Source organism: Caretta caretta, chromosome 24 (assembly GCF_965140235.1).
Source record: "Caretta caretta isolate rCarCar2 chromosome 24, rCarCar1.hap1, whole genome shotgun sequence".
In the NCBI taxonomy this organism is placed as follows: Eukaryota; Metazoa; Chordata; order Testudines; family Cheloniidae; genus Caretta; species Caretta caretta.
The window spans coordinates 13706092-13777912 of record NC_134229.1 but is presented as its reverse complement, the minus strand read 5'-3'; the positions used below and the strand labels follow the sequence as shown (position 1 = coordinate 13777912).

General features: G+C 52.2%; 1 pseudogene; it reads right to left on the bottom strand.

Moving 5' to 3' along the window:
- Positions 1–32480: 32480 nt before the first annotated feature.
- Positions 32481–68206, bottom strand: LOC125625890 (IgGFc-binding protein-like; annotated as a pseudogene).
- Positions 68207–71821: the final 3615 nt, after the last annotated feature.

Genomic DNA, 71821 nt, shown 5'->3' with positions numbered 1-71821 from the left:
TCAATGCAGCTGGGTGGAAAATGGGGAGAGCGTGAAGATTCTGCAGGGAAAATTTCAAGGTTTTGGCAAAAAAAAATCAAAATCTGAAACATTCTGCCCCCAAATCGAAATATTTCCTTTCTGAAATGCCACTGCAGTGCCTCAGGGGAGTTGTAGGTTGGGTTCCTCGGTAGTCTGGGCCTTCAGGTCAGACTACATCTCCCATGATGCATCACGGGCTCTCCTTTTGGTGAAGAAAGGTCGTGCATCATGGCAGCACATGGGCACAGGGCATCGTGGGAGATGGAGGCCAGTTGGGGGGCTCAGCACATAAAGGAAAATGGCAACCCAAACTACAACTCCCATGAAGCAGGATGCTGGCATTTCAGAAGCAAAATATTTCACTTTTTTAGACAAAATATTTCAGTTTGAGGCAAAAACCTATTGAGCGGGTTGAAAACTCAGTTTGCTGCAAAACAAAAAATACAATTTTTTGTGGCCGGCACTTTTGCAGAAAATGTCATTCAATAAACCAATCAATTTTCCATCAAAAAATAGTTTTGCCAGGTAATTTGTGATCAGCCCTAAGGGTCAGCCACCGTCACCCCTTTGTTCGGGTATTCATGTGTCATCATTGGGAGCATTGTGATCATCTAGTTCACACTGTCAGAGATTTCAAAGCCAGAAAGGACTGTTGTGGTCATCTAGGCTGACCTCCTGTACAACACAGCCCAGAGAACTGCCCTGTAAGTTTTCCCCACAAGCCTCTTCCAACTGCCAACCCCTTATTCAAAGTTAGAGATTTTCACACCCCTCTTACATTTACTATAAGAATCAAAAATGTATAATTGACTTGGCATCATGTTTTGAAGAACTGACAGAGAACACCTGACCTTGGAAGTTAACGGCGTGCAGAAAGGAGATGAGCGAGTTTTTCTTTGCTTTAGATTTTAATAACATTCTCAATGTTTTTTTCAAGTTTGTGTTTGATCATTGTCCTCCTGGGATGTTGTGAAGTTTCATTGTGGTGCTTGTTGTTGCTGATTTGCACAAGGCAGGATTTACTCAAAAATGGGGTGGGGGGAGAAGAAAAACAAAATATTCCACTGAAAATTTTGAAAAGTCTAAGTTCAGCCAGTGTTAATAATCTAAAGGCATAAAAATGCTTTTGAGGATCATTTTTCCAATTTTATTTTTTGTAACCAGCTAAAACGATATCAGCATTCAGCCCACAGCCTTCAAACGTAGTTTGTTTTTATAAGCCTTGAGCATTTCAGTGCTTAGTGCGTGATGCCCATGCAGTGATTCTGCACAGCTGTTAAACATGCCCCACTCCAGTGGTGGCTGCATTCAGTGCTGGGTGGGTGATCTCCGTGCAGCAGTTCTGCACTGCAGTTAAACATGCCCCACCACAGAGGCAGCTGCATTCCACTGCTGGAAGGCATACTGGGGCTTTGCAGGATGATCTCTCTCTGCTGCTGTCACCCGTCCCTTGCCCATTGCTCGCAGGTGAATGGCGTGGTCATCAACCTGCCATACAGCACCGATGACGGCAAAATCTCTATGTACCGGAGAGGGCAGGATGCAGCAATCCAGACCGACTTCCATCTCACCATCACCTTCGACTGGCAGAGCCGGGTCACCCTCACCACCCCAAGCACCTACGCTGGCGCCCTGTGCGGTCTATGTGGGAACTTCAATGGCGACAAGGGAGACGAGCTGATTATGAGAGATGGCAGAGTGGCCCCGAATGTAACGACCTTCGGGCAGAGCTGGCGGGTGGCGGAGACGCCAGGCTGCGCCGAACCTGAGAAGCAGGAGTGCTCCAACCTAGCAGCCGTCAATAGACACCAACGGAAAATCCGGGGGGAATGTGGGATGATCCTAGCAACGGCTGGGCCCTTCCGAGAGTGCCATCGCAAAGTCCCCCCTGAGGGCTACTTCCAAGATTGTATCTATGACTATTGCTTCTTTAGGGGGCAGCAGGCTGTCGTGTGCCAGAGCCTCACCAGCTACGCTGCAGCCTGCCAGAGTGCTGGGGTGACTATAGAGCCATGGCGATCCAACAGCTTCTGTGGTAACTTGCTCTCTTCTTCTGGGAGAACACTAATTCAGGGTGAAGAGAAAACTTGTCATCAAAGATCCTTAAAGTGGCCTCTGGGTGGGATATAGTGGGTAAGAGCTAGGGGGGGTGGGGTGCTGGGAGTCAGGACTCCTGGGTTCTATCCCTGGTTGAGTGGGGTCTAGTGGGTTACAGCAGGGGAAACTAGGGGATTCCCGGGTTCTAGCCCCAGCACTGCAAGAAGACTCCAGTGGTTAGAGAAGAGGGGCTGAGAATCAGCACTCCTGGGTCCTATCACCAACTCTGGCAGGGGAGTGGTCTCAAAGAATCGTAGGACTAAAAGGGACCTTGAGTGGTCATCTAGTCCAGTCCCCTGCACTCATGGTATTATCTAGACCACTGGTGAGCAACCTGCAGCTGGGAACGGTGAACCGCGGCCCCTCGGGGCTGCGGACAGCCGTGCCTGTGGACTGTCAATGTAAACAAATTGTCTCGCGGCCTGCCAGCGGATTACCCTGAGGGCTACGTGCGGCCCAAGGACCACAGGTTGCCCACCACTGATCAAGACCATCTCTGACAGGTATTTATATAACCTGCTCTTATACATCTCCAACAATGGAGATTCCACAACCTCCCTAGGTAGTTTATTCTAGTGTTTAACTTCCCTGACAGGAAGTTTTTCCTAATATCCAACCTAAACCATCCTCGCTGCAATTTAAGCCCATTGCTTCTTGTCCTATCCTCAGAGCTTAAGGAGAACAATTTTTCTCCTTCCTCCTTGTAACAACATTTTATGTACTTGAAACCTGTTATCCTGTCCCCCTCAGTCTTCTCTTCTCCAGACTAAACAAACCCAATTTTTCAATCTTCCCTCAGAGATCACATTTTCTAGATCTTTAATCATGTTTGTTGTTCTTCTTTGGACTTTCTCCAATTTGTCCATGTCTTTCCAGAACTGGACACAATACTCCATCTGAGGCCTAATCAGTGTGGAGTAGAGTGGAAGAATTACTTCTCATGTCTTGCGTACAACACTCCTGCTAATACATCCCAGAATTATGTTTGCTTTTTTTGCAACAGTGTTACACTGTTGACTCATATTTAGCTTGTCATCCACTATGACCCCAGATCCCTTTCTACAGTACTCCTTCCTAGGCAGTCATTTCCCATTTTGTATACGTGCAACGGATTGTTCCTTCCCAAATAGAGTACTTTGCATTTTTCCTAATTGAATTTTAACCTATTTATTTCAGACCATTTCTCCAGTTTGTCCAGATCATTTTGAATTTTAATCCTATCCTCCAAAACACTTGCAACCCGTCCCAGCTTGGTATCATCTGCAAACTTTATACATGTACATGCCATTGTCTAAATCACTGTTCAGTTATTGAACAGAACTGGACTCAGAAGTGATCCCTTCAGGATCCCACTCATTGTGCCCTTCCAGCTTGACAGTGAACCACTGATAACTACTCTCTGGGAGCGGTTTTCCAACCAGTTTTGCACCCACCTTATAGTAGCTCCATCTAGGTTGTTTTGCCGTAGTTTGTCTATGAGAAGGTCATGCAAGACAAAAAAAGCTTTTACTAAAGTCAACACATCTACCACTTCCCCCATCCACAAGGCTGCCAACTCTCTTGAACTGTTTTTTCCCTTAGACTTGCTTCCCATAGGATCTTACCGACCAACTGCCTGAGTTTGCTAAAGTCTGACTTCTTGAAATCCATTTTCTTATTGTGCACTTTTCCCTCTGTGACAGGGTTGGGCCAGATGGCTATAGGAGAGTAATAGAAGGCAGATATATTAGCCCCAGGCTAAGTAGGTCCCTTTTCCCTGAGAAAGGTAACAGGGAAGGTTCCAGAACAATCAGGAATCTTCTGGAGACAATTAAGACAGGCTGATTAGAACACCTGCAGCCAATCAAGAAGCTGCTAGAATCAATTAAGACCGGCTAATCAGGGCACCTGGGTTTTAAAAAGGAGCTCACTTCAGTTTGTGGTGTGTGTGTGAGGAGCTGGGAGCAAGAGGCACTAGGAGCTGAGAGTGAGAACGCAGACTGTTGGAGGACTGAGGTGTACAAGCATTATCAGACACGAGGAGGAAGGTCCTGTGGTGAGGATAAAGAAGGTGTTGGGAGGAGGCCATGGGGAAGTAGCCCAGGGAGTTGTAGCTGTCACACAGCTGTTCCAGGCGGCACTCTAGACAGCTGCATTCCACAGGGCCCTGGGCTGGAACCCAGAGTAGAGGGCGGGCCCGGGTTCCCCCCAGATCCTCCCAACTCCTGGTCAGACACAGGAGGAGTCGACCTGGACTGTGAATTCAGAAAACCAGCCAAGCTGAGGGCTGCCATGAAGCTCCAAGGCGAGCAAATCTGCTAATAAGCGCAAGACCCACCAAGGTAGAGCAGGAACTTTGTCACACCTCCTACCAATCCTTAGAATCATGAATGTTACCACTTCATGATCATTTTCACCTAAGCTGCCTTCCACTTTCAAATTCTCAACCAGGTTGTCCCTATTTATCAAAATCAAATTTAGAACAGCCTCTTCCCTAGTAGCTTTCTCTACCTTCTGAATAAAAAATGGTCTCCAAGACATCCCAAGAGCTTGTTGGCTAATCTGTGCCCTGCTGTGTTATTTTCCCAACAGATGGTTGAGTAGCTGATGTCCCCTATCACCACCAAGGCCTGTGCGTTGGATAATTTTGTTAGTTGTTTAAAACCAGCCTCATCCACCTCTTCTTCCTGGTTAGGTGGTCTGTAGTAGACCCCTACCATGACATCACCCTTGATTTTTATGGAGTCTAATGGTACAAGCAGGGCAGATTGCATAGGAATCAAGACATTTGGGTTCCCACAGAAAGTTTCAATTTTAACAAAATGTCATTTTCCAGCAGAAAAACATTCTGGTGGAAAATTCTTGACCACCTCCAGCTTTGTCTTCCTTCATCTTCATGTTGATGATTTCATCATTCTTCTTCTAGGTGTTTGAATTTTGCAATTCCCTTCTTTTCTTCTCCTTTCTCCTTATTAGATTGTCCTTCTTTAATGTCTCTGATGGGTATATCCTCTTTGTCTTACTCTATCCCTTCATCACTTGGCTTCATGCAGATCGTTTATCCGTGAGGGACTGCTTGGGCCATGGAGCCTGATCTTCCACTGAAGGGTTTGATCCTTGTATTTTACCATGCAGAAAATATTAATTTCAGAAAATGATCAATTTTGGAAGCAAACAAATTAATATGATAAAAAAAATCATCAGAAATTTTTTTTAAAAAATGGATGGAACCAAAATGCTTTAAATTCACATGAAATTGCTTGGGGGGGATTTTTCTTTCTGACAAGCTCAGTGATTTCACAAGCTTTTTCTCACCCTCATTTGCACATTCTCTCTCATCATCTCCTGCAGACGCCACCTGTCCCAGTAACTCCCACTACGAGCTCTGTGGGAGCGGCTGCCCTGCCACCTGCCACGGGCTCTCGGCGCCGGACGGCTGCGATGCCCCCTGTGCCGAAGGGTGTTTCTGCAACGCCGGGTTCCTCCTGAGCGGAGACCGGTGCGTCCCCGTCGCGCAGTGCGGCTGTGTGCACCAGGGCAGGTACTACAGGAAGGGAGAGGTGTTCTACGCCAGCGCCTCCTGCCAGGAACGGTGCCGGTGCCAAGACAACGGGGTCATCGAGTGCCAGGAGGCCTCCTGCGGAGCCAGTGAGGAGTGCAGGGTGGAGAGCGGAGTCCTGGGCTGCTATCCTGCAGGCAGATGCACCGTGGCAGGTGATTCCCACTACCTGACCTTTGATGGATGGGCTTTCGACCTACATGGCAATTGCACCTACACCTTAGCCAGAGTCTGCAGTAGCGATGCCGGGCTGGTGAACTTCTCCGTGGTAGTGGAGAAGGAGAGTGCTGCTGGTGGCCGCATGGCTCGGATGAGGACTGTGGTGGTCTCCGTTCATGGTTACACCATCACCATGGAGAGAGGGAAGAAGTGGAAGGTCGTGGTAAGTTTACATTTCAGATTAATCTCACCAGCATCGGAGGTCTACTCCATGACTCACCCAACGTCCTCCAGTGAAATAAAGTTTATTCAGTTCAGAAAGTTGAGAACAAATGAAAGGGTATAATGAGAGAGGTCAACTCCGGTGACCTCATCTGCAGCTACTCAAAGCCTCAGCAGGGAGGGAAGTGTTTGTAAGGCCATGTCTACACTTGCAAGCTTACAGTGGCACAGCTGTACCATGTAGCCATGTTATGCCAATGGGAGAAAGCTTTCCCATCGCCATAATAAACGCAGCTCAATGAGTGGCAGTAGCCATGTTGGCGGGAAGGTGGGAGACAGTCTCCCACCGACATAGCTCTATGCACACAAGTGTTTATGCCAGCAAAACTTGTCTCTCAAGGAGGTGTTTTTTTTTCACATCTCTGAGCAACAAAAATTTTGTGAACAGAACTGCTAGTGTAGACAGGGCCTAATTCCAGCCCAGATTCTACTCAAACCTGTACAAGTGTAAATCTATTGACCTTAGTGCAAATCCACAATGACTCTATTGACATCAGTGTATAGCGGGAGTTACTCCATCGATGCCGGTGTATATCCCGAGTTACTCCACTGACACTGATGAATAGCTGGCGTTACTCCACTGTCGCGAGTGTAAATCCAGAATAACTCCATTGATGCCAGTGTAGATCTGGAGATATTCTGACATCACTGTACATCCAGAATAATTTCACAGAGGTCAGTAGCTATCCACAATAACTCCACTGACACTTGTGTGACTCAGCTGACTCTAGTGTAGTTCTGACAATATTTGTAACCTTGTGCGTGTGTGTGGCGACAGGACACAGTTGCTGAGTTCCCACCAGTGACGGGTAAATTTTAAATTCATTGGAACAGGTGGGCGGTGAGCTCTACAATCTGCCGCTGGCTACGGATGAGGGGAAGCTTCTGATCAATCAGGAGGGAAACAATATCATTGTCCAATCAGCCTCTGGCCTGCAAGTCCTTTACGATGCTGCCTCCTACCTCCTAGTGTCCATCCCCAGCACCTACAAGGGACACGTGTGCGGCTTGTGCGGCAACTTTAATGGAGACAAGAACGACGACTTCCTGCTGCCCGGTGGGAAGAGCGCCCAGAACGCGGATGAGTTTGGGGGCTCCTGGAAGGTGCCCGTTGATGGTGCCACGTGCGCCAATGGTTGCAATGACAGATGCCCCATCTGTAATGCAACCCAGACGGCGCCGTACCAGACTGAGAGGTCTTGTGGTCTGATCAGAGCCGCCTTGGGTCCCTTCAGAGACTGTCACTCACTGGTCAGCCCTTCCGAGTACTTCAACCATTGTCTCTATGACATGTGTGCCACCAATGGGACAGGCAAGACCCTCTGCCAGAGCCTGCAGGGCTACACAGCCGCGTGCCAGGCAGCTGGGGCCAAGATCAGAGCTTGGAGAACGTCCTCCTTCTGCCGTGAGTTTATAGAGCAACCTACAGCCCTGGGCTGCCTTTCCCATTGATGCCACTGATTTTGCCTTGTTGTGTGTCTCTTAATGCATGTGCAAACTGCATGTCAGTCCAGGGAGTGGGGGGGAGGATGCCAGCTGGGCCAGACTGAACTGTGGAGAAAAGGGAAAGGACTCTGTCCTCAGTCGTCACCACATTTCAGGTCTGGGGCCTTCCGCACAGTGAGCTACCACTTGAGCTAATTCGGAGATTCATGTATGCTGAGACCAGGAGGGACCATTAGATCCTCTAGTCTGCCCTGTCAATCACAAGACCTTAAATTGCACCCAGTAATGCCTGTATGGAGGCCAATAACTTGTGTTGGCCTCAACATGTTGGCATCCAGTCTTGATCCACCACTTCCCTTGGGAGTTTGTTCCAGTGTTTAATCTCCACTGTTAAAAAATTTGTGCCTTATTTCTGACTAGAATTTGTCTGGCTTTCGCTTCCAGCCGTTGGTTTGTGACCTGCCTTTTCCCACTAGATTAAAGAGGCCTTTAGTACCCATTATTTTCTCCTCCTGAAGATATTTACACACTGTAATCAGGTCACCATTTGATGAGCTGAACAGACTGAGCTCCTTAAGTCTCTTATGGTCCGGCATTTTTTCCAGCCATCAAATCATTTTTGTGGCTCTTTTCTGCACCTGCTGCAATTTTGCAACATCCTTTTTAAAATGTGGGCACCAGAGCTGGATGCAGTGTTCCAGTATCAGTCTCACCAATGCCTTCTACAGAAGTAAAATTCCCTTCTTGTGCCTAATTGCTACTCTCCATTTATACATCCGAGGGATACATTAGGCCTCTTTGCCACAGCATTACTCTGGAAGTTTGCATCCATTTGCTCATCCAGATCCTTTTCAGAGTCACTGCTGTTCAGGATACAGTCCTCCATTCTGTAGGTGTGGCCTGCATTGTTTGGTCCTACATTTATAACCTTGCAAGAATAAGTATTTCTTAATGGAAAACTGGCATCAATAGTAGGCTGTTATCCTCTAGAGGCAGACAGAGTGCACACACTTAACCAAGGTGTTTATAGGAGAAGTCAGTGGAGAGGAACATGGTAACTATCTGTGGCAGGGTTTGTGTTTCATGGCTCTCTGCATTTCATTTTTTTCACAATTTAGCTCTCACCTGCCCAGCTAACAGTCACTATGAACTCTGCACCCGCTCCTGCGATTTCACCTGCGCCGGCCTGTCCAATTCACCCCAGTGCACGGAGAGATGCTTTGAAGGCTGCCAGTGTGACAACAGGCTGCTGTTTGATGGGGAGGGTTGTGTGTTTCCGGGTGGCTGTGGCTGCTTCAGATACGGGAGATACATCAAGGTAGGCGACTGGTAACTAAAGCTGAGCAAATAACTGACAAAATAATTTGTGGGGGGGAATTGTTTCAGGTCAAATGGAAAGCTTTTTTGTTTTCTCATGCCAAAACGAAAAACTTGAGAAAAAAATTATTTTGAGTGGGACAAAAAGTTTCATTTCCTTTTAGGGTGTTTTTATCTTTTAAAAAATAAATTTCTACATGAAATGGTGTTTCAAAACAAAAGGTCAAAATGTTTCATTTTGAAAAGCTTTAAATTAGACATTTAGACATTTTTTTTCTTTTTTGCCCAGAACTCTGTCAAATTCGCCCTAAATTTTCCAAAAGTTTCAGGGGACCCAAAGCTGCATTTCTGGCAAATAAATTATTCATTCAAAAAAAATTCACCAAGCTCCGCTGGTTACATTGAGGCCTGTGTCTAGTTAAGATTCATCCTGGCTGCCAGAATCCTGGCATCCAGGTTGTTAGAGCAGTTGAGCTAAAATAAAATCCTGTCAGGCCCTAAAGAACCTTTTTTGACCTACCTTTGGAGCTGAACATCAGCTACTACACACAGTCCAGCCTCTCAGAGCCCAGTTCTTCCTGAGCTAGTGTAAATCAACATGTTCGGTCAAAGAATAATGTCTTTAGTAACTAGCCATTTGCAGAAGTGTAGTGGATCACACAAGGGTGGGAGGACTGGGAATCAGCATTCCAAGATTCTAGTCACCCTTCTGGGAGGGGACTGGGCTCTAGCGCAAATCAGAAGTAGCTCAAGTGATGTCAATTGATACTGGTGGTGGGAATGACAGTTACATTTACAGCATTGAAAGAGTCGAGTGGAGACAGTTAACCCATGTTTCTGACCAAGGACTAATGCTTCACATTTGACTCTTACTCTCTTCCCCAGTCAATGGAGACTGTGATTTCTGCCAACTGCACTGAGAATTGCACCTGCTACCTTAGGAGCAACCTTGTGTGTCAGAAAGTCGCCTGTGAGCCCAGACAGACCTGCATGCTCAAGAACGGCACGCACAGCTGCACAAAGGATAGAGAATAGTGAGGGCCATGGCACCCAACAATGGAGGAGTTAGAATGTATATGATTTATAGCTAGCATTGCAGTTGCTTTGTTTTAACGTGTTCTGTGGTGCTATCCATTACATGGGTGCATGTGCATTGTGCTTCTGAATTATTGTTTTTTATATTATTGGCCAGCCACAAGATGGCACCATTACAATAGTTTTGCCAGTTCTGTTAACTGAATGTATAGGAGATCTTGAAGAATGCTGTGTGGTAGTTGTGGTGTATTTCTTTCTGTCCTCAGTAAAGTGGGTTCTTTCTGCTGCAGTGCCTCTGATGGACTATAATTTCTAGGGGAACAGCGGCTGCCCACATCTTATACCTGCAAAAGTTAACAAGATCACCCCATGATGCCCAAACCTTGCACTTTGTTTCACTCTGTGAAATCTTGCACTATACAAACCTGGACTTCATAAAAGCTAGTGCATTGCAACCTGGACCTTCTCAAAGACATTTCTTTCCCAAACTTTCAGCACATAAATTGTAAGCTTTTGTGGGGGAAGATTACATATCTTTCACTTCTCTGTGAAGTGACATGCAGACCTGTAGCACTGTAGAAACCATAGGTGCCGACTCTGAGGGTGCTCCAGGGCTAGAGCACCCACAGAGAAAAATTAGCGGGCGCTCAGCAGAGCCCCCCAGCACCTCTCCCCCACCAGCAGCCCTGCTGATCACTCTTCCCCCTCCCGCCCAGTGCCTCCCACCCACCACGAACAGCTGTTTTGCAGTGTGCAGGTCAGCTCTGGGAGGGAGAGGGAGGAGCGGGGATGGGGCACACTTGGAGGAGGGGGCTGAAAGAGGTGGGATGGGGGCGGAGCAGGGGTGGGAAGAGGCAGGGTGGGGGCTTGTCCGAAGGGGTGGAATGGGGGCAGGGCCTGGGATGGAGGGGGGGGCATTGAGCACCCCCTGGGTAGAGGGGAAGTTGGCACCTATGGTAGAAACAATCAGTAATAATAAATGCCACTCTACCCTCTCCATTTTGTCCATTCTCCCTGGAACAAAATCAGAAGCAGGTACTCAATCCAGTAAAAACAGATGGTGCAGAAAAAAGCCACATTAAAGGCCTGGAGAAAATGCTTTACCCTGGGAGATTTAGGGAATTCAATCTGCTTAGCTAACCAACTAGAAGATCAAGAGGTGACTTGATTACAATGAGAAAATCTCAGCTACTAGAGGGCTCTTTAAACCAATGGAGAAAGACAGAGCAAGAACCAACAGCTAGAAGCTGAAGTCAGACAAATTGCAATTAGAAATTAGGCACAAATGTTTCCCGGTGAGGATGATTAATCACTGGAACAAACTCGTAAAAGAAGTGGTGGATTCTTCATTTCTCGAAGCCTTCAGATTAAGAATGGGTGCCATTCTGGATGGTAGACTTTGGTCAAACACAAGTTATGGGGCTCAGTGCAAGAGTAAATTCAGATTCATGCCCCTGCTTCTCCTGCCTTCCTGGGTGACACCAATATCCTAACTCCTGTGTTTACAAACAGAACCCCTGTTAATCCACTAGGGTTAGCTCTGACCTGACCCGCAGCCTAGTGCCTGGGACAGACACCTTCTAGGGCTTGTAGCTGTTTTTACTATACAAAGTGATTTGGTTGCTCATTCTGCTGATCCTGAAGGAGGCAGTTTGGCCCAGCCACTGGCTTTAATGAGACTTGTGATTCTCTTTGGATCCAAGATGCCCTATGGTGGCAGACATTAACACCTTTTGTATGCAGTGTTGTTGTAGCCCCCTTGGTCTCAGGATATTATAGAGACAAAATGGGTGAGGACCAACTTCTGTTGGTGAGAGAGACAAGCTTTTTTTTTTCATAGTTTCATAGATATTTAGGTCAGAAGGGACCATTATGATCATCTAGTCCGACCTCCTGCACAACGCAGGCCACGGAGTCTCACTCACCCACTCCTGAGAAAAACCTCTCACCTATGTCTGAGCTATTGAAGTCCTTAAATTGTGGTTTAAAGACTTCAAGGAGCAGCGAATCCTCCAGCAAGTGACCCGTGCCCCATGCTACAGAGGAAGGCGAAAAATCCCCAGGGTCTCTTCCAATCTGCTCTGGAGGAAAATTCCTTCCCGACCTCAAATATGGCGATCAGCTAAACCCTGACCATATGGGCAAGATTCACCAGCCAGATACTATAGAAAATTCTTTCCCGGGTAACTCAGATCCCACCTCATCTAATATCCCATCACAGGCCATTAGGCCTATTTACCATGAATATTTAAAGATCAATTAATTACCAAAACCATGTTATCCCATCATACCATCTCCTCCATAAACTTATCGAGTTTAATCTTAAAGCCAGATAGATCTTTTGCCCCCACTGCTTCCCTTGGAAGGCTATTCCAAAACTTCACTCCTCTGATGGTTAGAAACTTTCGTCTAATTTCAAGTCTAAACTTCCTGGTGGCCAGTTTATATCCATTTGTTCTTGTGTCCACTTTTGATCTTACACAGCCCCCTTCTTCATTTCCCAGCCCTGAAGAAGAGCTCAGTATAAGCAGTGCTTAATTTGTGTCAGGGCTTGGCAGTTCAGAGCCCCAACACCTCCAGGCTTGGCAGTTCAGACCCCCGGGACCTCCAGGCTTGGCAGTTCATAGCCGCAGGACCTCTGGGCTTGGCAGTTCAGACCCCCAGGACCTCCAGGCTTGGCAGTTCAGACCCCCGGGACCTCCAGGCTTGGCAGTTCATAGCCGCAGGACCTCTGGGCTTGGCAGTTCAGACCCCCAGGACCTCCAGGCTTGGCAGTTCATAGCCCCAGGACCTCTGGGCTTGGCAGTTCAGAGCCCCGGGACCTCTGGGCTTGGCAGTTCAGAGCCCCGGGACCTCTGGGCTTGCCACATCAGTTATAAAAGTACAAAAATTGCTTGAGCCGCAGCACCTAACTGCTTGAGCCCTGGCACCTCTTTCATTACAAATTAAACACTGGGTATAAGATCAAAAGCTCATCTCGCTCACCAACAGAAGTTGGTCCAATAAAAAATATTACCTCACGCACCTTGTCTCGCTAATGAGCACCTTTCGGCATAACATGAGTATAGCTTGTTATTGGTCAATGTCAGTAAACATCGATTTCCCCTATGCACACAGTGCAACAAAAATTTCCGTCGATAATAACTGAAATGTACAGCTAGGCAAAGTAATAAAAATGCTGCCCTTCTGATCCTTTGATTTAAGGGTGTTTACTTTGTATATTTGGACATGTGATATTGCCAAGTTGCATTTTGTAGGTTATCAAGTTTAACTTTTTGAATCTCAGGATCTGCTGTAATTAAATAATTATAGCCTGCCATCTACCCCCATTGTTACAAATATACCCCCTAATTTCCCACAACTGTGAAAATTTAAAACAATAAAAACTGGGAAAAAATGCTTAAAACCTCTAAATTTGCATAACTGAAAATTTAAAACAATAAAAATAAAGTGCTTAAAACTGCTAATTTTGCACAACTGTGAAAATAAAACCGATAAAATGTTTCTAAATAAAAGATTTAACTGCATAATTTTGCACAACTGTGAACATTTAACTAGATTAAAACTGAAAAAATGCTTTAAAATAAACACTAATAGCCATCAAAATTATATTTTAAAATATCAAATTCTGCCCAGCCTAAGTATATTGTTTACAGTGTTGTAGCCGTGTTACTCTGAGGATATGAGAGAAACAAAGCCAGGGAGGTGATACCTTTTATCGGACCAACTTCCGCTGGTGGAAGGGATGAGCCTTCGAGCGCCACAGAAGAAGAGCTCAAAAGTGTGTACCTTTCACCAACCAAAGTTGGTCCAATAAAAGCCATCACCTCCCCCACTTTGTCACTCTCAAGCCTAAGTACAGACAGTCCTGGAAACCCCTGGGAACAAAGTTATAACTAACTCCACAGCAATTACAAAACATACCTTCCTATAGGATTTCCAGGGTGTGCTCTATGCCCCAGCCACTCATCAGTGGCCTGGTTGTGACACCTTTACTGGGCCGGGCCCCAAAGACCCATATGATTTCACAGGGACAGGCCCATGGTATCCATGACTCCAAACTAAAGAACATAAGAACGGCCATACTGGGTCAGACCAAAGGACCATCTAGTCCAGTATCCTGTCTGCCGACAGTGGCCAATGCCAGGGCCCCAGAAGGAATTAACAGAACAGGGAATCATCAAGTGATCCAGGCTCTGTCGCCCATTCCCAGCTTCTGACAAACATGAATTTATCTGTTTCTTTTTTGAACCCTGTTATAGTCTCGGCCTTCACAACATCTTCTGGCAAAGAGTTCCACAGGTTGACTCTGTGTCGTGTGAAGAAATACTTCCTTTTGTTTGTTTTAAACCCGCTGCCTATTAATTTCATTTGGTGACCCCTGGTTCTTGTGTTATGAGAAGAACTAAATAACACTTCCTTATTTACCTTCTCCACACCAGTCAGGATTTTATAGACCTCGATCATATCCCCCCTGAGTCGTCTCTTTTCCAAGCTGAAAAGTCCCAGTTTTATTAATCTCTCCTCATACGGAAGCCGTTCCATAACACTAATAATTTTTGCTGCCCTTTTCTGAACCTTTTCCAATTCCAATATCTCTTTTTTGAGATGGGGCGATCAGAACTGCATGCAGCATTCAAGATGTGGGCATACCATGGACCTATAAATAGGCAGTATGATATTTTCTGTCTTATTATCTATCCCTTTCTTAACAATTCCCACCATTCTGTTCGCTTTTTTGACTGTGTGTGCACATTGAGCAGATGTTTGCAGAGAAAACAATGACTCCAAGAGCTCTCTCTTGAGTGGTAACAGCTAATTTAGACCCCATCATTTTATATGTATAGTTGGGATTATGTTTTCCAATGTGCATTGCTTTGCCTTTATCAACATTGAATTTCATCTACCATTTTCTTGCCTAGTCACCCAGTTTTGTGAGATTCCTTTGTAACTCTTCGCAGTCTGCTTTGGACTTAACTCTCTTGAGTAGGTTTGTATCATCTACAAATTTTGCCACCTCACTGTTTACCACTTTTTCCAGATCATTTATCAATATGTTGAATAGTTTTGGTCACAGTACAGACTCCTGGGGGATACCACTGTTTGCCTTTCTATATTCTGAAAACTGACCATTTATTCCTACCCTTTGTTTCCTATATTTTAACCAGTTACCAATGCATGAGAAAACCTTCCCTTTTGTCCCATGACAGTTTCCTTTGCATAAGAGCCTTTGGTGAGGGACTTTGTCAAAGGCTTTCTGAAAATCTAAGTACACTATATCCACTGGATCCCCTTGGTCCACATGCTTGTAGACCCCCTCAAAGAATTCTAATAGATTGGTGAGGCATGATTTCCCTTTACAAAAACCATGTTGATGCTTCCCCAATAAATTATGTTCATCTATGTGTCCGACAATTCTGTTCTTAACTATAGTTTCAACCAGATTGCCTGGTACTGAATTCAAGCTTACTGGCCTGTAATTGCCGGGATCACCTCTGGAGCCCTTTTTAAAAATTGACGTCACGTTAGCTATCCTCCAGTCATTTGGTACAGAAGCTGATTTAAATGATTGTAAAAGATTGCAGACTCCAGTCAGTAGTTCTGAAATTTCATATTTGAGTTCCTTCAGAACTCTTGGGTGAATACCATCTGGTCCTGGTGACTTATTACCATTTAGTTTATCAATTTGTTCCAAAACCTCCCCTAATGACATCTCAATCTGGGACAGTTCCTCAGATTTGTCACCTAAAAAGAATGCCTTAGGTTTGGGAATCTCCCTCACATTCTCAGCCATGAAGACCAATGCAAAGAATTAATTTAGTTTCTCCGGTATAGCCTTATCATCCTTGAGTGCTCCTTTAGCATCTCGATCGTCCAGTGGCCCCACTGGTTGTTTAGCAGGCTTCCTGCTTCTGATGTACTTAAATGAATTTTTGCTGTTACTTTTTGAGTCTTTGGCTAGCTGTTCTTCAAAATCTTTTTTGAACTTCCTAATTATATTTTTACACTTCATTTGCCAGAGTTTATGCTCCTTTCTATTTTCCTCACTAGGATTTAACTTCCACATTTTAAAGGATACCTTTTTGCCTCTCACTGCTTCTTTTACTTTGTTGTTTAGCCACGGTGGCTATTTCTCTTACTATGTTTTTTAATTTGGGGTATACATTTAAGTCAAGCATCTGTTATGGTGTCTTTAACAAGTTTCCATGCAGCTTGCAGGGATTTCACTTTTGGTGCTCTACCTTTTAATTTCTGTTTAACTAACATCCTCATTTTGTGTAGGTCCCCTTTCTGAAATTAAATGCTAGAGTATAGGGCCATTATATGTTACCATGTTGGGCTTTAGGCACCAGCGATCCCTGTCTCCCTCTGCACCCCAACTCCCTGCAACCAGCCCACCCTGACTCCTGCAGGAGGCACGATCAGGACATCTTTATCTCTGTGGTCTTGTCTATACTAGGTAGCTTAGACCGACATACCACGGTGTCTACACTGCACTGTGTCGATGGGAGATGCCCTCCCACCGACTTCCCTTACTCTTCTCAGGAAGGTGGAGTACTGGAGTTGGCGGGAGAGTGCTCTGCCATCGACTTAGCGGGACTTTACCAGACTGGATAAATTGACATTGCTGCCTTGATCACAGCGATGCCGGTCTACCGGTACGTGTAGCCATGGCCGGAGTGCTTGTGGCCAGGCTGCCTTTTCCAAACAAGGCAGCAATGAGCTCGTCCCCGATGGGCAGAAGCTAAGCATCCTTCGGCTAGCACAGAGGAGAGAAGGTTAGGGCGTGGTTCCTGCTGGCCAGCACCGGAGCGGGAAGGCGTCCTTCAAACCATGCTGCTGAACCAAGCTGGCTTTGCCTCTGGCTCCATGGGGAGCTCTGTCCCCAGCATGTCCCCGCCATGTCTGCACCTGACCCCCCACTTGGTTCCCAGCTGCAGTCTTTTCTTCTCTGTCCCCCTGCACAGAGGTGAGGGAAATCTCTTCTGCGTGACCTGCTGGCCGTGAGGGGTGTGCATTGCAAATCGCGGCCTGTGGGACCTGGGCTTGTGGACTCGATGTTTCCAACCCCACTCTTGAGCTGCACCCACACTGCAAAATGACAAGCCTTGGATGGGGTTGCCAGCTTTCTAATTGCACCAAACCAAACACCCTAGCCCTGCACCTTCCCTGAGGCCCCACCCCGCTCACTACATTCTGCCTCCTTCGGTAGCTCGCTCTCCCCCACCCACACTCACTTTCACTGGGCTGGGGCAGAGAGTTGGGGTGCAAGGGGTGAGGGCTCCAGCTGGGGGTGCGGGCTCTGGGATGGGGCCAGGGATGAGAGGTTTGGGGCTGCAGGAGGTGGCTGCAGGCTTGGGAGGTGGGGATGAGGGATTCAGAATGTGAGAGGGGGCTGCGGGTTGAGGCGGGGGTTGGGGTGTAGAAGGGGGTACGGACTCTGGGCTGGGGGTGCGGGCTCTGGGGTGGGGCCAGGGATGAGAGGTTTGGGGCTGCAGGAGGTGGCTGCAGGCTTGGGAGGTGGGGATGAGGGATTCAGAATGTGAGAGGGGGCTGCGGGTTGAGGTGGGGGTTGGGGTGTGGAAGGGGGTACGGACTCTGGGCTGGGGGTGCGGGCTCTGGGGTGAGGATGGGGATGTTTTGGTGTTCAGGAGGGGGCTATAGGTTTGGGGGGGCTCAGGACTGGTGCACGGTGTTGGGGCACAGGGTTGGGGCGCAGGCTTACATCGGACGGTTCCCGGTCAGCGGTGCAGCGGGGCTAAGGCAGGCTCCCTGCCTGTCCTGGAACCAGGCTGCACCCTGGAAGTGGCCAGAAAGTCCATCTCCTAGGAGGGGGTGGGGATGGGGCAGGAGGCTCCACGCGCTGCTCTCGCCTGCAGGCACCACCACCCCCAGCTCCCATTTGCTGTGGTTCCCGGCCAATGGGAGTGTGGAGCCGGTGCTCAGGGCAGGGGCAGCGAGCAGAGCCTCCTGGCCCCCCAGCCCAGCCTTAGCCCCACTTCACCACTAACTGGACTTTTAATGGCCCGGTCGGCAGTGCTGACTGGTGCTGGCAGGGTCCCTTTTTCACCAGGCGTTCCGGTCGCAAACCAGACACCTGGCAACCCTACCCTTGGAGGGGACTCAGGCTGTGACCCACCCTCAACAGGGTCCTAGGACCTGGGGCCTGAGCACTTGTTGACCCGAGTCAGAATGATTTGTGTGTGGATGGAAAGTGGAGGCTTGGGCTCAAACCTGAGTCACAGCCCGTGCTCAGTAGGCAGTGTGGACATACCTTAGGTGTTAACATCCTGGCCACTGGGATTTCCATTGTGCCTTCTAGATTCGCCATTCATATGTGCGGAGTCCCGCCAGTGTGGTTAAGCCATCGGTTTCCAAGGCAGATTGCCCACGGGCCATCCTGGCAGCCCAGATTCCTTTTGACACAAGGGCGTTTGTTTTGCGTTATTGCTGATTTTTCCCCTGGGTTTTAACAAATCCATTGTTTGGGTTTGGTTGATTTCCATCCAAATTTTGGAAGTTCCAGAACTCCCTGGTCCCAGCTTCCCATGGCAGGAGAGACAGTCTCTCCTTGGGGAGCAGGGAGCTGGGTCCAGACTCTGGAGGATTCCCCCTCAGACAGATGCTGCAAAGCGGCATAGATGAGTGTGCAAAGGAGAGGAATTGCCCGTGGGTGGCTGCTTGTGGGACGGGGCACAAGATGGGCAGGGAGCAGGGTCCTGGCAGCTGAGAGCGGGCCCACAGTGAGCGGGATATTTCCTCAGCTGGAGGCATCAAGGCCATCTTCCTTGATGATAGTGACCACTGCCCCTCACCCCCCCCCTCCACGAGCACGGGCTACCTACAGCCCTTTATTTTCATTTTTTTTTACCAATTTTCACCCTTTTTAAAAGAATTGTAATAAACAAAGATAAATTCCTGGGAAATATTAAACAAACTAAAAACCTAAAATGCAAGGTCTGACTGATACACTCAGTGCATAGCAGCATGTGGCCCACAGGGAAACTGAGGGGACTCATAAAAAAATATTGTTCAAATTCCCACCCAAACATATAATTGACTTTTCATGAATAACCCGACTCTCCCGCTGCCAGACTGAAGTGATTAAATATAGGTAAGCACCCTCTCCCCCAGAAGAAATGGACAGCAGATGCCACAGACAGGGGGCAAAATTAGAGTGGGTTCAGGGCAGGGTGACAAGTCGGACTTAGAGAAGGAGGCCGGGTGTCATTGCAGACAGCTCAGTGGAGACCTCTGCTCAGTGCACAGCTGGGGTCATAAAAGCTAATACGTCGATAAAGACAAGTGCAAAGTCTGACACTTAGGAAGTAAAAATCAAATGCATGACTACAAAATGGGGAATAACTGGCTAGGGGGTCATACCGTTGAACAGGATCTGGGGGTGACAGTGGATCGCACATTGAATATAAGTCAACAATATGATGCAGCTGCGAAAAAGGCTAATTCCTTTCTAGAGTGTAATAACAGGCGTATCTTATGTAAAACACGGGCGGTCATTGTCCCGCTCTGCTCGGCCTGGTGAGGCCTGTTGGAGTATTGCTTCCAGCTCTGGGCGTTGTCAGTTGGTGGGCATGTGTGCTCTCTCCGCATGCTGTGCCAGCCCTACACTGATAGCCGGCCCTGACAGTACTACGCAGAAAGCCCACAGGTGCGGCTCACTGGCAAAGGCGCTGGCCAGGTTTATTGGCCTCAGGACACAGTCCTAGCTTCCCGGATCAGTGTCCACAGCTACACTAACACATGAGTGCCCAGTGGCAAGGAACGGCTCAGTCAGCAGCGGGAGTCTCTGTGGCTCCCTTGGCCAGACCAAGGGGAAAGGGGAGGTACCCTGACACTTATAGACTGAGAAAAAACAACGTATGTACCACCTCGCGTGTTCCATGACAGCGGCTTGTTACCGCCCCTGGTACCTTGCTCCAGGTATCTTGGGAAACACATCCCTGCCCAACACTTCAGTCCAACCCTCCTATCTCATGCTAAGTCAGGATGTCCCAGGCTAATCGTGTGGCATGTGTTCACACACATACCCAGTATCTGCTGCTTCTCAGGAGGGCCTGTGTGCCAGCCACACTCATAGTCCCTTTGCCAAGGCATGTACCGCATCGAGAATCTGTAAATATCTGCTTGAATCCATGGCCTGACTTTGGCTCACAGCCTCTGGTTCAGGCCTCAGGTCTTGCCCCAGGCCCCAGGCCCTGCCCAGGGCCCATGCTCCAGGCTTGCTCTCTCTACTACACTGGGCACTGCACTGTAGGAAAGATTTGGACAAACTGGAGCGAGTCCAGAGGAGAGTGACAGAGATGCTCAGAGATTTAGAAAACCTGTCCTCTGAGGCAAGGGTGAGAACACTAGCGAGAGCAGTCGTTTTCAACCTGTGGTCCATGGACACCTGGCAGACTGCAGACTATGTCTAAGATTTCCAAAGGGGTCTGGACCTCCATTTGAAATATTTTAGGGGGTCCACAAATAGAAGAAGGTTGAAAACCACTGATCTAGAGAAAAGAAGACAGAGAGGGGACTTGGTAACTGTCTTCAAATAAGTTACAGGCTGTTATAAAGAAAAGTTGATAGCTGCTTTCAACTACCTGAAAGGGGGTTCCAAAGAGGATGGAGCTAGACTATTCTTAGTGGTAGCAGATGACAGAACAAGGAGTAATGGTCTCAAGTTCCAGTGGGGGAGGTTTAGGTTGGATATTAGGAAAAACTTTTTCACTAGGAGGGTGGTGAAACACTGGAATGCGTTACCTAGGGAGGTGGTGGAATCTCCTTCCTTAGAAGTTTTTAAGGTCAGGCTTGACAAAGCCCTGGCTGGGATGATTTAGTTGGGGATCGGTCCTGCTTTGAGCAGGGGGTTGGACTAGATGACCTCCTGAGGTCCCTTCCAACCCTGATATTCTATGATTCTGTGACAGGGGGATCAATTGTGCTCTATGTCCACTGAAGGCAGGACAAGCAGGAATGGGCTTAATTTGCAGCAAGGGAGATTTAGGATAGTTATTAGGAAAAACTTTCTGACTCTAAGGGGAATAAAGCTCTGGGATAGGGGAATAAAGCTCTATCCCAGAGCTTTATTCCCCTTAGAGTCAGAAAGTTTTTCCTAATAACTATCCTAAATCTCCCTTGCTGCAAATTAAGAAACTTTCCAAGGGAGGTTGTGAAAGCCCCGCCATTGGAGGATTTTAAGTTCAGGTTGGACAAACACCTGTCAGGGCTGCTCTAGGTTTACATGGTCCTGCCTTACACAGGGGGTTGGACTGGGTGATTTCTCAAGGTACTTTTCAGCCCCACATTTCTATGATTCTATGTTGGGCTGCCTGGGAATGGGAAGAGAATAATACAGAGATTGTTGTAATGGTGTTACATTAATCAATGGTGGGAGCTCACTGGGATGGCCTGTGCAGAAGTGAACACCCCATGTCCTAACGGATATTGCCGGGTGTCACGGAGACCCCGGGCAATGCTCTGGAACTGCTCCCTACGAAGCCAGCCAAGACTCTGGTGAGGTCTCCTCTCTGGGAGCAGACTGTCTGCAGGGCAAACAGCTCACACAGCTTCCACCTTCCTGAGTCTGACCTCGGAGCATTCAGCATCCTCTGTCCCTCCGTGTGCTTGCCACAGCGAGTCCGCCCAGGCGGGGTTCTGGGGAAGCTATAGGATCCTGCCCCCCAACTTCGCATGACTCTCATGCCAGCCAGTAAAACAGAAGGTTTATTAGACAACAGGAACATGGTCTAACACAGAGCTTGTAGGTACAGAGAACAGGACCCCTCAGCCGGGTCCATTTTGGGGGGCAGTGAGCCAGACAACCACTTCTGCACTTCACTCCATGTCCCCAGCCAGCCCCAAACTGACTCATCCTCCAGCCCCTCCTCCTCTGGGCTTTGTCTCTTTCCCGGGCCAGGAGGTCACCTGATTCCTTTGTTCTCCAACCCTTTAGCTCTCACCTTGCAGGGGGGAAAGGCCCAGGCCATCATTTGCCAGGAGACAGAGTGTTGGCCATTTATGTACACTGGCCCTTTGCTCTGCACCAATTACACCCCCTTATCCCACCATGGGAGACTTAAGAAATGCATTGGAGAAACTGAGGCACCCCTACAGTATTCAGAGGAAACATTAAGAACAGTCCCACTTCGTCACACCGGGGCTTCAGAGACAATGAATGAGAATGATGCAGGGCCTGGAAAAACTCCCCTGGGGAGCAAGAGTGAGGAGATTGGGATTGTGCACATAGAAAAGGAAATGGGTCAGAGGGGACGTGCTCTATAAAATAACAAATGGGCTCAGACGTTCGTCCTGTCCCATCGCTCCAGAACCAGGGAGGGTCAATGAAACCAAGAGGTGGCAAATGCAAACTGATCAAAGGAAATACGGGACATTGGGCACTGAGTGACAAAGAAACCTTTCCTTCTTTTTGCTGGCTCAGTGCCCGTGTGCTGTCCAGATCTCAGGCGAGGCAGGCCAATTGCTTCCTTTAGCTTACCCAGCTGCTGCTTCTGGGCTACTGCCCCCAAAATAACAAGAAGGGGGAAAGCGAAATGCAAGGAGTGAGAGGTCACTGAGAGAGAAAGGGAAACGGAGGGCCCAAGAAACAGCGGAATGGCCAGACTGGATCAGAACCGAGGTCCGGGTAGAACAGTATCCTGGCTCCAGCATCACACAGGCACCAGTGATCCAGAGGAAGGTGGAAGAACCCCATAGGAACAGCTGTGGGGTAATCTGCCCCCTACATTAGCTCTCATCCTGACCATTAACAGTCAGAGATTGGCTTAAACCCTGAAGCATGAGGGTTACTATCCCTTGCAAAGTTTTTATTTAGCATTAATGACAAACAACATCAATATGTAGGGACAAAATTAGGAAGGCCAAGGCACAAAGTGAGATTAAGCTAGCTAGAGACATAAAGGGTAACAAGAAAACATTCTACAAATACATTAGAAGCAAGAGGAAGACCAAGAACAGGGTAGGCCTGTTACTCAATGGGGGCGGAGGAGAAACAGTAACAGAAAATGTGGAAATGGCGGAAGTGTTAAACAACTTTATTGTTTCAGTTTTCACCAATAAGGTTAGTTGCACATGGACGTCTAATTCCAGTGGAAATGAGGTAATCAGAGGCCAAAATAGGGAAAAAACAAGTACAAAATTATTTAGACAAGTTAGATGTCTTCAACTCACCAGGGCCTGATGAAATACATCCTAGAATACTCAAGGAACTGACTAAGGGGATATCTCAGCCATTAATGATTATCTGAAAACTCATGGAAGATGAAAGAGATACCAGAGGACTGGAAAAGGGCAAATATCCTGCCAATCTATAAAAAGGGAAATAAAAACAACTGGGGAATCACAGACCAGTCAGCTTAACTTCAGCATCTGGAAAGATAGTGGAGCAAATAATTAAGCAATCAATTTGAAAACACCTAGAAGATAATAAGGTGATGAGTAACAGTCAGCATGGATTTGTCAAGAAGAAAGCCAAGGAAAGTGTGGGCCCCTTAATGAATGAGGGAGGCAACCTAGTGACAGAGGATGTGGAAAAAGCTAATGTACTCAATGCTTTTTTTGCCTCTGTCTTCACGAACAAGGTCAGCTCCCAGACTGCTGCGCTGGGCATCACAACATGGGGAATAGATGGCCAGCCCTCTGTGGAGAAAGAGGTGGTTAGGGACTATTTAGAAAAGCTGGATGTGCACAAGTCCAAGGGGCCGGACGAGTTGCATCCGAGAGTGCTAAAGAAATTGGCGGATGTGATTGCAGAGCTATTGGCCATTATCTTTGAAAACTCATGGCGAACGGGGGAAGTCCCGGATGACTGGAAAAAGGCTAATGTAGTGCCCATCTTTAAAAAAGGGAAGAAGGAGGATCCTGGGAACTTCAGGCCAGTCAGCCTCACTTCAGTCCCCGGAAAAATCATGGAGCAGGTCCTCAAAGAATCAATCCTGAAGCACTTACATGAGAGGAAAGTGATCGGGAACAGTCAGCATGGATTCACCAAGGGAAGGTCATGCCTGACTAATCTAATCGCCTTCTATGATGAGATTACTGGTTCTGTGGATGAAGGGAAAGCAGTGGATGTGTTGTTTCTTGACTTTAGCAAAGCTTTTGACACAGTCTCCCACAGTATTCTTGTCAGCAAGTTAAAGAAGTACGGGCTGGATGAATGCACTATAAGCTGGGTAGAAAGTTGGCTAGATTGTCGGGCTCAACGGGTAGTGATCAATGGCTCCATGTCTAGTTGGCAGCCAGTGTCAAGTGGAGTGCCCCAAGGGTCGGTCCTGGGGCCCGTTTTGTTCAATATCTTCATAAATGATCTGGAGGATGGTGTGGATTGCACTCTCAGCAAATTTGCGGATGATACTAAACTGGGAGGAGTGGTAGATACACTGGAGGGGAGGGATAGGATACAGAAGGACCTAGACAAATTGGAGGATTGGGCCAAAAGAAATCTGATGAGGTTCAATAAGGATAAGTGCAGGGTCCTGCACTTAGGACGGAAGAACCCAATGCACAGCTACAGACTAGGGACCGAATGGCTCAGCAGCAGTTCTGCGGAAAAGGACCTAGGGGTGACAGTGGATGAGAAGCTGGATATGAGTCAGCAGTGTGCCCTTGTTGCCAAGAAGGCCAATGGCATTTTGGGATGTATAAGTGGGGGCATAGCGAGCAGATCGAGGGACATGATCGTTCCCCTCTATTCGACATTGGTGAGGCCTCATCTGGAGTACTGTGTCCAGTTTTGGGCCCCACACTTCAAGAAGGATGTGGATAAATTGGAGAGAGTCCAGCGAAGGGCAACAAAAATGATTAGAGGTCTGGAACACATGAGTTATGAGGAGAGGCTGAGGGAGCTGGGATTGTTTAGCCTGCAGAAGAGAAGAATGAGGGGGGATTTGATAGCTGCTTTCAACTACCTGAAAGGGGGTTCCAAAGAGGATGGCTCTAGACTCTTCTCAGTGGTAGCAGATGACAGAACGAGGAGTAATGGTCTCAAGTTGCAGTGGGGGAGGTTTAGATTGGATATTAGGAAAAACTTTTTCACTAAGAGGGTGGTGAAACACTGGAATGCGTTGCCTAGGGAGGTGGTGGAATCTCCTTCCTTAGAAGTTTTTAAGGTCAGGCTTGACAAAGCCCTGGCTGGGATGATTTAATTGGGGATGGGTCCTGCTTTGAGCAGGGGGTTGGACTAGATGACCTCCTGAGGTCCCTTCCAACCCTGATATTCTATGATTCTATGATTCATGTGGCAGGCTCTCTGCTGCTGATGGACCCTTCAAGAGATGCCATGCCTTGGTCAGCCCCGTAATGCAGCCCCGTAATGCACATCGGGGTTATCTCATCTGCAAGTGAGAATGCCATCTGAGGGGGACCCCTCCCAACAGTAGTTAGAGCTTGTAGCCAGAACTCCTGGGTTCTGTCCCTAGCTCTGGGATGGGGGGTCTAATGGTTAGAGCAGGGGCAACCAGAAGCCAGGTTCTCTTCCCTCCCCCACTGCCAACTTGCTCAGTGGCTTCCCCTGTGCCTCAATTTAACATCTGTATAAACTGCCCCTTACATTAGTCTAGTTCCCACAACAGGAATCCTACCCAGCCTTTCATGAAGGAAAAGGCTCTTGAGAGCCTGGGCTAAGCTGACAGGCTAGAGGATTTTATCTAGTGAGACACTAGCCTCAACAGCCCCATTAAGTAGTCAAGCTTCCCCACTTTAGAGATGGGGGATGGAAGGGAAGCATCTTGCCCAAGAAGGCTGTGAAGAATTTTTTGTCAGCGCAAGACCTGGGGATAGAACCCAGGAGTCCTTGCTCCCAGCAACACCCTCTTCTCTTTCCCTCCACCCCCCCTCAACCCAACCCAACCCAACCCAACCCAACCCAGTAGTCAGCCTCTCAGGTAGGTTTTGAGCAGGCCTGTGTGAAGAATGGGACTTGGGTCCAGACTCCATTGTAGATGCCAGAGGCTTCCAATGGTATCTCTTCAACAGCTCAGTGCACCTCTAGCAGCCTGCTCTGCCCCCAGGAGTGCAGATCACCGGGATCTCCTGGGCACTGGCAACAGGAGACCCTGAGGTGCCTTCTGCATGTGGCATGTGAGCACACACTCCTCCTGAGGACTGATTCGCTTTGCTCTAACTGCAGTTGTTGGGCCCAAGACTAGGGCATCTGCATGAAACTGATGCTGCCTTCTGGCCTCAGGATCCCAGACTAGCTCTAGGCAAAAGCCAGCCCTGCTGGATGGGGCTAAAGGGTCACCTTTAACCCAAACAGGCTATGCTAGCTCTGCCTGGGTTGGCACTAGGTCTCTCAGCAGGTAGATGGCACTAGCCTGGCTTCAGTTCCCTTCTCTACCACTCTCTCCTTCTCTCCAGCTGGGGGAATCGCTCCTGTCTGCCTCCCCTCAGGGAGTCTGACCTGCACCCCTCACTGGTGCCCAAGCAGAAGGCCCTGCGGGCTGAGGAACAGTATGCGAGGGCACTATGCCAAGGAGCACCCGTGCCTGGTGGCCGCCAGGCAGCTCCTCTCCACCTTCGATGGCTTGTCCGGAGCAGCCCCGACCAGTGGGGCCCATGATGTGAGCAGGGTCATAGAATCATAGAATCATAGAATATAAGGGTTGGAAGGGACCCCAGAAGGTCATCTAGTCCAACCCCCTGCTCGAAGCAGGACCAATTCCCAGTTAAATCATCCCAGCCAGGGTCTGCGAGCAGAACACCACCGGCTGGTTCAGGATTGTGCTAGAGAGCTGGCAATGCCAGCCAGATGCCAGACACGTGGCCATGGTGTACATGTTCCTCAGTGCAGTCTTCATTGCCACTGACAAAGAGGGCACAACCTAGGTAAGAACTGCCCCAGCAGGGCAGGTTAGATGATCTCTTTGATCCATTGGGATGTAATTTAGGATTACCTTTATCACAAATGCACAGGTTTATCAGGAAAATCACCTGGCTCCCTGAAGTATAGGGACACAAAAACTACCACGTGGGCTGCTCGCCTGAATGGTGAGGGCAGATGTCTCATACATGAGAACCAAGGGCACTGGGGTGGGGAGGTAGGCCTGGCCAGGGGCCCATTTAGGGTAGTATCTGGTCTCCAAAGGTGCAAGCAACCCAACAGCAGCCAATTTCTAGAGAATCGGAAGTGAAGCACTGAAGGGGACCCCAAATGGCCCCAAATCCAACCTCCTGTTCTAAGGCATCATACCAAGCTCTAGAGGCCAGAGCTGAGCAACTGCCTTCTAATCTGTTCCTTCTCTTCACCCCATTAGGTCAATGGCCAGGAGGTCTTGCTACCCACCAGCATCAACGCTGAGCTGTCTCTAACCAGGTCCCAGCAGGGCATGGTGGTCCAGTGGATGGAGAAAGTGGAGGCCCATCTCAATGCCACTGGGGTGCTGGAGGTGACTGCAAATGGGTCCTACGCTGCTCAGCTCTGTGGCGCTTGCGGGAACTTCAATGGTGATAGCATGGATGACTTGATGGCACGTGGAGGGAGACCAGCCTCCAACACCCAGGAGGTCCTGGCTTCCTGGGTAGCTGAGGACTTCTCCTCTTCATGGTAACTCCTAGCTAGAAGGGGGACACCTGCCCTCTGGGGAGGGGATGGCAAAGGGCTGCTATACAAGCTACTTATAGAGGCAGGATGTCTGTTTTTTAGGGACTCAGACCCAGGTTCAATTCCCCAGCTCTGCCACAAGCTCTATGTGACTTTGGGCAAGTCCCTTAGCTTCTCTGTTGGTGCCCTATGGTACAGATGGGACACCGCTATCCTCCCACCCCTATGAAGATGGGGTAATAACAACATTATAGAAATATTGGGCAGAAAGAGATCCTGTCATCCTGTGCAGCCCCTGCACTGAGGTAGGACCAAGTAACCCTAGACCATCCCTGGCAGGTTTGTGTAACCCAGGGATGGGCAATTTTTTTTTTGGCAGAAGAGCCACGTCTGGGTGGGGAAAATTGAATGTAGGGCTGGGGCAGGGGGTGCAGTGTGCAGGAAGGGGCTCATGGCAAGAGGTTGGGGTGTGGCACGGGGTGGGAGGGCCCAGGGCAGGGGTTTGGGTTGCAGGCTCCAGGCCAGTGCCACTTATCTCAAGCAGCTCTGGGGTGGCAGCAGCTGGCCCTGCGCTGCTCCCGGAAGTGGCCAGCATGTCCAGCAGTGGGACCTGGGGGTAGGGTGTGGCAGGTAGCTCTGCTGCACACTGCACACTGCCCTCGCCTGTGGGTACCACAGTTCCCCGTTCCCCCGCCACGGTTCCCCGTTCCCAGCTAATGGGAATTGAGGAGGGCAGGGAGCCTGCAGGCGAGGGCGGGGACCCTGCCTTAGCCCTGCGGTGCCCCAGGACTGGCTATCCCATGGGCTGGATTGAAAGCCCTGACAGGCTGGATCTGGCCCAAGGGGCACAGTTTGCCCTCCCCTGGTCTAACCTGTTCATAAACCTCCAATGACAGGGATCCCACAGCCTCCCTTAGGCTCTGGAATAGGCTTCCAACTTGCCTTAAGGAAACAAAATCCCTTTATTGCTTGTCCTACTTTCCGTGGACATGGAGACCAATTGATCACTGTCCTCTAACAGCCCTTAGCCTTCAACTATGTTCCCAGGTCCCCACTCAGTCTTGTCTCAAGACTAAACATGTGCAGTTTTTAACCTTTCCTCATAGGTCAGGTTTTCTAATCCTTTGATCCTCTTTGTTGCTCTCCTCTGGCCTCTGTCCAGTTTGGCTCCCTCTTTCCTGAAGCATGTGGCCCAGAACTGGACACAGTACTCCAGCTGAGGCCTCACCAGGGCTGAGCAGAGCCGGACAGTGACCTTCTGTGTCTTACATACAACCCTCCTGTTGAATACACCCCAAAATGATATTAGCCTTGTTTGCAACTGCATCACACTGGGCCAGATTCAATTTGTGATGTAGTACACCCAGCTTCTTGTCAGCAATGCACCCACCTCGCAGTAACTAACCCAGTTTGTAGCTGTGCATTGGGCTTTCTCCTTCCTAAGAAGCTATGGACTGCGCATAGGATCCCTCCCTGATATCTGGCCTCTGCAATGCAGGTGCTCAGACTGGATGGGCCATTACAGTCCCTCCTGGCCTTAAATCTATGAAGTGACTTCTCCAGCTGGCTCTGTGGACCAGCCATGAAACAAGGGTGTTGCCCTCTACGATATAAATGCAAAGCAGCTGGTTTCCTCCCTGACCCAGGCTCCATGTGTCTACAGCTGGAGTTGAGAAAGACATGCAACCCTAACCCAATACCAACTGGTGCCTGCTTAATTTGATTTGTAATGCCCTCCACACCAGCCTTGAAAGGGCATTACCTCTAGTTCCTAACCCTTCTCTTGGGAGAAGAGTCTAGTGGGTAGGGCACAGGGGGAGCCAAGGATCTGGGAGCCAGGACTCCAGGGTTCTATCCCCTGTTCTGGGAGGGGAGTGGGTTGGAGCCAGGGGGATGGGTGGGGGGCACTGGGCGTCAGAATTCCTGGGTTCTATTTAATGCTCATGGGCTGGAGGAGCAGCTGGAGGAGCTGCTATTCCCCCTGCCCTTTTAACTGATTCTTGAAATCTGGCTACATAGGGTATAATCCTGACTGCAGCTAAATTGCACTGGGACTAGAGCCATACTCTAAATCGGGGCATAAGAAGAGCTTCCACTTACAGGGGGACTCCACTGACCTGCTATGGCATCTCCTGAGAGGTCACTTGTTCCAGCCATGTCAGACCTACCACTCCCCACTGATCTATATTTCCCTTCTGCTTTTTTTCGCCCAGCAATGGAGGAATCCTAAATGGAGGGTCCAGTCCAGATCAGAGGCTCAGAGCTGCAAACTAAGTCTTCAGTGTTCAAATGTAACAAAATAAAGCTGAAATCTCTTGGAACAGTCTGGTCCCTTGCGTATTCCTCTGGTGTCACCTTCAAGTGCCAGGGCAGTGTTGTCAATAAGGACTTAACACAAGAAAATTATCCATGCTCCCCTGCCGTGAATCATTCAATAACAGATGCCACCCAGCACAGTATCCATCACACTGGGGGCAGCCCTGACTTTGAGGCAAGTTCAGGTCCTTATCTAGTACTCGCCAAGCCTTGCATATACTGTGAATTAGATCTTAGTGTAAAGCTGGATGAGTCCCCTAACTCTAATGGGAGTCACTCTGGATTTACACCAGAGAACTGCGGTGTCCATGTACCATGCAAAGGATGATCTCTGCTGTGTGGCCCAGAGATGAGACCCTCATGGAAAGGTGAGTTTCTAAACTTCAATGCCCTCCTCTACTGTCCATACAGCCGGTGGAAGTTTTCCAGCCTTTCAAACTAGCAACGAGCCTTTGTCAAACACATCTAGGGGGTTTTGGCAACTTCTCAAAAGAAAAGCAGGGGGAGGGGGGAACTCTTCTTGTGGCTATTTTTCAAAACTAAAGCTTTGCAGTCATGGGCCATGCTTGGCTTCTCTTCTTCCATTCCCTGGGTTGGCTGGGTTAGGGAGGAAGGCACATTGTAAGAGATTGGTCTGATTTTGAATGTGGGTGGTGCTGGTGGCTCCTGCCATACCTACAGGAGGGCAGACTAGAGCTGGTGATTTCCCCCTGCCCTTTTTAACTGATTCAGCCTCTTCTCTTCCCCTTCCCCCTTACCCTTTCCCAGGGAGGTGGGAAGAAACTAAGGAACAAGCTACACTTCAGGGCTTGGTGTTTTTGTGTTCAGTGGCTATTTCCTCCCCACTTTTAAGACTTTTCTCTCTAGGGCAGTGGTTTTCAACATGGGCTCTGCAGACCCTTTGTGGGCTGCAAACTGTCTCAGATTTCCAAAGGGGGCTGCAAATGAAAAAACGTTGAAAACCACTGCTCTAGGGCATGAGTCAGGGATCTTTCCAATGGGAGCAAAGGGAGGACCCTCCATTGTCAAACACTCACAAAATGAGAATCTCAACTTCCAGAAGATGTAGGCTAAGCTCAGCATGCTGCTCCTTCTCCCATCCCCCTCTGTCTTCCTTCTCCACCACAGCAGCAGGTGTGTGCCCCCCACATTTATCTCCATTCTTCCCCATGCCAGGGTCTCTGTAGACACCCATTTTCCCCTCCTTTCTGTGAGGTTATTCAGGTTTTCAGCCTGTTAAAATCCAGTGGGAGGATGGGCTGAAATGGAAGGGTGCTGAGAGAACAACGAGCAATGGTCTCAAGTTCCAGTGGGGGAGGTCTAGGCTGGATATTCGGAAACACTATTTCACTAGGAGGGTGGTGAAGCACTGGAATGGGTTACCTAGGGAGGTGGTGGAACCTCCATCCTTAGAGGTTTTTAAGGCCCGGCTTGACAAAGCCCTGGCTGGGATGATTTAGTTGGTGTTGGTCCTGCTTTGAGCAGGCGGTTGGACTAAATGAGCTCCTGAGGTCTCTTCCAACCCTGATCTATGAGCCTGTTTAGTGGCAAGTAATAGACCTGGTTGCAGCTGTTTGATCACCAGCTGTGTCCTTTTCTCTTGTCCTCTCCTTCCCCGCCCCCCCCCATCAATTTTGAACCAAAATGGCTAGGGCCACCAGAACCCTTCCTGATGCTAAGACTTGATCTACTATGGTGTCTAAAAGTTGTTTGCAAAAAGAAAAGGAGTACTTGTGGCACCTTAGAGACTAACCAATTTATTTGAGCATGAGCTTTCGTGAGCTACAGCTCACTTCATCGGATGCATACTGTGGAAACTGCAGAAGACATTATATACACACAGAGACCATGAAACAATACCTCCTCCCACCCCACTGTCCTGCTGGTAATAGCTTATCTAAAGTGATCAAGTTGGGCCTTACTATGCTTGGTCAATGGAAAAACAGGGCCTGGTACAAAAACCCAACGATTACCTTCTAAAAACATCCATCAGTTTCTTCCTGCAAGCACTGTAGCCTGGACAGCTAGTGACAGTTGTCCTAGCAGGGCCTTGAGATGGCCTTGGACTGAAAGGCAGTGGGATATGCTGGTTTGAATCCCAGATCTACCCTGGGGCTTCCTTCAGTCAAGGTGACTTCATGCTGCTGCTGCTTATCTGAGAATCAGGAACTCTGTCTTGGTTTCCCATAGGTGAAATGATCACTTATTTATACCGTGGGCTCAGTAGGATAGGTACCAGTGTGGCTGGCCCTATTCAGACATAGCTGGGTTCTGATCTGTCTAGGACTCTATTGTGTGCTGGAGTAGAAGCTTGGTAAAGGTTCTTCAATCTCACAAATCAAGGCCTAACAAGTCCAATGGATAGAAGCTGACAAGTTCAGAAGTAAGGCGCAAAATGTTTAATGGGAGGGTAACTAACCAGGGGAACATCTTACCAGGGGTCAAGGGGAATTCTCCAATCACTTTTAAATCAAGATTGGATGCTCTTTCAAAGAGATTTGCTCTCGTTCTATTAATTCATGCAGGAATTAAATTCAGTGAAGTCCTGTTTTATGCAGGAGGCCAGTGTGTGTAGATGACTACAATCATCTGGCCTTGTCTATGAAATCACAATTTGCTAACCCCCCTTTGGCTCTGAAATGCTCTACCTTGCTAAAAGCAAGGTAACACGAACACAGGGTGAGACAATGAAGCTGGAAGACGGTATTGAAAGGATTGCAAGGGTTTATTGCAAGAGTTTATTCCTCTCCCTTCCCAGTATCTTACAACTGGCCCTGAGGTATCACAAGTACCTTGGGGTGGTTAGCAATTGTTTAGACAATGCGCAGAGTCCAGTGTAGGTGCAGCGCTGATCTTGGACTGTTTCAGGTGGAGCTATTCTTTGCTAAAAGAGACAACAGTAATTAGCATCCACATTGATCAAAAACACATGTGAACTAGAGCTGGGCCGCTGCTGGATTGTGGGGGGGTTCGCAGGCCAAAAATTCATTTTGGGTCTGAGCAAAAATGTTCAAGCTCTCAGCAAACTGAAAACTCAAAATTGGTGTCAGCTGGAACGCAACGTGTTTTGACCGAATCAGAACAGTCTGTGGCCACATTTTAAATGTAATGCAAGTAAAGGAGACCTGGAAAAGTCCCTTTGGAAGTAAAATAAAACCTTTTTGTTTCAAAAACTGTCAAAACAATGTTTTGATTCATCAGAATTGTAAAAGGTTTTTACATACACAAACAATTCAGCAAAGTCAAAACTTTCAGTGTTGCTCAATCTGCATTTTTGTGGTGCCAAAAATTTCAAGCAAAAAGCTTCACCCAGCTGTAGAAGATAAAAGTGGCCACACTGCACCAGACCAATGGTCCAGCCAGCCCAGCAGCCTGCCTCTGATGGGCTAATGCACCAGAGGGAATGAAAAGAATGGGGCATTTCTGAGTGATCCATCCCTGTTGTCCAGTCCCAGGTTCTGGCATTTGGAGGCTTAAGGCTTATGTTCCTGGCCATCTTGGCTAATAGGTCCATCAATGGCTATCCACCATGACCTTCTCTAGTTCTTTTTGAACCCAATTACACTTTTGGCCTTCACAAGACTAGAATAGACTCTGCCCCTTTGCGGGGGACCCTTTGCTGAGGACATCAAAATACTTGGACATCTGTGGCTCCTGCCACAGCTGCTCTATCTATCCCTGGAGGGCTTGGGCTAGGGCTAGCATACTACCCCATGTAGAATATCGATTGCTCCACCAGTAAGACGTACAGCCAAGCTGTCCAGGAGTTCCAGGCAACCTGCAGCCCTGTCTACACCACCACCACCCAGAGAGAACCTCCATCTCAAAGGGGCCTCCTTTCCCCACAGAGATGAGCTGCCCCATAGTAGCATCACCGTCCTCCGCTATGGTAGGAGATGGGGGCTAGTAGGGTGACATGTTGGCAAACGGACACTTCGAGAGAGAGAGAGAGAGAGAGAGAGAGAGAGAGAGAGAGAGAATGCATGTGTGTGTGTGTGTGTGTGTGTGTGTGTGTGTGTGTGTGTGTGTGTGTGTGTGATTAAATAGTTTCAACACAACCCCAATTTTTCAAATAAGTTTTGGTGGAAATTTTTCAACCTATCCTAATTTTTACACAAGGCTCATCCCATCCACACACAGTGGCCTTGTAATTAAAGCATTCTGATATGGGAGATCTTGTTTCAGTTCCCAGCTGGGAAACAGGCTTCCTAGGTTCTGAAATGCTACAGCAGTGTCTCCGCTCCTGTTCTGGGCTATGTTGTAAATCACGATTTCTGGACCATCTCTTTCCCCACCTGTGAAACAGGCATGATCATCCTTCCCTTTGTCTAGTTAGAGACACTGGGGCAGGGAGCCTCTCTTGCTATGTGGCAGGAGGTCTGTGTTGCTGGCAGCGGGAGGCACCTGCAACTCCTGCAATCGCAGGAGGTGCCTGACCCGGTGACAAAGAGAAAGCCAAAATGAAACGCAAACCCCACCCAGCGGGATGGGGGGCAACACTGCTAGGGATCCCGGAAGTGAGCTCTGCAGTGGGCCACCACTACCAGAGTACCGATAACTAGAGCTGAGATGTAGTGGGAAGCCATGCTGGCTAGATGGCTTGAGAGAGAGGTTGGGACCAAGTGGGGTGTGGGTCTGAAAATCAATGGGATCTGGGCATCCTCTGGACACGCAGAATGGGGTGTTGAGGATGCCAGAACAGGCTGTCTGCAGAGCCACTCACCACCCGGAGAAGTCTCTGGCCTTCCAGGCAGCAACGACCTCCGCGAGGTCCCCTGTAACTGCCCCGCTGGGCAGCCGCAGGTCATCAGAGACGTCGCCGTTGAAGTTCCCACAGGGTGCGCACAGCTTGTTAGCCAGACTCTCGCCGACTCTCAGCAACACCTCCCCACTGGGACTGAACAGAACCTGCAGTCCCGAGGCCTGGACCACGGCCACGCCGCCCTGAGATTCGCTCACAGACACATTGGAGATCTTCACCGGGAGCGGCACCGGGTGCCCATTCACCTGGAACACACAGACGGGGAGGACAGGAAGACATGGGGGTGAGTGAGACTGAGTGACAACATTGCAGGGCAGCGGGGCCTGGAGTCCATGGGCCACGTCGCAGGGCAACAGGATCAGCTGGCTCCATCGGTGTGTGGAATTCCTCTCCCTTCCCATTCGGAAAATGACCCGTTTTGGCATAGAAACAATTTGATAAATCGGTGAAAAATGTCAATAAAAACCTGGCCCATTTCCAAAACGGGCAGCTCAAAAATGGCTTCAAGTGGATGTTCAATATTCCCACGATTTTAATTCCCAGCAGCTCTGTCTACAATAACTGTAAAAAACTGTTATGTCCATGCACAACAGGAGGGGCAATGGACATCTTGGGTCTGTGCAGAGTGGGTTCTAGTAGGTTAGAGGAGTGGGGTGAGGAGGGTTTGACAGCCAGGACTTCTGGGTTCTGTCCCCTGCTCTTGGAGGGGAGTGGGGTCTAGTGGGTTAGAGCAGGGGGGGCTGAGAGCCAAGGTTCTGGGTTCTGTCCCCAGCTCGGGGAGGGGAGTGGTGGGGTCTAGTGGGTTAGAGCAGCAGGTGGGGAGGGGCTGGAAGCCAGGACTCCTGGATTTTATTATTTAGTTAGAGCATGGCTCTAATAGAAGGAATCTCTCCCCTGTGTCTCAGCCCCAGTTCTGACCCAGTCCCCTCTTACCCACGTCTCCTTGTTCCTCTTGACAACGACAAAAGCCTCCTGGAAGAAGACGTAGATGGCTGCACCAGCCACCACTCCCCCGTTGCTGCACTGCTGGACCTCTACCACCACCCTGAACCAGGAGGGGGCGCTGCCGTTGCAGAGCGAAGCCACCTCATAGGCCCCACTGTCGAGGACCTTCCCTGAGGTGCCGTCGAAGGAGGTGAGCCGGGCTCCGGGGAGCAGCGTGCACCGGCCTTCCCGCTTCACGCAGCCGCGCACCCCATCCTGGAGCGCACAGGCCTCTCCAGCAGGGCAGCTGTGTGGCTCGCAGACGAGCCCGGCTGTGGCATGGCAGGTGCACGTCTCAGAGCAGTCACCGGAGACGACGCTCTCCCCAGCCTGCAGGGAAATTCCCAAACAACTCTGTTAAATTTTCACTGGAGAGAGAATCAAGTTTCCATATCAGTGGCGGGAAGCAGCCATATCTCCCTCCCCAAAACCCCTGACGCGGGCAGCTGAGGGAACCCTGCTAAGAACAGATGCAGAAGCACTGATAATGCCAAGACAGACTGCCCAGATCGGCCGGGAGAGGCCTGATTTCAGGTGCCCGCTTCCAGCCTCTCAAGCAGCTTCTTGTCTCTCCCTTCATCTTTCAGCTTAAGGGAGTCAAGTCTCAACATCCCTGGAACCAGTGGTATCCAGACACCCCCAGAGTGACCAGCAAGCAACTAGAAAACAGCGGCAAAGACACGAGTAAACTGTGTGAACAGCAATTTTTTTGCCTTGCTGGCAACTCCGAAAGAAATTGTTTCAGGTCAAACTGAAAATGAAGTTTGTCAAAACTTTCAGCGCATTTCAAAGTCCAAAAAAGATAGTTTTGGGTCAAACCCACTATTTTGTTTCAACAAAATCAAAATGTTTTGTTTCAAGGTCCATCATTTTTACACCCTCGAGACTGGCTCTATTCATACAATTGAAGGAAATTTTGAAACAGAAAAGCTGATTTGAACCAAAAAAAACCCCAAATTGTTTTCTTTCACAGCTGACCCTTTTAAAACATTTGCGGTTGGTTCAAACAGTAGCATGCCCCAGAATTCACAAAAAACCTGGTCCAACAGACAGCCCATGGGATGGATCCAGCCTACAGGGGACTGTTCCGTCCAGCCCACAACCACACATTCTACAGCAAAGCAGCGTCTAATCTCTGCACAGTGTGGCCACACACACACCACCCGTGCGAGGTGATTCCATATGGAGGAGGCACTTTTGGGGGACATCACTAGAAAGGTTGGACGACCAACAGCATGGAAGCATAGAACTGAATTACCCACGATAGGACAGAGCCAGTGGCAGGAATTCTTCATCAGGATGGAAAGTTTAGTGCCGAATTTATTCAATTAAAAAGTTCCTGCATTCCTCACTACAAAAGGCGTCGCAAGCCACTGGTTTCAAGATTTCCTTTAATTTTATTAACAAAAACAACCACAAGTGTTTGAGAATGCTCAACACTGAAACAAAACTTTCCCCTTTTTTTTTTTGGTTCAAATGAACTTGGTTTCAAAATTTCCTTTAATTTTATTTTAAAAGAGAAAACCAAACCGAAAAATCAAAATGTTCCATTTAAAAAATGTTGAAACAAAACACTTGGATTTTTTCTGAATTTTTTGTCAGGTTGTTTTTTGGCTGAAATAATTCAACTAAACCAACACAAATTCGCAAAACAATTTGGTGTCACTGAATCTGCATTTTTCTCTGGTGGGGGGGGGGCAAAAGGTCTGGGGCAAAAATTCACCCAGCTCTAGTTGCAAGACCACTAGTGCTCCACAAATTTCCAGATGTAAAGGACAAAATTCAGCCATACTGTTGGTGGATTGCAACCCTCTGATGTTGAAAGAAGCTGTCAATTCATTAGGTCAGAGCTAGAAATAGCCAGATGCAATTAGTTCCATAGTAGGAATTTCAGAGGTCTGTGTGCATTTCCCAGTTCCTGCCCCCAGCTGCTGCAAGGAACCAGCTCATACTTTGAAGGTCTGTACAACCCAAGTAGTGACTCGTGGGTGGAGCTTATTCTGTGGGTGGAGCTTAGGGAAGTACCACACCCTCTTTGTTTTTTCAGTGGGACCCCTTGTGTTCTCAACTCAGCTCCTCTCCCTCCTCCTCCTGTTTCAGTCAGGTCAGCAGGTAGCAAGGGCAGCAGCCGGCCTGAGAAACTTCACACCCCAATACCCCAGCACCCACCCTGATGTAGCGTCCGTCGCGCACACAGCCGCACCCATCCACGGACACGCACCCCTCCCCGTCAGCCGCGTAGCCCACGTCGCACTGGCAGCCTTCAAAACACTTCCCGGTGCACTGGGCAGGGGTGGACAAGCCAGCGCAGGTGAAATCGCAGGATCTAGTGCACAGCTCATAGTGGCTGTTGGCTGGGCAGGCCAGAGCTGGAGAGAGAAACAAATGAGAAAGAGAGGAATAAAACAAAGAGTAAATGCCCAAGCAACACTGGCAGCAAACCCATGTGTTTTAGATCCATCACATGTACACCAGGTGAATAAGGGCATGTCTACACTACAGACTTAAGCCGACCTATGTAATTACTGCAGTGGCTGATGTCCACACTACCCTCCTTCTGTCAGTGATGCATGTCCTCACCAGGAGCACTTCCACCGACTGCAGAGGGCCAGTGAGAGGGGCTGAGAGCCAAGGCTCTCAGCTCCCTGCTGGGAGCCAGCTGCCCAGGCTCCCAACCCCCAACTGGAAGCAGGGGCCAGTCGCCTGGGCTTCTTGGCTCCCTGCTGGGATTGGGGAGACAGCAACCTGGGCTTCTCGCCTCCCCAATCCCCACCAGGAGCAGGGGGCAGCCACCTGGGCTTCTCACCTCCCCAATCCCCGCCAGGAGCGGGGGGCAGCCACCTGGGCTTCACACCTCCCCAATCCCCACCAGGAGCAGGGGGCAGCCACCTGGGCTTCACACCTCCCCAATCCCCACCAGGAGCAGGGGGCAGCCACCTGGGTTTCTCGCCTCCCCAATCCCCACCAGGAGCAGGGGGCAGCCACTTGGGCTTCTCGCCTCCCCAATCCCCACCAGGAGCAGGGGGCAGCCACTTGGGCTTCTCGCCTCCCCAATCCCAGCCAGGAGCGGGGGGCAGCCACCTGGGCTTCACACCTCCCTGAGCGGGGAGCCGGGCAGGCACAGCCTGGCTCAGAGCAGGGAGCCAGGGGCAGTCAACTGCCCAGCTTTAAACTGAAAAAGCAGCCAACAGCTGTTGTAAGGAGCACAGTGTCTACACGGACACTGCCTTGCCCTAACTACCCTGACAAAAGCCCTACGCCTCTCACGGGGGTGGAATTATGATGTCGGTGTATTAGGGCACTTACATCAGAGGGACACGGCTGTAGTGTGTACACTGACATAGCTAGGTCACCTACACGGCTAAAGCTGGTACAAACAGGTGTCCTGTGATTACCTGTCGGCACTTTGGCTTATAACAGCACTCTTGTCTTGTGACCGTCTGTCACAAGATGGCACCTATTGGTTAGTTGCTTGTATCAAGTCTTTAGGCCTTGAACCTTAGCTAGTTTGGCTATGCTACTGTTACAGGGGCCTGCAGGCTTTTCTGCTACTGCCTTCAGCCACACCTACAGCTTATTTAGCGTATGCCCATATGCCTATAGCAACATAGCTACGTGGCTCTATAACAGTGCAGATGTTCCCATCAGGTCTCTGAGACCCACCCCCCAATCCTATTCACAGACCAAGCTCTGTTTTTTTGGCTGGGTTGGTTGATTGGTTGTGTTGCTATGGAGACGCACCTTTAAGACACCAGTGTTCTGGGTTCAATTCCCAGCTCCACTAGGGACTCCTTGGTCTGAGCAAGTCAAGTTATTTTTCTGGATGTTTTCTAGTTTGTTTGGTTTTTTAAAGACCAAGCTGCTGCTGCTGATCAGGTTTTTTGGGGGGTGGGGCAGTGGTAGGGTGAGGAGAGGGCTGGGATCAAGAGATCTGGGGTCCCAGGGAGTTGGGATGATGCGGGAGGGGGAGCAGACAGAGGAGGGATGAGGTCTGGGAAGTTACCTCAGCCCAGGGCTGTAGGTTGCTCTATAAACTTACAGCAGAAGGAGGCCGTTCTCCAGGCTCTGATTTTGGCCCCAGCTGCCTGGCACGCGGCCGCGTAGGCCTGGAGGCTCTGGCAGAGGGTCTCTCCCGCCCCATTGGCGGCACACATGTCATAGAGACAATGGTTGAAGTACTCGGCAGGGCTGACCAGCGAGTGACAGTCTCTGAAGGGACCCGAGGTGGCTCTGATCAGTCCACAGGAGCTCTCGACCTGGTACGGCGCTGTCTTGGCTGCATCACAGACCGGGCACCTCTCACCACAGCCATCGGCGCACGTGGCACCATCAACGGGCACCTTCCAGGAGGCCCCAAACTCATCCGCGTTCTGGGCGCTCTTCCCACCGGGCAGCAGGAAGTCGTCGTTCTTGTCACCGTTGAAGTTGCCGCACAAGCCGCACACGTGTCCCTTGTAGGAGCTGGGGACGGACACCAAGGCGTAGTACGAAGCATCATAAAGGAATTTGAGGCCAAAATCAGTCTGGACGACAACATTCTTCCCCTCCTGGTTCACGCGGATTCTCCCGCTGTCTAGGGCCAGCGGCAGAGCGTAGAGCTCCCCGTTCACCTGTGCCAAGGAAAGGGACGTTTGCCCATCACTGCATTAGATTCCAGAAAAACTGACTTGAGTTTTGTCATGTAACTTCCATAGGCTGATCTACTGGGGCTTCCTGGGACTCGGGCCCATATTGGCTCTTCTTTCTAGGCAAGGCCAAGTTCTGTCTCTCCTCTAGCTAGTCCTCCAGGACACATACCTGGACTAGACAAATTGCCAAGGCCTCTCTCTTTGCCGTCTATTTCTTTATTTATCTCGTCTTAGCTTAATGCAGGATCTTGATTTAAATGCAGTTGGGAGAGGTTGGGTGGATTTTGGGGAGAGGCTGCCCCGACGTTTGTGAAGATATAACCCATACTACCACCATTTTTTGCCCCACTCTTGGGGCTAGACTACTTCTAGACTCAGCATATGAGACCACCGGCATTTCTAACTTAGTAGAACTACTCTGAAAATGGAAAAGGAGGACTTGTGGCACCTTAGAGACTAACAAATTTATTTGAGCAGAAGCTTTCATGAGCTACAGCTCACTTCATTGGCATTTTCCCACCCCAGCCCCAAGGAAAATTTCAACTTTTTTCAGCAAAACACCAAAATATTTCTGAAATGGCACCGTGGTGCCGCAGGGGAGTTTGTAATACAGTCGGGGAAAATAAGGCACATAAAGGGGAAGGGACCTGTCCACGGTCAACCAGCAGAGCAGCTGGGAATAGAGCCCAGGTGCCCTGGCTCTATTCTAGGTCCTTATCTGGTCTGCATTAATTTGGTATCTGAGCAGCCCTTTAGCATATTTATTGTGACAATCTGCCTGGGAGGCAGGGCAGTGCCATTATCCCCATTGTACAACTGGGGAAACTGAGGCATAGATGGACAAAGAATCTGTCTTCACTGCACAGCTAACCCAAGTGATTGGTACTCGAGTCTGAGCTTAGCCGAGCTTGGGTGTGTGCCTCCCCACTGCAGAGCCCTCCCCGCATTCCCGTCTCCAGGCTCGCCCGTTCTGCCTGGGGGCATAGCCTGAGTGATGAGACACTCTGGGATCCTTTCCCAGTCAACTGTGAGAGAACTTGCCTGTCCTTAGGCAGGAATTGTGGGAAGGCACTGGAGGACCATCCACACTCGAATGACTGAGCCTGCGTCAGCTGCCAGCCCACGTTGAAGTTCTAACCCACTAGGAGCTGGGTCAGCTAGCCAGGGTTTAAAGCCCCAGGTCAGAGGTTTTTCCATGTGGACAGTGGAAGGGTTTGGGCTAACACCCAGGTTACATGTACAGGGACTTGCTCAAGGTCACACAGTCAGCCTCTGATGGAGCAGGGACTGGCACCCAAATCTCCCAAGCACCCTCACCATGGGGGCCATCCCTCCCCTCCACTCCAGCCATGCTACATCTGGACGTCAGGGCACCCGGGTCAGGCTGCGGAATAACCAGCAAATATGGAGTTGGCCAGCAACGGGGCTCAAAGCACACGGGGACCTTACCACAACACTCCATTTCCTCCCCCTCTCCACGGTGATGGCGTAGCCATGGACAGAAACTACCAGCATCCTTGTCCAAGCCACGCGACCATCGCCAGGGCTCTCCTTCTCCACCACCACAGAGAAGTTCGCCAGCCGGGCACTGCTGCTGCAGAGCTCGGCTAAGGTGTAAGCACAGGAGCCCTGGAAGTCGAAGGCCCGTCCGTCCAAGGTCAGGTAGTGGGAATTGCCGGCCACGGTGCATTTGCCGCAGCCTGTGGCGTGGCAGCCCAGGACTCCGTTCTCCACCCTGCACTGCTCGCTGGCTCCGCAGGAGACCTCCTGGCACTCGACAACCCCGTTGTCTTGGCACCGGCACCGCTCCCGGCAGGAGGCGCTGGCGTAGAACTCCTCTCCCTTCCTGTAGTACCTGCCCTGGTGCACACAGCCGCACTGCGCGACGGGGACACACCGGTCTCCGCTCAGGAGGAACCCAGCGTCGCAGAAACACCCTTCGGCACAGGGAGCGTCACAGCCGTCCGGCGCCGAGAGCCCGTGGCAGGTGGCAGGGCAGCCGCTCCCACAGAGCTCGTAGTGGGAGTTATGGGGGCAGGTGGGGCCTGCAGGAGAAGATCAGAGGGAACGTGCAGATGGGGGTGAGATAAAAGGCCCATTAAGGTACAGTGGACAGAACTGGGGTGGGTGTGAAACTGGGAGTCAGGACTCCTGGGTTCTATCCCCAGCTTTGGGAGGGGAGTGGTGTCTAGTGGTTGGGGGGGGGGGCTGGAGCCAGGATTCCTGGGTTCTATCCCTCCCCAAGCTGCGTGAGCCTCAGGCCAATCTCCCTTAGATAGCAGTAAGCCACAAATGTGCGTGGCATGTGGGTGAGAAATTCTGACATCCACTCCCCGTGTCCCCAGCAGCAGGGGCTGGTGCGCACACGCCAGTCCCTCAAGTAGCATCCCACAGGCGACACTCACTGCAGAATGAGGCTGTTCTCCAAGGCCCTGTCTGGATGCCCCCAGCCTGGCAGGCCATCACGTAGGCGCCGATCGCGCCGCACAGAGCCGAGTGATGCCCCTTGTACTGGCAGGTGTCGGAGAGACAATCATTGAAGAAGGGGGCTGGGTCGATGGCTCCGTGGCACTGTCTGAATGGCCCATCCCCTGTGGTGAGGACCCCGCAGTACTGGTCTCCCTTATAGGGTTGTCTCTGAGCCTCACTGCAGACTGGGCAGTCCCCGGTGCAGCTGTCCGAGCACCCTGGGACCTCCCCCACCTTCCAGCTCTCTGCGAACTGGACGGCATTGGTGGCCCGGCTCCCATCCCTCATGATCAGATCTTGGCCAGGGCTCTGGTTGCCATTGCCACATAGACCACAGAGGGCATTGGCGTAGGTGTTGGGCACTGTGACCTGGACCAGGCTGCTCCCATCAAAGGTCACCCTCAGGTCGAAGGCGGTCTTGATGAGGACTTGGGCTCCGCTGACGTAGGCCTGGAACGTCTCCTCGTGGTAGTAAGGCAGATCCACAAAGACTCCATCAACCTGGAACAGATATGGCATGGCCAGGGCTTAATTTTGAATGAACACTGCAAGGAGGGGGCAGGGGACAGGGACCCAGGACTCCAAAGTTCTATCTTGTGATGAAGTTAAGGATTTTTGTAGTGTTTTACATGAATAGTGTGTGTGCGCCTCAGTTTCCCTGTGTTGCCTTTTTAACAAGGTGGTGAGAGAGGGTTTGTTGTTGCAGAGGACCAGGCGTGACCTCGCCTAGCAGCTGGGACCCCCGGACAATGGCCTGGCGATGGGGAACCCTAACAACTGGTGACCTGCTGACTAACAGGCCCACCCCAGCTTGGCAGTCAGCTGGTTCTGGCCTGTGGGAGGACAATGGGCTGAGAAGAGAGGACCCCGGTGACGTGACCAACCAGTTCCAGCCGGAGGGGAATAAAGGACAGAAGAAAGGGGCCCCAGCACCCTGTTTACCTGGGATGGAAAAAGGACAGGGGAGGAGCTGTTGGGGAAGGGGTATAGGATGTTCAGCTGGAAGGAGGGGGCTGCTGGACTGGAGAGAGAGAGAGCAGCCAGAGCTCACCTGGATGCAGGGGAGACTTAGATGAGCTGTGCTGAGGGAAGCCAGGCCTGAGGCCCAGAGAGTTTCCTCTGCTGGGTTCAGATGCTCAATAAACTCTCCTGTGTTACGCTGGCTGAGAGTCACTCCGGTCTGGAGAACAAGGGGGAGGGGCTACGGCTTGACCCCCGAGAAGGGCTGTCGCACTGAAGGGGGTTCCCCACAGGTATTGTATGGAGCCGAGAGAAAGCACAAGTCCTATGAATCCATGACATATCCATGGCTCCGGGTGGGAGTGGTGTCTAGTGGTTAGGGCTGGGAGCCAGAACTCCTGGGTTAGAATCATAGAATCATAGAATCATAGAATATAAGGGTTGGAAGGGACCCCGGAAGGTCATCTAGTCCAACCCCCTGCTCAAAGCAGGACCAATTCCCAGTTAAATCATCCCAGCCAGGGCTTTGTCAAGCCTGACCTTAAAAACCTCTAAGGAAGGAGATTCTACCACCTCCCTAGGTAACGCATTCCAGTGTTTCACCACCCTCATAGTGAAAAAGTTTTTCCTAATATCCAATCTAAACCTCCCCCACTGTAACTTGAGACCATTACTCCTCGTTCTGTCATCTGAAACCATTGAGAACAGTCTAGAGCCATCCTCTTTGGAACCCCCTTTCAGGTAGTTGAAAGCAGCTATCAAATCCCCCCTCATTCTTCTCTTCTGCAGGCTAAACAATCCCAGCTCCCTCAGCCTCTCCTCATAACTCATATGTTCCAGACCCCTAATCATTTTTGTTGCCCTTCGCTGGACTCTCTCCAATTTATCCACATCCTTCTTGAAGTGTGGGGCCCAAAACTGGACACAGTACTCCAGATGAGGCCTCACCAATGTCGAATAGAGGGGAACGATCACGTCCCTCGATCTGCTCGCTATGCCCCTACTTATACATCCCAAAATGCCATTGGCCTTCTTGGCAACAAGGGCACACTGCTGACTCATATCCAGCTTCTCGTCCACTGTCACCCCTAGGTCCTTTTCCGCAGAACTGCTGCCTAGCCATTCGGTCCCTAGTCTGTAGCTGTGCATTGGGTTCTTCCGTCCTAAGTGCAGGACCCTGCACTTATCCTTATTGAACCTCATCAGATTTCTTTTGGCCCAATCCTCCAATTTGTCTAGGTCCTTCTGTATCCTATCCCTCCCCTCCAGCGTATCTACCACTCCTCCCAGTTTAGTATCATCCGCAAATTTGCTGAGAGTGCAATCCACACCATCCTCCAGATCATTTATGAAGATATTGAACAAAACCGGCCCCAGGACCGACCCTTGGGGCACACCACTTGATACCGGCTGCCAACTAGACATGGAGCCATTGATCACTACCCGTTGAGCCCGACAATCTAGCCAGCTTTCTACCCACCTTGTAGTGCATTCATCCAGCCCATACTTCCTTAACTTGCTGACAAGAATACTGTGGGAGACCGTGTCAAAAGCTTTGCTAAAGTCAAGAAACAATACATCCACTGCTTTTCCTTCATCCACAGAACCAGTAATCTCATCATAGAAGGCGATTAGATTAGTCAGGCATGACCTTCCCTTGGTGAATCCATGCTGGCTGTTCCTGATCACTTTCCTCTCATGCAAGTGCTTCAGGATTGATTCTTTGAGGACCTGCTCCATGATTTTTCCAGGGACTGAAGTGAGGCTGACTGGCCTGTAGTTCCCAGGATCCTCCTTCTTCCCTTTTTTAAAGATTGGCACTACATTAGCCTTTTTCCAGTCATCCGGGACTTCCCCGGTTCGCCACGAGTTTTCAAAGATAATGGCCAATGGCTCTGCAATCACAGCCGCCAGTTCCTTCAGCACTCTCGGATGCAACTCGTCCGGCCCCATGGACTTGTGCACGTCCAGCTTTTCTAAAAAGTCCCTAACCACCTCTATCTCCACAGAGGGCTGGCCATCTCTTCCCCATTTTGTGATGCCCAGCGTAGCAGTCTGGGAGCTGACCTTGTTAGTGAAAACAGAGGCAAAAAAAGCATTGAGTACATTAGCTTTTTCCACATCCTCTGTCACTAGTTTGCCTCCCTCATTCAGTAAGGGGCCCACACATTCCTTGGCTTTCTTCTTGTTGCCAACATACCTGAAGAAACCCTTCTTGTTACTCTTGACATCTCTGGCTAGCTGCAGCTCCAGGTGCGATTTGGCCCTCCTGATAACATTCCTACATGCCCTAGCAATATTTTTATACTCTTCCCTGGTCATATGTCCAACCTTCCACTTCTTGTAAGCTTCTTTTTTATGTTTAAGATCCGCTAAGATTTCACCATTAAGCCAAGCTGGTCGCCTGCCATATTTACTATTCTTTCGACTCATCGGGATGGTTTGTCCCTGTAACCTCAACAGGGATTCTACTCCCAGCTCTTCCACTGACTGTCTATGTAATTTTGGGCACGTCTTTGTCCTGCTGTGTGCCTCAGTTTCCCTGTTAATTAAACAGGAGCGGTACATATTCTTTCTACAGAAAGATCTGTGCCTGAAAATCACCAAGGAACAGCTGAGTAGAATCTTTGACCTTTGTAACAATAATCTCCTCCCCATTTCCTGCACCGCAGCTCTGCGCTGAGCAGCTGGGCTGAGCACTGACATTGAGGGAGAGCGCCCCCTACTGAACCCCCACCCCCATTATGTAGCTGTGGATCATACACACAACATGGCACTGAAATTTTCCAACATACCAACTATCTGCTTAACTGTGGGCTCCTTGGTTTACACAGACACCAGAGCCCACATCCTCTGTGGATTTCCACTAGGTGGGATCTGGCCCCATTGACTCCACTTCAGTGATGGCCCATTCCCACCCACTGGGGATCTGGCCCCAAGAGCCCCACTCTTCAGAGGGCCATGGCTGCGTCCCTACCTGGATCCTGAGAGGGTGCTGCTGGCTGACTGCAATGGTTCTGCCGTATACCTCCACGGTCACCACCTCAGCAAAGGACAAGGCCCTGCTGCTACGGTTGTTCTGGATTGTGATGTTGAAGGGGGTTAGTGTGGGGTCCTTGGAGCAGAGCCCAGACAGCTTGTAGATGCATGTGCCCTGGAAGTCATATCTTCGCCCAGTGAAGGTGGTGTAGTGATGGTCCCCGGAGGCCATGCAGGTGGAGTAGCTGATTGCATGGCAGCCACGGATCCCATTGACCACAGCGCATCTCTCGCTGGCCTTGCAGCCGGTCTCCTGGCAAACCACCATATCCAGGCTGGGGTCACACCTGCACCGAAAGCGGCAGTTCTCATCGGCCCAGAACTCTTCGCTGGGTTTGTAGTATCGGCCATTATAGTCGCATCCACAGCTCCCCATGGGGACGCACTGGCCGGCGCTGAGGACGTAACCATTGTCACACTGGCAGGTCTCCACGCAGGGCTCCCGGCAGGAGGAGGGGGAAGTTTGGTCAGAGCAGCTGGCCGGGCAGGCGTTCCCACAGGCCTTGTAGTGGCTGTTCGCAGGGCAGGGCAGGGCTGGGATCAGAGTTGGGGGAGAATTAACAACAGCAAAACTGACCAAACACCTGTCCCAGTGCATAAGACCGTGGTCCAGCCAATCCTGTATCCCACTTCTCTCTGAGGATGCTACACACTCAAGTGTTACACCCGCAGCAGCTAGCTGCAGACTGGAGAAAAATCCTTTCCTGACTCTGCAGTCAGTCATACCCTGAAACATGAGTGTTGACCGAAAAATGAGGGATTTTCCCCCATGGAAAATGTCTATTTTGGGTGAAAATTTCAGCTGACAACAAACAAAAAGAAATCTAAAAAGTTCTATTCAGAAATGTTATCCTAGTGCCTCCTGGGGGCCACAGCTCAGGCGCCTCATTCTCATGTATAAACCAAGCTCTGTGTTTGGACTACATCACCCATGATGCACCATGCTCTACCCTTTTGGAAAGGGGAAGCGGTGCATCATGGGAGTCAATAGCACTGGTGCATCATGGGAGATGTAGAGCTGAGAATAGAACCCAGGAATCCCGACTCCCAGCCCACCCTGCTCTGACCCACTAGACCCCACTCCCGTCCCACAGATGGGATAGAACCCAGGAGTCCCGGCTCTGAGTCCCCCTCTGCTCTAACCACCAAACCCCACTTCCCTCCCAGAGCCAAGGATAGTACCTATGAGTCCTGGCTCTCAGCCCCCCTGCTCTAACCCACTAGACCCCACTCCCTTCCCAGAGCTGGGACTTAGAACCCAGGAGACCTGGCTCCCAGCCCCCTGATCTAACCACCAGACCCCACTCCCCTGCCAGAGCCAGGGATAGAACACAGGAGTCCTGGCGCCCAACCCTCCTGCTCTAACCCTCTCCCCACTGGCCCCACACTCACTGCAGCCGGATTGCGTCCTCCAGTCGCGGACCACGACCCCCTCTGTGCGGCAGCTGGCGGCGTAGGCACCCAGCGCCTGGCACAGCATGGTCTTGGCGCCCCCGTTGAGGCAGACGTCGTAGACGCAGCTGTCGAAGAAGTTCTCCGGGCTGAGCTTGCGGTGGCATTCGCGGAAGGGGCCGTCCACCTTGGCGATCAGCCCGCAGGCCTCGTCCCGGTAGTAACGCTGCCGCTGCTCCTCCTCACAGGTGGGGCATTTCCCCTGGCAGATGTGCCAGCAGAATGGGTCGCGGTCCCTCACCTTCCAACTGGCGGCCCACTCCACCACTGAGCTGGGCTGGGCGCCAGCCGGCGTCACCATGTCGTCCGCTGGGTCCTGGTTGTAATTCCCACACAGGCCACAGGTGGCGCCATAGTAGCTGCTGGGCAGGGTCACCTCCACCAGCCAGTTCCAGTCAAAGGAGACCTCCAGGCCAAAGGCCGTCTGCAGCATGGCGCTCAGGCCGCTCTGGAGAAGCCGCAGCTTGCCATCGGCCAGGGTCAGCGGCAGGCTGGTGATGACATCATTCAGCTGCAAAGGGGAAGGGCAGGAGCATTAGGGTCACAGCCATCCACGCCGGGGACAGGAAAGGGCGTGCATGACAACGCAGCGGCAGGGCCGGGCATGTTAGGGTACGGGTACTCTGGAAGATGCGCTGTACAGTATAGGTCAGTGTTGTGTGTTGTGGTGTGTTTTGTTAGGAGTATTGGTGTATTGGAAGATGCCATACACAATACATTGGCAGCCTTGTGTGCTGGGGGTACAAGTGCTACGGAGGATGCAATACACAGTAGAGTGGTAGCGTTGTGTGTTGTGGGTGACAGTGTATTGGAAGATGGGGGAGGTCTAGGTTGGATATTCGGAAACACTATTTCACTAGGGGGGTGGTGAAGCTCTGGAATAGGTTACCTAGGGAGGTGGTGGAATCTCCATCCTTAGAGGTTTTTAAGGCCCGGCTTGACAAAGCCCTGGCTGGGATGATTTAACTGGGAATTGGTCCTGCTTCGAGCAGGGGGTTGGACTAGGTGACCTTCTGGGGTCCCTTCCAACCCTTATATTCTATGATTCTATGACACCAAGGGGTGGAGAATCCAGCACTTCACTTGGGAATTTGTCCCACTGGTTAATCACCCATGCTGCTAAACGACTGTGCCTTATTTCCAATTTGAATTTGTCTGGCGACAAGAAGAAAGAGCAAGTGACAGGAGGGTCCAATCTCTTTCAGGGAACAGGCTGATCAGGGAGATGACTCCAGCCCTGTGGCATAGTGTTGACCCATATATGCGGGGCTAATGCATATAAAAAAATCACATTAGTGATATGTATTATTCCCACCACGCACATTAATCTGTGGGGGTCAGGATGGATAATCAGCTAAACATGAGCCATGGCCAAAATGTTTGAGCTAATGTGATCCTGGGAGGCATAAACAGAGGCAACTCAAGTAGGAGCAGAGAGATTGTTTTGTCCTCTGTATCTGGCCCTGGTGCGACCGAAACTGGAATCCTGTGTCCAGTTTTGGTGACTGCAGGTCGAGAAGGATGTTGATAAATTGGAATGGGGACAGAGAGGAGCCAGGAGAATGATGAAAACATTAGAAAACATGGCTTCTAGTGATAGACTCAAGGAGCTCAGTTTCTTTACTTTAACAAAGAGAAGCTTAAGGAGTAACTTGATCCCAGTTTATAATCATCCACTCAGGGAACAACTAGTTAATATTGGGCTTTTCGCTCTAGCAGAGAAAGATCTAACATGATCCAATGGCTGGAACTTGAAGCTAGACAAATTCCGTCGGGAACGAAGGCGTACATTTTTAATGATGAGAGCAATTAACCACTTGAACTATTTCCCACGGGGTGAGGTCCATCACTGACAATCTTTAAATCACGATTGGATGTTTTTTCCTAACAGATCTGCTCTAGGAATGGTCTGAGGACAGCTCTCTGGCCTTTGTTATGCAGGAGGTCTGAGTAGATGGCCACAGTGGTCCCTTCTGGCCTTGGAATATACAAATCGATTAATCTATGACTATGCATTAAGCAGACAAAGCACTATAACATTATAGAAGTTACAGGGCCTGAACTGGCCTACATCTTCCTATAAACTGGTTTACTTGTGCTAAGTATCCCATAATGCCCTACATTAACTTTGGCTGAAACTGATAGAAAAACTGTCAGGATTAAGATAGGGGTGTTACCCTGGTACAAGCCAAGGAGATGTCTTCACACCCATGTGTCAAAACACAGGGATAAGAGGTACACCACAGTACCCGAAAAGCAAGATACAAAGATGATTGGTTAAATCTAGCCTCTGGATGATGGCTACAGTAGCTTTTTATCTGTAAACAGGATGGGTGTAAAAATGGAGCGGTAACTTTGGAGACACACCTTCTTTCTCGGGGGAATTCAACAACGCAGCATGTGACAGCTTCCCAGAAGTTCCTATTGTATTGAACTCTTTTTTCCTGTACTATTTTTTAGGCTTGGGAGGATTAGATTTGTACCGGCAAACACTGATTTCACTGTACACACAAACCAAGGACAAAAATATTTTCATCCATAATCGTTGAAATTCACAGGTAGGCAAGGTAAGAAGAATGCTGCAATGCTGATCAGAGTTTGATTTCAGGCTGTTCACGTTGTGGGTTTTGATGTGCGGCTGACAATTTGTGTTTTAATGGTTATAAAGTTGTAACTTTTTGAATCTTGTAAATTAGCCAAAATAAAATATATGCTTAAAACCCACAATTCTGCACATTGTGAAAATTTAAATCGATAAAAACAAAAAATGCTTACACATCAGTATTATCGGTTGAAATGATAAAACCATAAAAACTGAATTCTGCCAAGCTGAGCTGTAGAGAGACAAGGGGGTGACGACACTCCTATAAAGGATTCCAAGAAGACCTCACACCACAATTTACCCAGTAATTGAAGGACATTATCAAATCCTTCCCCAAGCAACTCCAAGAGAAACTCTACAGACTCATCCCCTCTCTAATATCCTGGGACAGACACAGGCTCTACTCTATTAACTGTTACCAAGAAACAGACCGAATGGCTCGGCAGCAGTTCTGCGGAAAAGGACCTAGGGGTGACAGTGGACGAGAAGCTGGATATGAGTCAGCAGTGTGCCCTTGTTGCCAAGGCCAATGGCATTTTGGGACGTATAAGTGGGGGCATTGCCAGCAGATCGAGGGACGTGATCGTTCCCCTCTATTCGACACTGGTGAGGCCTCATCTGGAGTACCGTGTCCAGTTTTGGGCCCCACACTACAAGAAGGATGTGGATAAATTGGAGAGAGTCCAGCGAAGGGCAACAAAAATGATTAGGGGTCTGGAACACATGACTTTTGAGGAGAGGCTGAGGGAACTGGGATTGTTTAGTCTGCAGAAGAGAAGAATGAGGGGGGATTTGATAGCTGCTTTCAACTACCTGAGAGGTGGTTCCAAAGAGGATGGTTCTAGACTATTCTCAGTGGTAGAAGATGACAGGACAAGGAGTAATGGTCTCAAGTTGCAGTGGGGGAGGTTTAGGTTGGATATTAGGAAAAACTTTTTCACTAGGAGGGTGGTGAAACACTGGAATGCGTTACCTAGGGAGGTGGTGGAATCTCCTTCCTTAGAAGTTTTTAAGGTCAGGCTTGACAAAGCCCTGGCTGGGATGATTTAATTGGGGATTGGTCCTGCTTTGAGCAGGGGGTTGGACTAGATGACCTCCTGAGGTCCCTTCCAACCCTGTTATTCTATGATTCTATGATTCTAAGCTAACTGATGTTGGTTAATTGATCTCTTGGGTATCTTTCACAACACATCAAAGTGTGGTCAAGGAGTTGACTACAGAATGTAGTGACAAGCAGCACATTAGGGTTCTTTGCCTGTCTCTGGAGATCGGGAATTAAGCATGGCCAATGGGTTGGATGCCAAGCCCAGGGGACCAATGTTTTGATCCAGAATACGCGCCCCTAGGCTGTAGATCTGCTTCGCTCCAACTGAGGAGCTCGTCTTAGGTTCCCAGTTAGGGATAATAGGATCAGACCCTCATCTACCAGCAGGGGGCAGTACCTTGAGGTATCTCCCCTGTTCGAAGCAGCCACAACTCTCCACAGTCACGCAGCCCTGGCCATCAAAGAAGAAGCCATCGTCACATTGGCAGCCTTCGGCACAGGTCTCTGAGCACGGGGTGGAGTCGGTGATCCAGGCGCAGGTCGAGGTGCAGAGGTCAGCACACACCTCATAGTGGCTGTTGGCTGGGCAGCTCAGAGCTAAAATAAAGAGAGAAATTATTGATTCACAGAGTCATAGATTTGCAGGAACCATCATGAGCAACCAGTCTGCCCCAGCCCAGATCTGATGGTCGAGCTAGAGCGCAGCTTTGAGAGAGAGATCTCCCTAGAAAGACTCAGAGGGCAGGAAACTGCCCTGTAGCTGTAGCAGTTGTTCCCAGGGTTAGTTCCCCACCCTAGGGAAAATCTGCCCTTTATTCCCAGTCTCGATTTCTCTGGCTCCGTCCCCCAGCCCACCGACTGTCAGCTCTCGCTCTGCCTCTGTCTATTGGGTTAACAAGCCCTCTGCTCCCTGAAATCTCCTCTCCAGGGAGGTGCTGAAAGACAAGGACTAGCCTCTGAGCCTTCTCTGGGTTAAACACACTAGATCAAGCTCCTTCAGTCCCTGGCTCTCGGGCAGGTTTTTCAGCCCTCAGATCATTCCCGTAGCTCTGACCCCGCCCCCTTTTCCGATGTCCTGTCTGACGTGCAGCCCCCCAGAGCTGGGCACAGTCTCCAGTTGTGGTCTCCCCAATGCCGTATCTCAAGAGGACCCCACCTTCTGGCTTCTCCTCACTATCTCCTGCTTCTCCAGCCCAGGGTCACGCTCACTCTCTTGGCCACAGCATCTCATGCTCATGGGCAGCTGGCTCCATCAGGACACCTGGGTCCTTTCCAGAGTCGCTGCTTTCCAGGGTACAGCCCCTCCCACCCAGCCTGCGAATCTGACCCACGGTCTGTGTCCCTCTGTGCAGGACTTTAGGACTAAGGAACATGTGGCTCAGATTATTCTGTGCACCAGCATGGATGGAAAGGGAGCCAGACTGGGAGGATGAGGAAAGACTGGATGAGAAGAAACAGATAAGCTAAGGGTCTGGTATGAGATGCCCAGAACTGATGCCCCCCCAGATCAAGGAGGGTGAGCGGGACAGCCCCCCACACCTCATCAGCATCGCGGCACTTACGGCAGAAGGAGGGGCTCCTCCAGGGCTGGATGGGGGCCCCGGCTTCCTGGCAGGCCGTCACATAGCTCTGGATGCTCTGGCACAGGACCTGGGAGTCCCCGTTGCCCAACAACATCATACAGGCAGTTGTTGAAATACACGCTGGGGCTGACCGTGCCGTGGCAGGCGGCGAAGGGGCCGTCGGAGGCTGTGAGCAGCCCGCAGTAGTGGCGCTGTTTGAAGACGTCCTTTTTGGTCTCTTCACAAACCAGGCAGCTGTTCCCGGCGCATCCATCTGCACAGGCCACCCCTGGGACTGGGATTTTCCAGGCGGAGGCAAAGGCTGCCACGTCAGGGGCCGCGCTGCCGTCGGGGAGCAGGAACTCGTCGTCCCGACGCCCGTTGTAGTTCCCACACAGGCCGCACGTCTGGCCCTGGTAGTTCCCCGGGACGGTGACTCTCACGTTGTACAGGAGGTCGTAGCTCACGGTGAGGCCGAAGTCAGTTTGCACCAGCACGTTCCCACCATGCTGATAGGCCCAAAGCCGTCCATCGGCCACAACCACAGGCAGATTGTGGGACACCCCGTCCACCTGGGAGAGACAGAGCATCCCGTGTGAGCAGGGGGAGCGGACACTGGGGCCGGGGAGAGATGCAACAGGAAAGCACGCAAGCTGAATTCCACTCTGTTCTACGCACATAAATCCCAAAAGAGCCAGGGCCAGATTCAGTGTAAATCCAGAGTCACCCCTGACTGCAATAGGGCTGGATTCTGATTGCAGCTCCTCCAGGATAAATCCAGAGTCAGCTCAGATTTCAGACGGATGACTCCAGAGTCACTCTTCCCCTCCCCCCCAGGTCTCTGACCCTGTGTAGGGGGCATCTAATGCTACGGCCCTGGAAGGGCCGGTCCCAGAGGCAGATGGGGGGACAGAGCTCAGCTGGGGGCACCCCTCTTAGCCAACAGGCACTCTGCTGTCTCTGAGATGTCAGGACTGGCCCTACTGTTCTGCCCACCCCACTACAGAGTCCGCTCCTCTTTGGCCCATCCCATGAGCAGGACTTACCCTGATCAGCCCCCTCATGCCCTGCAGCAGGGAAAGGGTGGTCCCATAAAGGCGGATGGACACCAGCTTGGCCACGGAGACCTGCTTAGTGCCCCACGGCTTGTTCTCCAGGTGGATGGTGAAGGGCATCAGCTTCTGGGTGTCAGTGCAGGTCGTGGCCAGGGCATAGGTGCAGGTGCCCTGGAAGCTGGCAGCAGCACCGTCGAAGGTGATGTAGTGGGAGCTTCCAGAGACGGTGCAGGTGGCGGATCCCACAGGGTGGCATCTCCGGACGCTGCCCGCCACCTTACACTCCTCCTTGGGGCCACAGGACAAGCCCTTGCAGGCCACGTCCCCGCCGGCCTGGCAGACGCACTGCTCCTGGCATGTCGGATGGAAGGTCTCCCCGGCCTGGTAGTAAAAGCCCTGGTGGACGCAGCCACACTGGGACATGGGCACACAGCGGTCACCGCTCAGCACAAAGCCCTCATCACAGACGCAGCCCTCCCAGCACTGGGCCGAGCACTGAACTGGGGCATAGAGGCTGCTGCAGGTCGGCTGGCAGCCCCGGGCGCAAACCTCATAGTGGCTGTTCAGGGGACAGGCTGGCTCTGCGACAGGAACAGAATGAGGTGTCAGAGCAGCAGTTTCTGATCACAGCTGGCGCCCCCTGGAGGGGAAAGGCCCTTGCCCCATTCCCTGCCCCCCTGAGCCAGCCAGCCCCACAACCTGGGGCAGGATCGGAGCTGGCGCCCCCTGGAGGGGAAAGGCCCCATTCCGCACCTCCACCCCACCCGAGCCCGAGCCAGCCAGTCCCCGCCCAGGGGCTGGATGGGAGCCAGCACCTCCTGGAGGAGAAAGGCCCAGTGCCCCATTCCCTGTGCCCCTGAGCCAACCAGCCCCCCACCCTGGGGCAGGATTGGAGACAGTGCCCCCTAGAGGGGAAAAGCCCATTCTCTCAGCCAGCTCAGGGGATAAAAACAGAGCAAACCCTCAGTTGCTGTTTGTCAGTGTAACACAATTGGTTTGAATGCAATCGTGCAGATTCTCACCAGCTGGGGAATGTGGCCCCATTGACTCCAATGAGGCTACGGCTGATTGACCCGAGCTGGGATCTAGCCACATTAACTTCAATGGAGCTACAGCCAATAGACCCCAGCTGGGACCTGGTTGGATTATCCAGGTTTGTAACTATTCTCCCTCATTAGGGATAGAGCAATCCATAGGGTCATGGATCGGAGACCAGGAGGGCGCCTCACACCGCCCAGCCTGCCCTGTGTGGTAGCCCAGCCCAGGAACCCTGCCCAGCGGACAGCGCCATGTGACGGGTGCACACTCACTCCAGAAGACGTGGTATCTCCAGGGATGTACAATTACCCCAGCGGCCTGGCAGGCTGAGGCATAGCCGGCAACCACCTGCCCTAGCACGGCCATCTGCCCCTTGGACACGCAGTAGTCGGACACGCAGTCGAGGAAGAAGCCCTCGGGATCAATTCTGCTGTGGCACTCCCTGAAGGGGCCGGTGTTCTCCAGGATGATCCCGCACTCGGTGTTGATGCCCCGCTGGCGATGGGCGAGGGCTTCCAGGTCGGGGCAGGCCCCCACATCGACTTCGCCGCAGCCCAGGGGCTCGGCCACCCTCCAGCTGCGCCCGGCACCCGCCCCGGCCTTCCCAGCTGGCTCGTCACTCCTGTCCCCATTGAAGTTGCCGCACAGACCACCCAGGGTGCTGGCATAGGTGCTGGGCATGGTGACGGTGACCCGGCTGTGCCAGTCGAAGGTGACAGTGAGGCCAAAATCTGTCTGGATCACGGCATCCCAGCCTCTCTGGTACATGGAGATCTTCCCTGTGCCCGCTTGGTATGGTAGGTTGGTCAAAATACCATTCACCTAGGGATAGAGACAGACACCTTGATACAAGACTGTGCAGCGATCACTGAGCCCCAGTGCAGAAATGCAGCTGTGTCTAAGGTGGGGCAGCTGGGGAACAGGCACACATAATGCCACATAGGGATGGCTTGCCCAGCTCTGAGATGCAGCTACATCTGGAGTAGGGAAGCTGATTCACAGACCACAAGTTACTGAGGAGAACAGATGGTCTCAAGGTTAAGGCACAGTATTGGGAGCTCTGGGTTCTCTCCCCAGCTCTGGGAGAGGAGTGGGGTCGAGTGGGTTAGAGCAGGGGAAGCTGGGAGCCAAGACTCCTGGGTTCTCTCCCTGACTCTGGGAGGGGAGCGGAGTCTAGTGGGTTAGAGCGGGGGGTGAGGGGGGCTGGGAGCCAGGACTCCTGGGTTCTGTTCCCATCTCTGAGGTGAGTGGGGTCTACTGGTTACACCTGCAGGGTAATGATAGGTTCTAGTCCAGACTTGCTGGGTGATTGTGTGACAGTTCCTTAATCTGTCAATGCCTCAGTTTCCCCAGCTGTGAAATGGGCACTTCCCAGCCTCAAGAAGGGGTTGTATCAACGCCTGTGCTTTGGACTTCTCTGATAGGCCCTGCGGGGAGGCTACTGCTGGATGGAGAGTTTAGGACAGGAAGTGAGGAAACTCAGGCTGACGTAGAATCAGACCAGCTAGGAAGACGGTCCTTGCCCTTGACTGGTTGGCGTCTCCCCAGTCTAGGCTCACTCACCATGATCTTGCCCCGATAGGCCCAGCTGACGGTGGTCTCCACTCCATATACGTGGACCTGCACTACTTTCCTGAAGGACACCGATTGACCACCCCAGCGGGCGTTCTGCACCAGGACCCGGAAATCCACCAGCTCCTGGCTCTTCTTGCTCAGCCCGGAGAGCTGATACTGGCAGGTGCCCTGGAAGTCGAACCTCTGCCCGTCAAAGCTGTGGTAGTGGGAGCCCCCGCTGGTCATGCAGCTGGCGTAGTTGGTGGGGTAGCAGTTCTGGATGCCTTTCTCCACCTGGCACTGCTCCCCAGCCCTGCACCCTGCGACCTGGCAGCTCACCTGCCTGGTTTGCGGGTTGCAGACACAGCGTCTCGTGCAGGCGCCGTTCCCCCAGAATTGCTCTCCAGGGGCATAGAGGCGTCCCTCAAATTCGCACCCACAGCCAGCCTTGGAGATGCATTTCCCAGCATCCAGCACGAAGCCCTCATTGCACTGGCAGGTCTCCACGCAGGGCAAGGAGCAGTTGTTAGGGGCTGCTCGGTCATTGCAGGTGGCAGGACACGTGGAGCTGCAGAGCTGGTACTGGCTGTTCTCCGGGCAGGGCAGAGCTGTCAAAGGGATGGGACATGGGTCACTGGGAATATCACTGCATTCAGCACATGCTGCAGCTTGAACCACCAGCTTCTTGCATCAGCCTCAGAGACGGGATAAGAGCTCTACTACTGCTGCCCACTGAGGGAGCTCTCCTTAAGCTCAAGCACCAGAGGCCTGCGCTCTCGCCAAGCACGACACTTAAAATAATCCCACAGCCAGCCCACCGAAAAATGGGGAGATTGGTCAAAACTCATGAAACTTCTGTAGGTTAAATTAAATAAATATCCTGTGCCAGGTGGGTGTTGGTCGTTTCCAGCTTCTGTAACCTGCAGCTCCCCACCAACACCAACAACTGTTGTTAGGAGTCATCTGCAACACGGCAGAGGCCAGAGTCCACAGAAAACAGCCCTGTCCTGAGGGAACAGGGGGAGGGTGCATTGCAAGATAGTCTCAGGTTGAGAGAGAGAGAGTGAGAGAGTGTGTGTGTGAGTGAACACTGTCCTCTGTTGGAGAGGATGGGCCCTCCTCTGAGTGTGTGTGAACACTGTCCTCTGTTGGAGGGGATGGGTCCTTCTGTGTGTGTGTGTGTGTGTGTGTGTGTGTGTATATGCTGCCCCCTGCTGGAGGGGATGGGCACTGCTCTGTGTGTGTGTCCCTGCTGCCCCCCTTTCTACCCCATCTTTTCCTCCCTGCCCCCCAACCTCAGCCCCTTCTGGACCCCAAACATCCAGCTTATCACTCATCTGCTCTCTCACAATTCTCCCCTCTGCCCCCCCAAACTCTCCTTGCCCCCCATACTGCTCCCCCAACATTCCTCTGTCCCCCAGACCCTTTCCCTCTCCCTCCTGCCTCCCATATTCGCCTGCTCCCTAGTCTCCTCCCTGCTGCCTCCTCTGCCCCCCCAAATTAACCATCTTCCAAGCCTATCCCCCCACCCCCCGTTGCCTGGAAGCAGAGCCCCATAAGTACAGCCTGGTTTCAGTCTCACTGGAACAATGGGGAGGAGGTGGGGGGGAGTGGTTGCCTTATTTATTAAGGGCAACTTCCTGATACTATCGCACGCAGTGGTTCTCAATCTGCAGCCAATCAGCACACAGCTGCGGCCCATGTGACATCCTCATGGCCATACAGGTCGTATTGGATGCAGCCCACATAACACATTGGTATGAGGCCCACAATGGTAAATAGGTTGAGAACCACTGTTGCAGCTCTGAGAGGCAACAGACGTGGGTTCCAGGTCTCCTCCCCAGACCAGGTGCGCTAGTAAACGGATCCGTTCTCTCCAGCCCCTCGTTACAGGCAATGTGTAACAAGGATCTTCCAGAATTCCTCACCAGAAATGGGCCAGCATGTTCCCACCTCCCTAAAACAGCACGTCCCCCAATGACACCCCCTGGAGGGAAAAGATCCCATGCCCCATTCCAAGCCCCCCCGGAGCCAGCCAGTCCCCAACCCCGGGGCCGGATGGGAGCCAGTGCCCCCTAGAGGGGAAAGACTCCATGCCCCACCCCTGAGCCAGCCAGTGCTCTGAATTTCTTTGGCACCAGCTGCCATGATCAAACCAGGGGTTAACCCCACTCACTGCAGCCTGCGAGACTTCGCCACTCAGAGATGGCCACCCGCTCTCTCCAGCAAGCGTCGGCGTAGCTCGTCAGCGCCCGGCACAGCATCTCCTTGAGGCCGTCATTCATACACAGGTCATAGACACAGTTGTCCAGGTAGATCTTGGGATCGATCATGGAGTGGCAGAGGCTGAAGGGGCCCTCCACCTCTTTGGTGATCCAGCCACAGAAGGGCTCAGCTTTGTACCTGCCAACCAGCTCTGGGGAGCAGTTCTTGCACTCCCCGTGGCAGTCATCCCAGCAGAACCTGTCCCCATCCTCCACCTTCCAGCTCTTCCCGAACTCCACGGGGCTGGCAGCCAGCACCCCCGTGGGGGTGGCAAAGTCGTCCCTAGCATCCCCGTTGTAGTTGCCGCACAGGCCTTGCACACTCTCCCAGAAGCTGCTGGAGATCTTCACAACCAGAGAGCTGCCCCAGTCATAGGAGACCCTCAGGGAGAAGTCAGTCTCGATGACAACAGAGCCCCCGCTCTGATAAAGCTTCAGTTTCCCCTCCATCAGGGAGATGGGGAGGCGGGAGTGCTGGGCATTCACCTGGGAGGGCAACCACAAGCAGTGGTCATTGTTTCACGCAACACTTTCAGCCCATGTCCTATTCCCAACAACCTCTCCCTTAAAAACCAGGAAAGTCCAAAGCCCACCCAGGCTAAGTCAAGAGAACCCACTTCACCTTGAGCCACCTGGTGTTTACAAGAGAGATTTCCCAGGCCAGGTAACTCTGCCATCACCTCCCACAGGTTCCCTTCACCTTCCCCTGAAACATCTGCTGCCACTAGAGGTGGGACCCTGATAGGCGGACCCCCAGCCCTGCTTGGCAATAGAGCCGGAGGAAATTTTCAACTCAAATAGTTTTTCAGACAAAAAAAAGCAGATTTGATGACACCAAAACAATTCAGTGAAAAAGAAAAATCCTCAAAAAAAAATTCTGGAAAAAATTAAAATGTTTCGATCTTTCAATTCAAGAAAACTTCTAAATTTGAAAGTTCCTTTAATTTTTTAAAATTTAATATGTTGAAATCAAAATGAAACTTTTGTTTAACCCAAAACAAAAAAGTCATCTTTTCAATTTGCCAAAAATTTCTAATTTATTTTTGTTTTGACCAGAAATGATTTTTTTATTTTAGAAAAGAAAAGAAAAGAAAAGAAAAAGAGAATGAAATATGAAGGAAGAAAGAAGAAAAAATGAAAGGAGAAAAGCAAAGAAAAGAAGGACTAATGAAGGAAGAAAAAGAAAAGAGAAAAATGAAGAAAGAAAAGAAGAGAGAAAGAGAAATGAAGGAAGAAAAATAAAGAAATGAAGAAGGAAAAGCAAAGATGGATAGATTAGAAAGGGGATGGGCACACTCTTACCCTCACAAGCCCGTATTCATTTCTGACCACGGAGACAGTGTAGCCGTAGACCTGCACGGTCACAAAGCCCACGTAGGCAACTCTCTGGTTGCCCCGGTTCTCGTTCTTAGCCGTGACGTGGAAAGCTGGGAGAGCTGAATCTGAGCTGAAGGTCTTGGCCAGGGTGTAGGTGCAGGTGCCCATGAAGTCGTAGTTGCGCCCATCGAAGGTATGGTAGTGGGGATCACCCAGCGCCCAGCAAGTTGCCATGGAGGTGGCCATGCACACGGGTCTGCCATTGGTCATCTGGCAGGTCTCCTTCTTCTGGCACTGCATGGAACTACAGGAAGGCACCGGGGATGCTGAGGACAGGATGTGAAGGAAAGGGCAAGCAGAGAGATAGACAGGACATTATAACAGGAAACAAACTGGCCACGAGGCCGACCCATGGGGTCCAGTGGGTTGACCTGGTGGCTTAGAGTATTATAACATGGTGAAGTAGGGAGGGATGGATGGAAGGGAAGAATGGTTGGTGGGATTGATTGGAGATGGATGGATGGATGGATGGATGGATGGATTTTGCTGTGAATGCTATTGGGGTGACCACAACAGGATCATACCAGGCTCCCTGTGCAACACCCCTGCCATAGAGACATCCCCACCCCCATCCATGCATAGGGTCCCCTGTAGGGGCTATTCACACTGCTCAGCACCCTAAGATTTCACAATTACAACAGGACAAGCACCCAGATACACCCCATAGCCCCCCTTTCCCTCAGATACCCCCCACTCACCACTCTGGCAAAGGGTAGCCATGCCGTAGCCGTTCTGCTGAGGGATGCCAACGCTCAGCAGCCCAAAGGCAGCACTGGGATTCTCCACGGAGTGGGCACTGGCCCTGATGCCCAGGTTGAACACTCCCCAGGAATACTCCGTGCCGGGAATCGGTTTCCAGAGCACCCTGCTCGGGAGTCGCCGATCCATGGTGATGCCGGCAGCCGATGCGGTCTTGGCCACAACAATGGCATAGTTTTTGAACCCCTGCTGGCCAGTAATGGAGTAGGAGGTGCAGTAGCTGGAGACGTCCGGGATGCTGACCAAGAAGGGGTCGTAACGCATGGTGCCCTGGGTCCCGCCGGTACAGAAGAAGAAGACTTGAATGCCGGCACTGGCGGAGATGTACAGTGGTTTGGCCAGATTCACCTCCAACTGCAGGACCTGCCCAGACACCAGACCCTGGCTCCTCCGGGCCCCGCCAGAGAGGTAGGTGAGCCGTGTGACTTGGGAGGCGATGATGTACACCTGGTCGTAGCCGGCCTGGAAGGGCATCGGTGGCACAAAGAAAGCCGTGCCCCACCCGGAGACGGGCAACAGCTGCTCGGCCACGTGGTTGCACTTGGTGTTCTTCTGGGCACAGCTGTGCCCGCTCTGCACTGCCACCGGCTTCAGGGACACCACCCGGGTGCCAGAAAGGTCCTGGTTGCTCTGGAATTGGACAGCCTCGTAGGGCTCAAGGGAGACAGTGATCTTGCTGCCGGCCGGGTAGACCCGCTCTTGGAACCTCACACTGCCCTTCAGGTGAATTTCCACAGTGGTGGGCTCCCGCCATGCCATGATGGAGAACTCTTTGTAGGTCCCGGAGACATCTCCAGCTGGCGTGAGGACATAGTACTCTACGCCCAGGCTCTGGACCGGGTACACCATGCCGGTGTCGGCCGTCAGCTTCTTGGCATTGAGCGACATCACTGAGACATCCTTGTCCGCCTGCACCAGGACAGTGCCGCAGAACTTGGTGGTGCCAGACATCTCAGCGTTGGCCGGGATTTTCACGGAGACCGTCTGGCCCTGGCCAAGCTGGAAGGTGTGGCGGAACTGAGACTTACGCATCTCGACGGTGACCGTGGTGGAGGGCGAGTAGCCGGAGATGAAGAGCTGGAAGTCAGCCTGGGAGTAGCCAATCTGGTAATTCTGCAGGAAGGCCGTGATGAACTCCCGGCCCATGGGGGTGGCCGTGCCGGGGCCTGTGGGGAGAGGGACAGAGAGGGGTGACCGAGCCAGCAGCTCTAGGGGGTCTTGGCGCTGCTGTTATGTGTCTTAGTGATGGAAAAGAGCTAATAGCAATGGCTAAAGCTCTCAATAACCCATACACTGCTCTGCCAGTGCCCCTCAGTCCTGACCTGTAGACCCCTGCCATCCCAGCCATGGGCAGCCCCTCACACAGCTCTGCTTGCCACTCAGTGGGGCCAATTCACCTCTCACCCGGGGTAGTGTGATGAGGAGTAACCCCAAGGACGTTACAGTCGGCTGTGTGAAAGCGGAATGCCGGTGCTGCTGTTACTGTCTGGAGCCAGCTCATCTCTAAAGCCAGTGGATTCACCCGCAATGAGCCCGGAGACCAGATTTCAGATTCCAAATGTAAGGGGACTGTTGGCCCCTTACTAAAACTCAGTGGGGGTGGTTTGGTTGGCTAGCTCCCAGGACCAAAAGGAAGGGAAGGGTCGATGGGAAATCAGGACCCTGAGACGAACAGTCCCCATGGGCAATGGGGAGAGGCCAACGCTCCAGGTCAGCCTGATTGACAGGGTAGGCAGGCTAATGAGGGAGTCAGGAGGCCGGAGGGGGGGTCGGTCCCATCTGCCTGCTGAGCTAGAATTGCCTGGGTCAGACAGAGAGGGGCTGAGCTCAGGAGAGAGCAGGGTGCCCGAGTGGAGCGGGGCAGCAGGGCCGCGCCGGCCAGAAGGGCCAGAGAAGCAGCCCAGGGGGCTGGAGGCAGAGCAGCAGCATCAGTGGTGAGGCAGAGTGGTGGAGCTGGGGCTGGAGCTGGGGCTGGAGCTGTCTGGAGCAGGGTGCAGGGAGCAGCTGGGGAGAGCAAGGGGGACCCTGGGCAGTGGGCCCAGTGCAGGGAGACGCACCCAGCCAAGACGCCTGGCAGGCCAGACTTGGGGGGGGGATCGTAACCCCGACGGGGCGGGGGCGACGCTGGGATGAAGGGTCCTGCCACCTAGAGCCTGGAGTCGTGTGGCCACCGCCAGAGCAAGTGTCCAACCCGCAGCATCCCTGCAGCACAGCCAGGGCCTGGGCAGGGGCCTGGGACGTGTGAGAAACAGACTGAACTGCCCTGACATCCCAGAGACGCTGGCTGTGACGTCCCCGTGCCACAGAGCGGGTCGATGGGTTTTCCTTTCACCTTTCCCGTTTTTTCCTTATTTTTTTAATTGGTTGCTGTTTAATTAATTGCATTTGCTTTGAACTGATTGTAACAATCAGTGGGTCAGGGAAGCGTCCAGTGAAGAGAGAGCACCCAGAGTGGGGACACCCTGGCCCCTGCCCTAAGTGACCATGACAGGGTTGGGGGTTGAGCCCCCCTGGAATCCTGGGCCCAGCCTTCTTGGGGTTACGAGGACTCTGCCACACAGGAGATGGAAGGGGAGCCCTCGAGGTCAGGCAGGCCTCTGGGTAAAGGGAGTGGGAGCGAGGATCCAGATCCTTTCGCTAGCCCATTTCACCAGGGTCGTGTATAAGCGAGGAAAGTTCCCCACAACGGTGGGACCATTCCCCCGCTTACACAGATACTCCTGTCTCTAACCTCTAAACATCTCCCTGAGCTGGGAATGGAACCCAGGAGACCTGGCTCCCAACCCCTTGCTCTAACTACGAGACCCCACTCCCAGAGTCAGGGACAGAACCCAGGAGTCCTGGCTCCCAAGCCCCCCGCCACTCTTGCAAGCCTCAAAGGCCAGCTCAACCCTGGCAGGAAACACCCCTAAACCTGGGGGAACTGGCTCTTGCGGGGACCACCATGCCCCTCCCTGGCACTAGCACTGCTGTGGGCAAGTGAGGCTGAGCGTCGGGGAAAAGGCATGGCCAGAAGGGAACAGGCATGGTCGAACAGCGGGTTTGTCCAGGAGGGAAAGGCATGGCCAGAGAAGGAAAGGGAAAATGGGTGTGGTCAGATCAGATGGACAGTGGCGTGGTCAGCAGGAGAACGGGTGAGGTCAGAGAGGAAAAGGGGGGACAAAGGGGGTGTGGTCAGATGGCCAAGCGGCATGATCAGCAGAAGAAGGGGTGTGGTCAGAGGAAATGCAAGAGTGACCAGCAGGCAAAGGGGTGAGTTCAGAGAGGAAAGGGGTGGCCAAAGGGGAAAGGGGGTATGGTCAAATTGAAGTGGGGCGTGGCCAGCAGACTCTTGCTCTGCGCCCATCCTCATCTGTATTCGCAGCCCGTTTCCCCAGCTGGGAGGGAACTGGGCTGCAGGAGGGGCAGGGCAGAGGGAAGAGCTAAACCAGCCCCGCACCCTGACATACACAAACATAGAGACACACAGACATATGCTGACACACATACACACATGCTGATGTACACACACTGACGTACACATACACACACGCTGTTGCATACAGAGAAACTTATGCTGACATACACATGGAGAAGCTGACATGCAGACACATACTGACATACATAAAACATCCAGGGACACACTGACATACAGAGACACATGCTGACTCACACACTGACTCACACAGCCACACACAGTAACGTACACACACAAACACGCAGATGTACACACACACTGACACACACAGAGACACGCTGACATACACAAACACACACAGTCACATGCTGACGCAAACAAACACGGAGATCTACACACACGACACACATATCCACGATAGCATACATGCTCACACATGCACGAGCACACACACACTGATGAGCTCTGTGCAGCTCCCCCTCCCCCTGTTGTTTGTGAAAAGTGAGTGTGATGCGCCCTCTGAGTGTGCAAACTGAAGCCACTTGAGCTCTGCACACCTGGCATGGCCCCAGCTGGGGTGGGCAGAGGGCTGATGCCCCAGTAGAGTGTGGCAGTAGCTGAAGTTATGCCACACCCCTTATTCAACATAGGGGCATGGCTAAGGCAAGGGGGCGTGGTCCCAGCCACCCACCCCCTGAACCAGGAGCAATTTGCAAATATTACAGCAGCTCCAAGGCTGCGTGAACTGTGGCCATCTGGAGCAGCAACCTTGGACCCTGACTACGCTGGGCACTGCGGAGGTTAGCTCAGGGGTTGGCCCAGCAGTGAGCTTGAGTTTACACAGAGAGAAAAATCTGACCCATCGACTCCAATGGGGTTACTCCAGATTTACACTGAGATGAACAAGAGGTGAATCAGCCTCATTTACCCCAGTGAAGTCACTCCTGATTTACACCAGTGTGTGTGAAAAAGGGATCAGCGATCCCAGTGGAGCCACTTCTGATTTACCCGGGGTGATTGGAGAATTTTCCATCCCTTCCTGCCCAGGGCTGGCCGCAGCCCCTGAATGCTCTTTACTGCCCCACTCCCAGCTCTAGTAACCCCATAGAATCATAGAATATCAGTGTTGGAAGGGACCTCAGGAGGTCATCTAGTCCAACCCCCTGCTCAAAGCAGGACCAATCCCCAATTTTTGCCCCAGATCCCTAAATGGCCTCCTCAGGGATTGAACTCACAACCCTGGGTTTAGCAGGCCAATGCTCAAACCACTGAGCTATCCCTCCCCCTGCTGAGCTATCCCTCCCCATGCCCTGCTCTGTCCCCAGGACCCTCCCCCCTGAGCTCCCCGAGCCCTGGGTTGGATCCCCACTCACCTGCCAGCAGCGCCAGCCCAGCCCAGAGCAGCAGCATCCTCCTTGTCGCCATGGCTGAAACACAAGGGGATTAATCAGGGGGTTAGTCAGGGGAGATGGAGTGGGGGGCTTGGGATTACCTTTGCCCCAGGATTTGGGGAGCCTGGGGGGAGCAGAGGTGGGCAGACCAGGGACCCACTGAGTATGGGGATGGGGGAAGGCAGCACTGATGGGCAATGCGGATTCCCAAGGCAACAGAGAGCCAGGACTCCTGGATTCTACCCCCAGCTCTGGGAGGGGAGAGGGGTTTAGTGGGTTAGAGAGCGGGGCTGGGAGCCAGTACTTCTGGGTTCTATTCCCAGCTCTCGGAGGGCCTCCTGTCTGTTACAGGTTAATGCAGATGAATTTCGCCCTCCCCCAATCTCTCCCACACCCCAGTACTGTCCCAACCACAAAGGGTTAAAATAGGACCATCCACCTCTATATCGCCTTAGCAAAGTGGTAATGGAGGTGGGAGGAGGAGCTGGAGACCCCTAGGCATGTGGTCCCATATGGACAGATCCCCCCCCCCGAGACCCATCCCTCCTGGCATGAGGTCAATCAGCAACTTCCCCTGTGGCACATCATTCCTTCATTGGCCATCAGGTGGTGTCTTGCACCTTACTCTAATGCAGCTGGAACTGGTCGCTATTGGCGACAGGATACCAGGGTAGATGGGCCCATTGGTCTGATCTGTTCCCCTGGGTCTAGAGGGAGATGATCCTGCAATATGCTCCCCACCCCAAAACAGCATCCACAGAAGCATCCCTGTCTGTCGTTTATCTCTGTGGTCCTGCTCCAGGGCAACCCCCTTCTCCTATTCCTTCTCCATCTACCCCATGCTCTCCTCTGTCACCCTCCATTATCTGAGTATCTGCTCCCCCTTGTCTCTCTCACTATGCCTCAATGCACATCAGGCTGTCTATTGATCTATCTATGTCCATACACACCCACCATCTAGCTAGCTAGCCACCCATCCAGCCCCATGTGAACCCATCATCTTTCTATCTACATATACACCTTCTATCTATCCTTATATGCAAACTCTCTCTCTCTCTCTCTCTCCCACCTCTCTCTATCCCCATACACACCCTCTATCTGTCTATCTATCTATCTGACGCCCACTGAATTTGAATCCAAGCAGCATTAAATCTCCTGCCCCCAAAATGTCCCCTCTGGTTCCCCCACCCCACCCCTGTACAGAGTGAGTGGCTGGGGCAAGAGAGAAAGGAAAGAATTTGGACTTACCTGCTGGGAGCACCTGGCTAGCTCAGCAGCGGAGCCTGAGGGGCTTATATGGCAAGGGATTCTCCCGGGAGGGTGGTGACACCCATGGGTGAGGCAAATGGGCTGGGTTCCATCACAGCTTCCTGGAGAAGGACAATTCTACACAGAGTCGGCTCAGGGCAAAGGGAGCTAGAGAATGAGGTGTAGAGAGATGACAGATAGGAGGGGCTGTGTCAGATGTTACAATCTCCGGACTGGTAGAGAAGGCAAAGTCAGGTCCCCTTGCCCTATAATTCAAAGAATGAGGGGATGGGACAATGCAACAGAGGCCTGTGGAACTCCTCGCCACAGGGTGCCCCTGGGGTCAAGGACTCAGCAGGGCTTGCAAAAAGGGCAGGGTTCTTATGCAGTTGCTGCAGTTGAGGAGGGAGCCTCAAAGTATTATGGGATAGAAACCCACAATGCCTCGAGTTAAAGAGAAATGCCCCGCCACCCCCAAATGCCACTAGCCGGTTTCTTTACTTTCTTGTGCCAAACCCTAACCCTAAGACCGCCAGAGACAGCATACTGCAGCATCTGTGAGTGGGTGGACATGGCAGAGATGGGGGATGCGAGTCGGATGCCTCTCCTGGGAGAAAGTGTTTCACCAATTTATTTCCTCTCCATTCACCCACGATTAAAGGGACCACAGCTGCAGGGCCCTGTCCAGCTACTTGACCCCCCTCACTTCCCAAAGCCAGGGATGAACCTGGGAGTCCGGACTCCCAGCCCCCTCTTCTCTAATCCACTGGACCCCATTCCCCTCCCAGATCCAGGGATAGAACCTAGGAGTCCTGGCTCCCAGCCCCACAATCCCTCTGCCCTCCTGAATCCTCATCCTCTCCCTACCCCACCCCCAATGTGGCCCCACCCCTTGACCCAGCACTCCCGCATTAGTGTCAATATTTGTGACTGTTTTCACACAGGCTCGGTCAGGTCAGGGCTACTGCAGGAATAGCTTCCTCATCCCAGCGCTGACACCAGTGGAGGCGGGGCAGGCACTGTCATGGCTGCTCCACTGTCAGGATCTCTCCCTGAGCCCTCTCTCCCCCCTTCCTCTGCTCCTCGGGCATCGCCTCTGCCAGGATCCTTCTCTTCTCGCCCCCGGCTGCACGCCCCGTGACGCTCGCCTCCAGCACTGCCCGGATCCCCCTCAACCCCTCCCAGCCTGCACTCCCCACGCCACCCACCTCCCCTGCTTCCGCGATCCCCCAAAACCCCTCCCCAACAGCATGCACTTCCTGCACTGCCCACCTCCCCCACTGCCAGGATCCCCCCATTCCCCTCCCCCCCCAGCCTGCACTCTCCGCACCACCCACCTCCCCTGCTTCCATGATCCCCCAAAACCCCTCCCCAACAGCATACACTTCCCGCACTGCCCACCTCCCCCACTGCCAGGATCCCCCCATTCCCCTCCCCCCCCAGCCTGCACTCTCCACACCACCCACCTCCCCTGCTTCCGCGATCCCCCGGTCCCCCTCCCCAACAGCATGCACTTCCCACACTGCCCACCTCCCCCCCTGCCAGGATCCCCCCATTCCCCTCCCCCCCAGCCTGCACTCTCCACACCACCCACCTCCCCTGCTTCCACGATCCCCCAAAACCCCTCCCCAACAGCATGCACTTCCCACACTGCCCACCTCCCCCCCTGCCAGGATCCCCCCATTCCCCTCCCCCCCAGCCTGCTCTCTCCACACCACCCACCTCCCCTGCTTCCACGATCCCCCAAAACCCCTCCCCAACAGCATGCACTTCCCACACTGCCCACCTCCCCCACTACCAGGATCCCCCTCAACCTTCCCCCCAGCCTCCGCTCCCCACGCCACCCACCTCCCCTGCTTCCACGATCTCCCAAAACCCCTCCCCAACAGCATGCACTTCCCACACTGCCCACGTCCCCCCCGCCAGGATCCCCCCATTCCCCTCCCGCCCCAGCCTGTACTCTCCACACCACCCACCTCCCCTGCTTCCGCGATCCCCCAATTCCCCTCCCCAACAGCATGCACTTCCCACACTGCCCACCTCCCCCACTGCCCGGATCCCCCCATTACCCTCCCCCCACCAGCCTGCACTCTCCACACCACCCACCTCCCCTGCTTCCGCGATCCCCCAATCCCCCTCCCCCCAGCCTGCACTACCCACACTGCCCACCTCCCCCACTGCCAAGATCCCCCTCAACCGTCCCCCCGGCCTGCGCTCCCCACGCCACCCACCTCCCCTGCTTCCACGATCCCCCAAAACCCCTCCCCAACAGCATGCACTTCCCACACTGCCCACCTCCCCCACTACCAGGATCCCCCTCAACCCTCCCCCCGGCCTGCGCTCCCCACGCCACCCACCTCCTCCCCGGCAGGTTTCCCCCATTCCCCTCCCCCCCAGCCTGCATTCCCCACACCACCCACCTCCCCTGCTTCTACGATCCCCCAAAACCCCTCCCCCCAGCCTGCACTACCCACACTGCCCACCTCCCCCACTGCCAGGATCCCCCTCAACCCTCTCCCGGCCTGCCCTCCCCACGCCACCCACCTCCCCCCAGCAGGTTCCCCTCATTCCCCTCCCCCCCAGCCTACATTCCCCACGCCACCCACCTCCCCTGCTTCCGCGATCCCCCAACCCCCCTCCCCAACAGCATGCACTTCCCACACTGCCCACCTCCCCCACTGCCAGGATCCCCCTCATCCCTCCCCCGGCCTGTGCTCCCCATGCTACCTACCTCCCCCCCCAACCAGGATCCCCCCATTCCCCTCCCCCCAGCCTGCACTCCCCACTCCGCCCACCTTCCCCGCTGCCTGAATCCCTGCCTGGTGTCACTGTGGGGCTGGGAGCCCAGCACACTGCCCTTTCACACAGAGTGTGCGGCAGGCTCCACATGTCCATCACTGGCATGGCCGGTTCCCCCCAAACTGGCCACGGTTGAGTGAATGCCAGGCGGACTGTAGCCCATCACAGTTCAGGGGATCCCGCACATGGACACTGTATCCCACAACCACCTCTGTTTCGGGAACTTCTCTGCCTGACTGCAGGGAGCGCGCCAGGGGCCATACCCAGCCCCCAGCCTGGGGGAGCTGCCATGAGGAGCCAGGGCTGTGAGCATCCATGAGAGGAGGGGTGGAATGAGCACCCCCACGGAGCCCCCACAGCACAGCCCCCTGTGGAGCCGCCAGCCCGCTGCCTGCAGCATGGCGCCCCCTGCTGAGCCCCTCCTGCCACCTGGCCTGCAGCACAGCCCCCCCTACTGAGCCCCTTGCCCTGCTCCCCACAGCACAGCGCCCCCTACTGAGCCCCCTGCCCCCACCCTGCAGCACAGCCCCCCCTACTGAGCCCCTTGCCCTGCTCCCCACAGCACAGCGCCCCCTACTGAGCCCCCTGCCCCCACCCTGCAGCACAGCCCCCCCTACTGAGCCCCTTGCCCTGCTCCCCACAGCACAGCGCCCCCTACTGAGCCCCCTGCCCCCACCCTGCAGCACAGCCCCCCTACTTAGCCCCTTGCCCTGCTCCCCACAGCACAGCGCCCCCTACTGAGCCCCCTGCCCCCACCCTGCAGCACAGCCCCCCTACTTAGCCCCTTGCCCTGCTCCCCACAGCACAGCGCCCCCTGTGGAGCTTCCACCCCACTGCCTGCAGCAGGGTGCCCCCTACCAAGTCCTCCACCCTGCTCCCTTCAACACGACCCCCCCCCATATTGAGTCCCCCACCCTGCTCCCTACAGCACACTGCCCCCTACTGAGCCCCCTGCCCCCACCCTGCAGCATGGCACCTCCTGCTGAGCCCCCCCCCCCTTCCTGCAGCATGGTGCCCCCTGTTGAGCCCCCACCCTGCTCTCTGCCCTTACACAACCTCCCCCCTGCCTGTCTGCAGGCGGCTGCAGGCGCAGGTGGGCGAGGCCCAGCAGCTGTATGCTCAGCGCTAACCCCTGCCTGGTGTGGTGTTTGAGAAGGAGGAGAGCCCCCGTTCCCATGCAGCTCACAGCCCAGCCACAGGGAGTTCCCCCTCGCCCAGCTAGCGTGCCCCAGGCTCCCATGGCCTCAACGCCGGATCCCCTGCAGGTGTGAACCGGCCCCGCTTCCATGACTCCGGAGGCGCTACGGCCGACTGCCAGCAGCTGGGGAATGGGCCCAAAGCCCACAGGGGCAGAGGAGGCCAGACACAGTCAGTGCTAGGGGAGGTTTGAGGGTTATTTTTAGCTGTTTCAGTATGTTTAGTGAGTAATGGAGATGCTATGGAGCTGGATTCTCTCACACAGGGTGAATCTGGAATCATGCCCAGTGGAGTCACTCCAGATTTACAGGGGTCACTGGGGCCGATTCCCCTCTCGCTCACCCAGGGGTAAATCCGGAGTGACTCCACAGGCATCACTGAGGCCAATCCCCTCTTGCTCCCCCCCCCCCAGTGTAAATCAGGAGTGACAATAGACAAATCAGCCCCATTGACCACCATGAGTTA